This window comes from Oncorhynchus mykiss, chromosome 6 (genome assembly GCF_057628025.1).
Source record: "Oncorhynchus mykiss isolate SJ-2025 chromosome 6, ASM5762802v1, whole genome shotgun sequence".
Classification (NCBI taxonomy): Eukaryota; Metazoa; Chordata; class Actinopteri; order Salmoniformes; family Salmonidae; genus Oncorhynchus; species Oncorhynchus mykiss.
In genome coordinates this window covers 7,148,133-7,209,080 of record NC_143027.1, presented here as the reverse complement: position 1 = coordinate 7,209,080, position 60,948 = coordinate 7,148,133, and the positions used below count along the sequence as shown (strand labels likewise).

At 42.2% G+C, this 60,948-nt stretch overlaps 5 protein-coding genes and 1 long non-coding RNA gene across 8 annotated transcripts in view; 3 read left to right on the top strand and 3 right to left on the bottom strand.

The window, feature by feature from the left end:
* Positions 1–292: 292 nt before the first annotated feature.
* LOC110525083 (uncharacterized) lies at positions 293–8,672 on the bottom strand. The gene is made up of 2 exons (XM_090239214.1): positions 7,229–8,672; positions 293–552 (listed from the first exon to the last, which is right to left on the bottom strand). Exons 1-2 carry the CDS (start codon positions 7,807–7,809, stop codon positions 402–404), a joined length of 732 nt encoding a protein of 243 aa, XP_090095340.1. The 5' UTR covers positions 7,810–8,672; the 3' UTR covers positions 293–401.
* A 685-nt stretch (positions 8,673–9,357) lies between these two features.
* On the bottom strand, positions 9,358–12,599 carry LOC110525195 (uncharacterized). Its single transcript, XM_036979302.2, has 2 exons — positions 12,517–12,599; positions 9,358–12,221 (listed from the first exon to the last, which is right to left on the bottom strand). The coding sequence occupies exons 1-2, from the start codon at positions 12,597–12,599 to the stop codon at positions 11,534–11,536; spliced, it is 771 nt and encodes a 256-aa protein (XP_036835197.2). The 3' UTR covers positions 9,358–11,533.
* A 22,030-nt stretch (positions 12,600–34,629) lies between these two features.
* On the bottom strand, positions 34,630–35,796 carry LOC118964823 (uncharacterized). The gene is made up of 2 exons (XM_036979310.2): positions 35,577–35,796; positions 34,630–35,012 (listed from the first exon to the last, which is right to left on the bottom strand). Exons 1-2 carry the CDS (start codon positions 35,794–35,796, stop codon positions 34,630–34,632), a joined length of 603 nt encoding a protein of 200 aa, XP_036835205.2.
* A 9,326-nt stretch (positions 35,797–45,122) lies between these two features.
* LOC149982749 (uncharacterized) lies at positions 45,123–50,436 on the top strand. 3 transcript variants are annotated; one of them, XR_016496498.1, is made up of 4 exons: positions 45,125–45,772; positions 46,289–46,370; positions 47,247–47,385; positions 48,867–50,436. It is a non-coding gene; the product is annotated as an uncharacterized LOC149982749 (long non-coding RNA). The 3 variants fall into 3 exon arrangements; XR_016496497.1 differs by having other exon boundaries at positions 45,126–45,772; positions 47,250–47,385; XR_016496496.1 differs by having other exon boundaries at positions 45,123–45,772; positions 46,289–47,385.
* An 8,531-nt stretch (positions 50,437–58,967) lies between these two features.
* Positions 58,968–60,195, top strand: LOC149982748 (uncharacterized). The gene is made up of 2 exons (XM_090236919.1): positions 58,968–59,050; positions 59,346–60,195. Exons 1-2 carry the CDS (start codon positions 58,968–58,970, stop codon positions 60,193–60,195), a joined length of 933 nt encoding a protein of 310 aa, XP_090093045.1.
* A 493-nt stretch (positions 60,196–60,688) lies between these two features.
* LOC110525197 (uncharacterized) overlaps positions 60,689–60,948 on the top strand; it is a 3,956-nt gene continuing 3,696 nt past the window's right edge. The window contains exon 1 of the mRNA XM_090236912.1: positions 60,689–60,948. This exon is cut by the window's right edge and continues 686 nt beyond it. Coding sequence (XP_090093038.1) covers positions 60,689–60,948 — 260 coding nt within the window.

Sequence of the window (60,948 nt, the reverse complement as noted above, 5' to 3'; positions counted from 1 at the left end):
ATTTCTTTCAATTTTCCCATGATGTCAAGCAAAGAGGCACTGAGTTTTAAGGTAGGCCTTGAAATACAGCCACAGGTAAACATCCAATTGCCTCAAATTATGTCAATTAGCCTATCAGAAGCTTCTAAAGCCATGACATAATTTTCTGGAATTTTCCAATCTGTTTAAATGCACATTCAACTTAGTTTATGTAAACTTCTGACCCACTGAAATTGTGATACAGTTAATCATAAGTGAAATTATCTGTCAGTACATTTTTTGGGGAAAAATAACTTGTTTCATGCACAAAGTAGATGTCCTAAACAACTTACCAAAACTATAGTTTGTTAACAAGAAATTTGTGGAGTGGTTGAAAAATGAGTTTTAATGACTCCAACCTAAGTGTATGTAAACTTCCGACATCAACTGTATGCACTAGTCCTTTCTAGTGGGGCGACAAATGAGTTGAACAGGAGAAGAGGATGAGGTTGGTGGTGGAGGAAGAGCAGTGGGGGTGGTGGGTAGAACAGCTGCAGTGACGTTGATTGGTTGATCTGGCTCATCACTTGTTGACTAAAAGAAAGAAAGATTTAGACATTTGTTGGACATTGCCATAGTTCAACAGCTGAAAAGCCTTCATTAACATACTCCCAGAGATAGAAAGACATCCAGTATTCACTGAATGAAGGAGCCTATTTACAATTTCATTCATCAATTAAATAAATGATACTATAGTACATCCAATGACGTTATTATTGTGGACTATAGGCTACTCCTGTATCTACCTTCTACAATACCGTAATCATTGAATGAAGCAGCATACTCATCCACATTTATTATGGTAGGTGTGGTGGTGGTAGGGATGGTAGGTGTGATAGGTGTCGGGATGGTAGGGATGGTAGGTGTGATAGGTGTCGGGATGGTAGGGATGGTAGGTGTAATGGTAAGTGGAGTGGTTGTAGGTGTGGTGATGGTAGGTGTGGTGACGGTAGGTGTTGTGAAGGTAGGTATGGTAGGTGTGATTATGGTAGATGTGGTGATTGTAGGTGTGGTGATGGTAAGTGTAGTGATGGTAGGTGTGGTGACGGTAGGTGTGGTAGGTGTGGTTATGGTAGATGTGATGATGGTAGGTGTGGTGACGGTAGGTGTTGTGATGGTAGGTGTGGTTATGGTAGATGTGATGATGGTAGGTGTGGTGATGGCAGGTCTGATGGTAGGTGTGGTGAAGTAATTATGGTATGGTTTTTGTGGTGATGGTAGGTGTATGGATGGTAGGTATGGTGGGTGTGGTGATGGTAGGTGTGATAGTTGTGGTAGGTAGGTGTGGTAGTTGTGGTAGGTAGATAGGTAGGTGGGTAGGTAGGTAGGTTTGGTGGGTGTGGTGATGGTACATGAGGTAGCTGTGGTTATGGTAGGTGTGGTGATGGTAGGTGTGATAGGTGTGGTGATGGATGGTTTGGTGAAGGTAGGTATGGTAGGTGTGTTAGGTTTTGTGATGTAGGTGTGAGAGAAGTGGTGATGGTAGGTTTGGTGATGCTAGATATGGTAGGTATGGTGATTATAGGTGTGGTAGTTTGGGTAGGTAGTTGTGGTAGGTTTGGTAGGTGTGGTAAGTTTGATGATAGTAGATGTGATAGTTGTGGTGTTGGTGGATTGTAGGTGTGTTGATGGTGGGTAGGATAGTTGTGGTAGGTCGATGTGGTAGTTGTGGTAGGTAGGTTTGCTAGTTGTGTTTGGTAGGTGGGGTAGTTGTGGTACATATGTGTGGTGGTTGTGCTAGGTAGGTTTGGTGATGGTAGGTTTTGTAGTTGTGGTGATGATAGGTGTGGTAGGTGTATTAGTTTTGGTAGGTTGGTGTGGTGGTTGTGGTACATAGGGGTGGTAGTTGTGGTAGGTAGATGTGGTAGTTGGGATAAGTAGTTGTGGTAGGTGTGATAGTTGTGGTGATTAGGGTTGGGCGGTATCCAGATGTTCATATTGTCATACCATCCTTCTCTCATACCGGGATTTACAGTATTACCGGCATAGCACATGAGTGGGTGCTAAAAACACAAGAAAAACCTATTGCCCTCTATTTCCTGAATGCTAGCAAATTAGCACAAACTAAAAGCAAATTCACATAGACGCTGTTAGCTAAATGCTAACAAAGGAAAACAAACAAACTAATTTCAAAGCAGTGGAGGCTGCTGAGGGGAAGACAGCTCATAATAATGTCTGGAATGAAGTCAATTGAGTGGTATCAAACACATGGAAACCACATCTTTAATGTGGTTGATACCACTCCATTGACTCCATTCCAACCATTCAACCAGTCTCCTCAGCAGCTTCCACTGTTGCAAAGAAAGGCAAATCCAGCTCATAAAGTGATGTAAGGGATAATCAACGAGGGACTATGAGTTCTATGGCAAATAATGAACACTGTGAAACTGACCTTCCATGGACTTGCATTATTTTCCAGAGAACCATAAAGCCCTGAGTTGATTATCCCTTTTATACCATGGCTATAATTGAACACATTTGCCGGTAGAAATGTGTTCAACATCCATTGAAGTAGCTAGCAAGTTTACTAGATAGCTACAGTAGTTGCCTTGGTAACAAACCAACATGCTTGCTAGTTTAGATAACCAAACCATCAGTCCTAGCTTGCTATTATGAAAACCTAATTCAACAACACCAATAATGTTTTCAATTTGACTTCATTTGTAATGTCCAAAAGTCCAAATGTAATTACCGTGGATTGGAGGGAAGAGGTCTGTGAACCAGTATCAGTTTGTTGTATTCATAAAAGTGGAAGCTACTGAAGTTTTAGGGAAGCATTTCTCAGGTAAAGTCCATTCAAATTACAGTGCCTTGCGAAAGTATTCGGCCCCCTTGAACTTTGCGACCTTTTGCCACATTTCAGGCTTCAAACATAAAGATATAAAACTGTATTTTTTTGTGAAGAATCAACAACAAGTGGGACACAATCATGAAGTGGAACGACATTTATTGGATATTTCAAACTTTTTTAACAAATCAAAAACTGAAAAATTGGGCGTGCAAAATTATTCAGCCCCCTTAAGTTAATACTTTGTAGCGCCACCTTTTGCTGCGATTACAGCTGTAAGTCGCTTGGGGTATGTCTCTATCAGTTTTGCACATCGAGAGACTGACATTTTTTCCCATTCCTCCTTGCAAAACAGCTTGAGCTCAGTGAGGTTGGATGGAGAGCATTTGTGAACAGCAGTTTTCAGTTCTTTCCACAGATTCTCGATTGGATTCAGGTCTGGACTTTGACTTGGCCATTCTAACACCTGGATATGTTTATTTTTGAACCATTCCATTGTAGATTTTGCTTTATGTTTTGGATCATTGTCTTGTTGGAAGACAAATCTCCGTCCCAGTCTCAGGTCTTTTGCAGACTCCATCAGGTTTTCTTCCAGAATGGTCCTGTATTTGGCTCCATCCATCTTCCCATCAATTTTAACCATCTTCCCTGTCCCTGCTGAAGAAAAGCAGGCCCAAACCATGATGCTGCCACCACCATGTTTGACAGTGGGGATGGTGTGTTCAGCTGTGTTGCTTTTACCCCAAACATAACGTTTTGCATTGTTGCCAAAAAGTTCAATTTTGGTTTCATCTGACCAGAGCACCTTCTTCCACATGTTTGGTGTGTCTCCTAGGTGGCTTGTGGCAAACTTTAAACAACACTTTTTATGGATATCTTTAAGAAATGGCTTTCTTCTTGCCACTCTTCCATAAAGGCCAGATTTGTGCAATATACGACTGATTGTTGTCCTATGGACAGAGTCTCCCACCTCAGCTGTAGATCTCTGCAGTTCATCCAGAGTGATCATGGGCCTCTTGGCTGCATCTCTGATCAGTCTTCTCCTTGTATGAGCTGAAAGTTTAGAGGGACGGCCAGGTCTTGGTAGATTTGCAGTGGTCTGATACTCCTTCCATTTCAATATTATCGCTTGCACAGTGCTCCTTGGGATGTTTAAAGCTTGGGAAATCTTTTTGTATCCAAATCCGGCTTTAAACTTCTTCACAACAGTATCTCGGACCTGCCTGGTGTGTTCCTTGTTCTTCATGATGCTCTCTGCGCTTTTAACGGACCTCTGAGACTATCACAGTGCAGGTGCATTTATACGGAGACTTGATTACACACAGGTGGATTGTATTTATCATCATTAGTCATTTAGGTCAACATTGGATCATTCAGAGATCCTCACTGAACTTCTGGAGAGAGTTTGCTGCACTGAAAGTAAAGGGGCTGAATAATTTTGCACGCCCAATTTTTCAGTTTTTGATTTGTTAAAAAAGTTTGAAATATCCAATAAATGTCGTTCCACTTCATGATTGTGTCCCGCTTGTTGTTGATTATTCACAAAAAAAGACAGTTTTATATCTTTATGTTTGAAGCCTGAAATGTGGCAAAAGGTCGCAAAGTTCAAGGGGGCCGAATACTTTCGCAAGGCACTGTATATATATATATATATGTTGCCTGCTTTGCATGTTATTTTGGCATTAATAAGTGTCACATATCGGTTTGTAAACAATATAAACTTTTTTTTAAAATCATACAAACACTGTCTTTTTTTTGCTTTCTTGAGGAAGGCAGCTCATAAATGCAGGTGTTTCAGCCCAGCTTAGTGCTTTCTGTGGTGGTGGGGCAGCCAGTGAGAAATACGGAGCGTAGGGGTTGGTAATGTTCTCTGGTTGTGCCGTGATTGGTTCAACATCATATTTTCAAAATCATAGCTACCAAGCTAGCAGTCATCATCATGCATCCAGTCAACAATCTACTGGCAAATCTTTTTCAATCCTTGTCATATGAAGATAAATTATAGATAAAAAGTATCAGTGCTCATCAACCTTTCCAAATAAACACAAGTTGGAAATCGCAAATTCAACAATGAGTGGTTTGGAAGGAATCAGTGGCTAACTGCAAGCTTAACAAAGCAATCACTAGCCTGCTATTCAGCATGACTCCTGAGTGGTTGGAAGCTTCTCTATAAATGATGTAATATGCCAGGGACCTTAGTTCCTTTATTATGTCTTTGTGTTAGTTTGGTCAGGGCGTGAGTTGGGGTAGGTAGTCTATGTTATTTTTTCTATGTAATATTTATGTGTTTGGCCTGGTATGGTTCTCAATCAGAGACAGATGTCGTTCGTTGTCTCTGATTGAGAATCATACTTAGGTAGCCTGTTATTCCCATTTTAGAGGTGGGTGATTGTTTTCTGTCTCTGTGTCTTCACCAGACAGATCTGTTTTGTTTTCGTTCGTTGTCCTTGTTATTTTGTTTTTTGTGTTCAATGTTAATAAATGATCAACATGGACATGTATCACGCTGCATATTGGTCCGATCCTTCATACTCCTCGTCAGAGGAAGACGAATATCGTTACAGGGAGATATGTATACTGTATCTAAGAAGGTAATACTAAGTGTATGTTGTGTAGTAAGCTGTTAGTAGCCCATGTGCCTCACCCTAATAATTTTGTCCCTTTCCCCTCTCATAACTTAGCCTACTGCTCTGACTTGATGGTGCACGTGTAGACTATAGCCTGTTTTAGAGAAATGTAATCATCGAATATTGTACGAGCTTTCATTGTCTGCTTATATGTAGTTATGACTTGGTGTACAGGGAGAATACTGTAAGAATGGCCCATGTTCAAAATTCTGTCGCTGTACATTTCAAAAGTGCTGAACAAATGGTTATATTGACGACGTTCATCCTAGCTCTGTCATTGTCTTAATCTAAATTACAGATATCCTGTAGTCCACTCGTTGTCCCCTTGTGCCATAGTTTGTACATCTCAATTATTAGCAGAATCCACATTTGTTTAAGCAAGTCAGCCATATCAGCCGTGTCAGTAGAAACCACATCCACCAAGATGTACATGCTGCAATCACCACTGGGTGGGTGAATTATAACACACCAACCCTGTTACCTATAGATAGACAGTCTAGAAATGTTTAAACTATTTACATGTGTTTGGTAAGCTTGCATTCCATTCCCCCTGTCACATGGGGATCTATGGTTGATTCTAGATGAAATAGTCAACTCTGTTACAGTCAACCCTGTCACTTTATTTGGCACTTAATAGGCACTTACTATAGTATGTATTTGTTACTTTGAGATGGGAAAATATGTTTTATATTAAGTTGAACATGTGCTCTTTATGACAGAATGTTAGAATTAGGTGAAATATAAAGTTACACTCCCGAAAAGGTGCTCAATTGGTGGAATGACCCGAGTACTGAACTGGAGGTGGGAGAGCTAACGATGCGTCTACTGTTGCTCTCTCCTCAGATTCTTAGAGAAGCTATTTCAATCTGATATTTCTCCTATGGTCTAAAATAGATGTGTATAGAGGACTCCTCTCTAATATAACATGTCACACATTGTATCAAACTGATGGAATGTTAGGTGTCTCATTGAAAGTCTAACATCTACCATGACTACTGGATGTTTCAATTCTAATAAATAACAAAACAATCCACACCGTAACAACAATATTGCTTTTTTAATAAATGCTTTTGTTAAAGAATAAAAGTTTGCTAACAAAAATGACATCATCAAACATCACTGGCCTGACTTGAGCAGCTCTGCCCGGGGATGGAGCCAGCAACTTAGCTGCTACCGGTCCGGTCCAGGCTACCTGCAGACCTCCTCCCAGACCTCCTTTTCAGAACCTCCCCTTAACAGGAGAGGTGGTGGAAATGATCAGAGTTGCATTCAACTTGAATAAAGATGAGAAACTCTGGTCTGTGGAGCCACTGGTCTGAGGGGAGGACTTCTGTTGAAACCATTTCCATTTTTGGGATATTTTCTAGGACTGTAGAGGTGGTAAGCAGAGATGAATTTAACTAGGATACAGATGAGAGTCTCTGTTCTTGGAAGGAGGGTCACTGACCTTCGATGGTTTGTTGCCTGATGAAGAGGATACTTGCTGGCTTGAGGAGACTATAATGTTTTGAGGAGGAAATGTGGCTCGATGACTTAAAGAAGAGGAGGAATTATTGGGCGACACTTTTAATTACCAACGTAACCTCAGTGGAACTGTGGCTTCATCGAGTTCCAGCTCTAGGCAGACAGCACGTCAGGAAGGCTGTAAGACATCACAGAGACAGGTAAGTATCTATATATTTACATGTGTGTTGCATGTACACTAAACCCTCACAGTTGGATAATGTCACTTTTTAAAGTGATGACATGTATATTAACAGTGTAAAACATGAATAGATGTTTAAACATTCTTTACCTCATCCTAATTTTCTTCCAGATGCTTGGCTTTTTCTTTGTCTTGGATATTCGCTCTGATGTTTCAGCCTCTTCTGGAGCTTCTAGCTGCTGGCTGTCTGGCCCCCCCTGATGGTTCTCTGGCCCCTCCTGCTGGTTCTCTGAACTCCCCTCCTGGTTCTCTGCCCATGCCTGTTGCCTCCTTGGCCTTTCCTGGTGGCCATCAGCAGATCCAGTGGGCTCTTGGCTTACTTGTTGGCCATTGGCCCACCCGGGCAACTCCTGACCGTGGTTGTAATCGTGGCTGTGTTGGGTGGTTAGACACCGGTTGTTGATTTGAGCATCAGCCTCCAGATTCATCTGCTCCAGGTAGTTTTCCTTCATCCTCTCCCTCTCCTCCTTCAGTTGTTGATGAGTCTGTTTTTTAAGCAGGGACCGCTCTCTCCACTGCTTATTGAAATCCTCCATCTTCTTCCTTCTCTCCTCAGCCTTCAGCAGCTCCTTCCTCTTCTCCCTCTCTCTCTCTGCCCGGGTCATGGTGGATGTTAGCCTTGTGTGTCCAGGGATGGCTGGGAGGGGAGAAGAAGTAGAGTTTACATTCATCTTAGTGGATCTGGTATCAACTTAAATGTAATGGACACAGGGAATGAAGAATAGAAAACACAATTGGATCTCAATGATTCTTTACTCTTTTCAGTTGAGCAAGGCATGGAATTTGTCAATAAAGTGCAATAATTCCCATCCCGAATTGACCTGGCCCTAAGTTGAACATGAGTCCAGAATGGCACCTATTCTTTGTATAGTGCCAGGGCATATGTGATCGCTTAGCGCCCCATGGCCACTAGTAGCCCCCGGATCCCCCCAAAACACGTTTTTGTGTGTGTGTTTTTAGGAACTCTTTCTGGGTCTCTACTTAGTCTTGAGAGTTAGACTAGTAGATGACACAAGGTACCATTTAAAAACGTGGTTGTTATCAGCAGTATTTTTCTTGTTATGTCAGTCAGTCACTCAATGAGCCATGTCAGCTAACATATTCTTTGGACAGTAGTTTTATATTGAAACAATGATGCAACATGATGACTGGTGTGGAACTTATGTGTGTAGAGGAGACTACAGAGGATAATGTCATAAGTAGAGGGAAAACAGGTCTTACCTATGTGGACGATCTTATGACCCTCCTCAGCCTCTCTCTGATACGTTCTCTCTATCTTTCTGATGTTCCTCTTCTCCCACTTCTTATTTACCCAGCCCACAGCTCTCCTTCGGATACTTTTATCGGGTGGGAGAATGTCCTCCTTGTCATCTTCCTTCTCCTCCTCCTCTAAGTCACCCCTCTTGTACTCAAGGATCTCCCTTCTTTCCTCTTCCACCATCTCCTCTCTTTTTTTTGCCTGTATTATTTCTTCTCTCTCTCTGATTAAAGATAAAAGGCATTTAATGGCTTTCTTTCTCTCCTCCTCTCTCTTCCTCTCTCTGCCTCTCCTCCTCTCTTAGTCTCAACATTTCTTTCTGTCTAGCAATTTCAATCTCTCGTTTTTTATCCTGCTCCTCTTGTTGTCTTGCCCTCTCCTGTTTTCTTTCCATCTCCAGCCGTCTTTCCTCCTTCTCCCTCCTGATTTGTTGTCCTCTTTCTATGTGTTCTCGTTCCCCCTTCAACACTTCTAACCTCCTCTCTTTACGCCTATTGAAGACTTCCCGTGCTTTTGCTTTAACATTAACTACTACATGTTTCTTCATGCTTACTTCCTTTCCTCTCTCTTCTCTTTCCCTGTACTCTTCCTCTGCTTCCTTAATCACTTCCTGCTTTTCTTCCATCTCTCTCTCCTGTTCTATCTCCAGTTCATTCTGTCCCTCAATTTCCCCAAAAATATTTTTCTGCCCTTCCTTTCTTCTTCCTGCTTCCTCCCTTTCTCTCATAATCATCTTTTCTTTCTCCATCTCTTTCTGTTGCTGATCTTTTAATTCCATCTCTCTCTGATTGTCATTGTCTTTCTCCTTCTCCATTTGTTTCTGTCTCTCCTCTTGTTGTTGTCGTCTGTGTATCTCTTCTATCTCTCTCTCTCTTGTTCTCCCTCTCTCTTCCCTCCTTCTCCATGTCAATTTGCTTCTGTTTCCATATATTTTCTTCTTCTTGATCTCTCTCAAACATTATCTTTCTCTCCTCTTGTTGTTGTCGTCTTTCTTTCTCTCCCATCTCTCTCTGTCTCTCTTTCTCTTCGATCGCTCTCTGTCTCTCTTCTTCTCTTTCTTCCTCTTCCATCTCTATTTGCTTCTGTTTAAATAGTTGTTCTTCATTCTCTCTTTCAATCTCTCTCTGTCTCTCTTCTTCTCTTTCTTCCTCTTCCATCTCTATTTGCTTCTGTTTACATCTTTCTTCTTCGTGCTCTCTTTCAATCTCTCTCTCTGTCTTCTTCTCTTTCCATAATTTTCTGTCTCTTCTCCATTCTCTTCCTTTTGATCTCTCTCTGTCTCTCTTTCTCCCTCTCTCTTTCTTCCTCTTCCATCTCTATTTGCTTCTGTTTACATCTTTCTTCTTCAATCTCTCTCTGTCTCTCTTCTTCTCTTTCCATAATTTTCTGTCTCTTCTCCATTCTCTTCCTTTTGATCTCTCTCTGTCTCTCTTTCTCCCTTTCTCGTTCTTCCTCTTCCATCTCTATTTGCTTCTGTTTACATCTTTCTTCTTCAATCTCTCTTTCAATCTCTCTCTGTCTCTCTTCTTCTCTTTCCATAATTTTCTGTCTCTTCTCCATTCTCTTCCTTTTGATCTGTCTCTGTCTCTCTTTCTCCCTCTCTCTTTCTTCCTCTTCCATCTCTATGTGCTTCTGTTTGCGTCTCTCCTCTTCTTCTTCTCTCTCCATCTCCTTCTTCTTCTCATCTTCTTCTTGTCTCTGTTTTGGTATTTTCTCCATTCTCTTTCTTTCTACCTCTTTCTGTTTGTTGTGCTCACCCTCCATCTTCTCCTCCATGTCCATTTGGTTCTGTTTCCATTTATATTTGTCTGTTTCCATATTTTCTAATTCTATCTGCTGTTCCTTGATTTTCTTGAAGACTTCCTCCAATTCAGACGTATTTTTGTCATTGATGAGGGCTGTCTCCATCTCCATCTCTCTCTCCACTCTATTTTTCAACTCCTCTTCACTTCGTCTCCAATCATTTTCTCTCTCTCTGTCTCTATCAAATGTTCTCTCTGGTTCAGTCTCGTCTTTCAATCTAATCTCTTCTTTCATTCTCACAACCTCTCTGTCTAACACTAGTACATTTTGGTTAACCTGTTTCACTCTCTCATTCTGTCTTCTAAACGCTTCTTTCGCTCTTTCAAATTTGATTTTGTATTGAATCTCTTTTGTTGTCATATCTTCTTTCAGTCTCTCAACCTCTCTCTCTAACTCTTTTACCTTTTCGTTGACCAGTTTGACTTTCTCATTCTCTGCAATACGCATGTCTCTTTCTCTTTCAAATATGATTTCCTTCTCAATCTCTTTCAATCTCTCAATCTCTCGTTCTAACGCTTTTATCGTTTCTTCTGCCTGTTCCACTTTCTTCTTCATTTCTTGACTTTCCAATTCTGCTTTTCTCTTCCTTTCCATCTCCCTTTCTCTCTCTCTTTCCCTCTCTCTTCCTGTTTCAATAGATTTGTTCTTCCAGGCCAGTCTTGGTCGCTGATCCTCCATGACTTTCTGCCATAGCCTCAATCTCTCAATCTCTTGCTTCATTTTAAAAGGTTAAATTAGTGATAATCTATTACCAAGACATACTTTCAAAGGATTTGCAGAGAATGATACACAGAAATACAACCTAGAGCTAGGTAATTGAATCAAACACTGGACAACATCAATAGCAGGGTCATTTTGATCAATTCATCTGGACAATTCATTGTCAATTAATGTATTATCATGGTTTGAAAAAATTATGAGACATTTTATGGAATCAATTATGTCCAAAATGTGTTCAAATACAAACACACAACCTTGTTGCCCATTCAGTTAGGGGTTTGAGAAATTCCTGTTACAATTTGTGTGATGTTACAACAATGTTGCCTCTGATGTTTATGCTTGTAGAAATTACTCCTACAAATGATGCTTCACTAATGCAGCTATTTACAACCTTCACAGATACAGTTATCAACAACAACAACAGTAATGACGTTAATAAGGAAGTGGATATTCAACCGGCAGAAGAAAGGCATAGGGGTTGAGATAAATGAAGGTTAGGTTCAGGACCTAGGGTTGGGTTAAGGTAAAGGTTAGGTATAGTTTCAGTGAGGTTAAGGTAAGGGTTAAGGAAAGGAATAAAAGTTAACACTGGGTTAGCGTACCGCTGTCTGCCACTATTCATTTTCAGCTGGGTAAATATACACTGCCTTATAACTAATAACAATGACATGTCTTACGTGGGCCAGTTGTAGGTCCACCATCAGTAGATCCAGCAGTTGTTTGAGTCTGTGGATCTCCTGCAGTTTTCTCTGGTGCTCCATTGCTTCTGTGGCTCTCTCTGCTTCCCTCTGTCTCGCTGCTTCCCTCTCTCTCTCTGCCTCCCTCTGTCTCTCTGCTTCTCTCTGTCTCTCTGCTTCTCTCTGTCTCTCTGCTTCTCTCTGTCTCTCTGCTTCTCTCTGTCTTTCTGCATCTCTCTGGCTCTCTGCCTCCCTCTGACTCTCTGCCTCCCTCTGGCTCTCTGCCTCCCTCTGGCTCTCTGCCTCCCTCAGTCTCAGGATCTCAGCCTTCCACTCTTCCATGATACCCCTTTCTACTCTTCTTCTCCTCCTTTCATCTTTTAAAAGGGCTCGGAGATGGTCTGTCTCAAACTGTAATTGTTCAATGATCTTGTCCTTCTCCGTTCCACCATTCCTCTTCTTCTTTTCCTCCTCCCAGAGGCACACTTGGAGTCTGTCCATCTCCTTCTTCTGATTTCGGATTGTTCGATTCTTCCCCCTCAACTCAAGCATGTGGGCTTCCTTCTCTGTACAGGTCTTCTTCTCTTCTCTCAGGAAGTGAACCTCCATCTCTGCCTGCTTGTAGCTGGGAGCAAAGGAATGTCAACAAATTATTTAGGAAGTGAACTCAGACAATTTACTACAATATTAAAATAATAATTCAACTTCTGCTCAATTTAACTGTCTTTAATAACACAAATCACACAACTGTGACTTACAGTACGTGAATGTGATGAGTTGACTGTCCATGATGGCCAGAGGTGGGTAATGTGTCACTCTGGTCCAGGGCGTTACGTACAGCTTGCAGACACTGAGCCTTCCTTCAGCAAGCCGCACATAATGCCCTGGACCAGAGCTAGGTTATGTGATGAATGACTTACAGACTGTTCCACATGATAGGAGGGGGTAAGAAGACAGTCCCAGTAGGAGACGGAGATCGTCCAGAAGAAGAAGAGGTGTCCATCTCCTCAGAGACTGCAGGAAAGGTCTACAAGTTTTATTTCTGGAAAATAAAGAGATGCCTTCATTTAGCAACAATCTGTGTTTCTATGTTTCTGTCACTAGATGATGCCATTGTACACAACATTTACTCACCAGGTCAGTGAATTCAGAAACAGTCTTCAGAGTTGAGTCCTCAAGCTCTAGCCTACAACCCATCATGCATCAGCACAACTAATATAATAATACCTCATCACAACTTCATAATCACAGTACACCTGGATTGTGTTCACAAAGTGTTTCAGGGTAGGAGTGCTGATCTAGGATCAGGTCGCCTCCTGTCCATCAAAACGTATTCAGTTTCATTTAAAAGACCTAACTGATTATTGATCAGCACTCCTTCTATGAGACTTTGTGAATATGAGCCTTTGTGAAAGAACCTTTCTGGCATATGCTGGCTAGACAGTACACAGACAATTCAGATAGTCCGACAGACAGAAGAGTAGATACAGATGGAGTGATTGATAGCAACAGAAATAACGAAGCGGATGGTTAATGTATTGTAAACTTTTGTAAATATTTGACTCACCTCAAATCACACGTGTCAAACCTCAGTTTTAGTGTTGAACCGAATAATATCCTCGGATTTAACTTTCTCTGGTCTGGAGCTGTATTGTTGCGTCATTTGGAACGCTTGAGCGTCATAATCCGTTCACCGCGCCTGCTTGATTGACAGCTAGGGGTTCTCCTGCGCATCAGTGTCCAAAAGTCGATAATGTTTAGCTACTCATAATTGATAAAGACATTTATAACTATTTTCACTTGACTTTTATTTCGTGTATTTTTGCCAAAAGTTATTTGGAATTCTATGTTGTGTGATTTGTCTTTGTATGGGCCTAAAGTTCAATGAAATACAAACAGCAACCATAGCCTACAAACATTTCCCACACAAATACAAATGTGGGTGTTTAGTGAGAACACAAAATAATAACATTACAGCCATAACTGTACAAACAAACATACAATCACAACTCTCTCCCCACTATTTATTATTTCTGCAGTGAGGATTCACCCCCTTTAGATAATGGTGTTGTAATTTATCTACAGAAAAACGTTGTTCTGATCTCAACAAGCAGTAGTAGCAGTTTGCAAATCATAGAGCCAGAGGAATGGCTCTTTCACCGATGCAATTCGGTTGCCGAGGTTCAACAAAAAGATCCGTTCAAAAAGAGCCGTTCGTTCGTGAACGACACATCACCACACTGTTGTTCTCCACCATTTCGTATCGTGAGCTGGAGGAGCGTTCGTCCAACTTCTCATCCAAGTAAATGGCAGCGGCGCATCATCCATCCGATGAACTCCCAAGGGACTGGAAGGATAGTTCACGATGCAACAAGCGTTTGGGGAGGACATTCATTGTAACGCAATGACTGTTTTTAAATTCTTGAGGGACTCTTGCTCCAGGGGAAATCTCAGCAGTGATGTCTCTGCTGTGCGTCAGAGGTGGGATCTTTTCCTTCTTCACTATGCTTATTATACTGTACATATCGGTCACATTAATGACATTGCACTCAGGAAAGTTTTCTGTAGGCTATTGGGGAGATGCGCATAGCCCGTTGAGTTGTCACGTTCCAGTCCAAACATGACCTGAGATGTGAGAAGGGAGCTATTCTATAACACATGTAGATGACATGTTGTCTTTATATGTAGATTATATTTTGGTTTTATATTTCATATTTGATTGATGATTAGGCCTATAACTTTTGATTCCACTTTGGCAACCTTGCACCATATTGTCCTCTCTTGCTATATCTTAAACTTTATGCCCTTGTGCAGATCTTCTCTCTAAACAATAGTCATGATAGTTTGAATGAGTTGAGTAAACTACACTGTTGTTAGCTTCTCAGTCTGTACTGTACTGTCCCTGGAAGACTCTCCACATAGTTCACCTAGATCCAGTCCACTTTGTACCACTGGTCAACTAATCATCCAAACCTCTGATTAGTGAATCAGGTGTGCTGGTGGTGGAATACATGATATGAGCTGGTTAGGGGGAGGACAGGGTTGAGAAGGAAAAGACTAAATGGACTTTTCTGACCAACATCCCATTGACAGCCCGTCTGACCAAAACCTAAAACGGACCCTAACCTTAACACTAACCTTAATCCTTACATTAACCCTAACCTTAACACTAACCTTAACCCTAACATTAACCCTAACATTAACCCTAACCTTAACCCTAACCTCAACCCTAACATTAACCAAACCCTTATGCCTTAAAGGTAGTCTCATCATGGGTGGGATTCAGACTGTAGTTTCTCCCTGTGTGTCCATTAAACCTCCTCTCATCATGGGTGTGATTCAGACTGTAGGTTCTCCCTGTGTGTCCAGTAAACCTCCTCTCATCATGGGTGTGATTCAGACTGTAGTTTCTCTCTGTGTGTCCAGTAAACCTCCTCTCATCATGGGTGTGATTCAGACTGTAGTTTCTCCCTGTGTGTCCAGTAAACCTCCTCTCATCATGGGTGGGATTCAGGCTGAAGCTGGAGAGGCCAGTAGCAACCAGCCCGACCACTTTATTACTAGTTGGGGATGGATAGTATCTCTAGAGGTACAGTAGGGCATTTCCATGTAAAAGGATTGTCTATTAGGTATTTGTGAAATTGTTAGATATTACTTGTTAGATAATACTGCACTGTCGGAACTAGAAGCACAAGCATTTCGCTAGACTCCCAATAACATCTACTAACCATGTGTTGTGACCAATAAAATTAGATTTTGATTTAAGCACCAATTATGACGTTCATAGGAGCATGTGTAATTGGGTGTCAAATGAAATCTAAGAGTGTATATTTTTGGTAAATGTAATTCTAGATACATGTTTCAACCAGTGAAGGCTTTGATTTCTGGGTCAACAGATGTAAAAGGGATCTTAGATAACATCACCAGAAAAAAGTCTTAAGAGGTCCAATATCAGAACTACATAAAAACAGAATCATGTTGACATAAAGTGTCATGTACTGTCATGTTGTCTTGTCTCTGTCCTTTCCCTTCACCCTGTCTCCCTCTGCTGGTCGTGTTAGGTTACCTTTTCTCCCCCGCTTTCCCCCAGCTGTCCCTTGTCTCCTCTAACTACCCATTCACCCCGTTCCCCACCTGTTCCCTTTTTCCCTCTGATTAGGTCCCTATATCTCTCTCTGTTTCTGCTCCTGTCCTTGTCGGATTCTTGTTTGTTTGTGTCATTCATGCCTGAACCAGACTGCCGTCATGTTTGCTGTAACCTTGTCCTGTCCTGTCGGAATCTGCCGGTCCATCTGAGCCTACCTATGTTTGGTAATTAAAGAAGCTCTGTTTAAGTTGATTCGCTTTTGGGTCCTCATTCACTCACCATAACAGAAGAATCCGACCAAGAATGGACCCAGCGACTTCGGATCCTCTCCACTCAGCCGTCGGGATCCAGGGAGCGATGCTAGGCAGACACGAGCAGGAAGTGTCTGCTGCTCGACATGCCGTTGAGACCCTGGCCACCCAAGTCTCCAACCTCACAGAACAGGTTCACCATCTCTGCCTCGATCCACCGGCCACTTCCAGGGCTTTCGAATCTCCGGAGCCCAGAATCAATAACCCGCCGTGTTACTCTGGGGAGCCCACTGAATGCCGCTCGTTCCTCACCCAGTGTGATATTGTGTTTTCTCTCCAGCCCAACACTTACTCCAGGAGCACTGCTCGTGTCGCCTACGTCATATCTCTCCTTATTGGACGGGCTCGTGAGTGGGGCACGGCAATCTGGGAGGCAAGGGCTGAGTGTACTAACCAGTATCAAGACTTTAAGGAGGAGATGATACGGGTTTTTGATCGATCTGTTTTTGGGGAGGAGGCTTCCAGGGCCCTGTCTTCCCTATGTCAAGGCAATCGATCCATAACAGACTACTCTATTGAGTTTCGCACTCTTGCTGTCTCCAGTGGCTGGAACGAGCCGGCCTTGCTCGCTCGTCTTCTGGAGGGTTTCCGCGCAGAGGTAAAGGATGAGATTCTCTCCCGGGAGGTTCCTTCCAGCGTGGATTCCTTGATTGAACTCGCTATTCGCATTGAGCGACGGGTTGATCTTCGTCACCGAGCTCGTGGAAAGGAGCTCGCGCTCTCCGTCGCCTCCCTCTCCGCATCACTACCATCTTCCTCTGCCGGCTCGGGTGCTGAGCCCATGCAGCTGGGAGGTATCCGCATCTCGACTAAGGAGAGGGAACGGAGAATCACCAACCGCCTCTGTCTCTATTGCGGTTCCGCTGGTCATTTTGTCACTTCATGTCCAGTAAAAGGCCAGAGCTCGTCAGTAAGCGGAGGGCTACTGGTGAGCGCTACTACTCCTGTCTCTCCTTCAAGATCCTGCACTACCTTGTCGGTCCATCTACGCTGGACCGGTTCGTCAGCTTCCTGCAGTGCCTTAATAGACTCTGGGGCGGAGGGCTGTTTTATGGACGAGACCTGGGCTCGGGAACATGACATTCCTCTCAGACAGTTAAAGGAGCCCACGGCCTTGTTCGCCCTGGATGGTAGTCCTCTCCCCAGGATTCAGCGTGAGACGCTACCTTTAACCCTCACTGTTTCTGGTAATCATAGTGAAACCATTTCTTTTTTAATTTTTCGTTCACCTTTTACACCTGTTGTTTTGGGCCATCCCTGGCTAGTTTGTCATAATCCTTCCATTAATTGGTCTAGTAATTCTATCCTCTCCTGGAACGTCTCTTGTCATGTGAAATGTTTAATGTCTGCTATCCCTCCTGTTTCCTCTGTCTCTTCTTCACAGGAGGAGCCTGGTGATTTGACAGGGGTGCCGGAGGAATATCACGATCTGCGCACGGTGTTCAGTCGGTCCAGGGCCACCTCTCTTCCTCCACACCGGTCGTATGATTGTAGTATTGATCTCCTTCCGGGAACCACCCCCCCCCCGGGGTAGACTATACTCTCTGTCGGCTCCCGAACGTAAGGCTCTCAAAGATTATTTGTCTGTAGCTCTTGACGCCGGTACCATAGTCCCCTCCTCCTCTCCCGCCGGAGCGGGGTTTTTTTTTGTCAAGAAGAAGGACGGGTCTCTGCGCCCCTGCATAGATTATCGAGGGCTGAATGACATAACAGTGAAGAATCGTTATCCGCTTCCTCTTATGTCTTCAGCCTTCGAGATCCTGCAGGGAGCCAGGTTTTTCACTAAGTTGGACCTTCGTAACGCTTACCATCTCGTGCGCATCAGGGAGGGGGACGAGTGGAAGACGGCGTTTAACACTCCGTTAGGGCACTTTGAATACCGGGTTCTTCCTTTCGGCCTCGCTAACGCTCCAGCTGTCTTTCAGGCATTAGTCAATGATGTCCTGAGAGACATGCTGAACATCTTTGTTTTCGTTTACCTTGACGATATCCTGATTTTTTCACCGTCACTCCAGATTCATGTTCAGCACGTTCGACGTGTCCTCCAGCGCCTTTTAGAGAATTGTCTTTTTGTGAAGGCTGAGAAGTGCACTTTTCATGCCTCCTCCGTCACATTTCTCGGTTCTGTTATTTCCGCTGAAGGCATTAAGATGGATCCCGCTAAGGTCCAAGCTGTCATTGATTGGCCCGTCCCTAAGTCACGCGTCGAGCTGCAGCGCTTTCTCGGCTTCGCGAACTTCTATCGTCGTTTCATCCGTAATTTCGGTCAGGTGGCAGCTCCTCTCACAGCCCTTACTTCTGTCAAGACGTGCTTTAAGTGGTCCGTTTCCGCCCAGGGAGCTTTTGATCTCCTCAAGAATCGTTTTACATCCGCTCCTATCCTTGTTACACCTGACGTCTCTAGACAGTTTGTTGTCGAGGTTGACGCGTCAGAGGTGGGAGTGGGAGCCATCCTTTCTCAGCGCTCCCTCTCTGACGACAAGGTCCACCCATGCGCGTATTTTTCTCATCGCCTGTCGCCGTCGGAACGTAACTATGATGTGGGTAACCGCGAACTGCTCGCCATCCGGTTAGCCCTAGGCGAATGGCGACAGTGGTTGGAGGGGGCGACCGTTCCTTTTGTCGTTTGGACTGACCATAGGAACCTTGAGTACATCCGTTCTGCCAAACGACTTAATGCGCGTCAGGCGCGTTGGGCGCTGTTTTTCGCTCGTTTCGAGTTCGTGATTTCTTATCGTCCGGGCTCTAAGAACACCAAGCCTGATGCTTTGTCTCGTCTCTTCAGTTCCTCAGTAGCCTCCACTGACCCCGAGGGGATTCTCCCTGAGGGGCGTGTTGTCGGGTTGACTGTCTGGGGAATTGAGAGGCAGGTAAAGCAAGCACTCACTCAAACTCCGTCGCCGCGCGCTTGTCCTAGGAACCTTCTTTTCGTTCCCGTTCCTACTCGTCTGGCCGTTCTTCAGTGGGCTCACTCTGCCAAGTTAGCCGGCCACCCTGGCGTTCGGGGTACGCTTGCTTCCATTCGCCAGCGTTTCTGGTGGCCCACCCGGGAGCATGACACGCGTCGTTTCGTGGCTGCTTGTTCGGTCTGCGCGCAGACTAAGTCCGGTAACTCTCCTCCTGCCGGCCGTCTCAGGCCGCTTCCTATTCCCTCTCGACCGTGGTCTCACATCGCCTTAGATTTTGTCACCGGACTGCCTTCGTCAGCGGGGAAGACTGTTATTCTTACGGTTGTCGATAGGTTCTCTAAGGCGGCTCATTTCATTCCCCTTGCTAAGCTTCCTTCTGCTAAAGAGACGGCACAAATCATCATCGAGAATGTTTTCAGAATTCATGGCCTTCCGTCAGACGTCGTTTCGGACAGAGGTCCGCAATTCACGTCTCAATTTTGGAGGGAGTTTTGCCGTTTGATTGGGGCTTCCGTCAGTCTCTCTTCCGGCTTTCACCCCCAGTCTAACGGTCAAGCAGAACGGGCCAATCAGACTATTGGTCGCATCTTACGCAGTCTTTCTTTTCGCAACCCTGCGTCTTGGTCAGAACAGCTCCCCTGGGCAGAATACGCCCACAACTCGCTTCCTTCGTCTGCGACCGGGCTATCTCCTTTTCAGAGTAGCCTCGGGTACCAGCCTCCGTTGTTCTCATCTCAGTTCGCCGAGTCCAGCGTCCCCTCCGCTCAGGCTTTTGTCCAACGTTGCGAGCGCACCTGGAAGAGGGTCAGGTCTGCACTTTGCCGTTATAGGGCGCAGACTGTGAGAGCTGCTAATAAGCGTAGAACGAAGAGCCCTAGATATTGTCGCGGTCAGAGAGTTTGGCTCTCCACTCAGAACCTTCCCCTTAAGACGGCTTCTCGCAAGTTGACCCCGCGGTTCATTGGTCCATTCCGTATCTCTCAGGTCATTAATCCTGTCGCAGTGCGACTTCTTCTTCCGCGATATCTTCGTCGCGTCCACCCGGTCTTCCATGTCTCCTGTGTTAAGCCCGTTCTTCGCGCCCCCGCTCGTCTTCCCCCCCCCCCCCCCATCCTTGTCGAGGGCGCACCTATCTACAGGGTCCGTAAAATCTTGGACATGCGTCCTCGGGGCCGTGGTCATCAGTACCTAGTTGACTGGGAGGGGTACGGTCCTGAGGAGAGGAGTTGGGTTCCCTCTCGGGACGTGCTGGACCATGCGCTGATTGATGATTTCCTCCGTTGCCGCCAGGTTTCCTCCTCGAGTGCGCCAGGAGGCGCTCGGTGAGTGGGGGGGTACTGTCATGTACTGTCATGTTGTCTTGTCTCTGTCCTTTCCCTTCACCCTGTCTCCCTCTGCTGGTCGTGTTAGGTTACCTTTTCTCCCCCGCTTTCCCCCAGCTGTCCCTTGTCTCCTCTAACTACCCATTCACCCCGTTCCCCACCTGTTCCCTTTTTCCCTCTGATTAGGTCCCTATATCTCTCTCTGTTTCTGCTCCTGTCCTTGTCGGATTCTTGTTTGTTTGTGTCATTCATGCCTGAACCAGACTGCCGTCATGTTTGCTGTAACCTTGTCCTGTCCTGTCGGAATCTGCCGGTCCATCTGAGCCTACCTATGTTTGGTAATTAAAGAAGCTCTGTTTAAGTTGATTCGCTTTTGGGTCCTCATTCACTCACCATAACATAAAGACCCCTGACTACTAATATCAACACTTACATTTGGGTTTGGAGAAAACATTAACCTTCTTTAAGTTTCAGAAATATTACCTTGTGCCTTGTAATTCCGTTACCAAAAACCCACATAACTTCAAGATATTTTCACATTTGTCTTTGTGAGGAGGGGGGATAATGAAAGTTCACAGAAGTAATGGTGGAGCTAACAATTAGTTCTAGTGATTTTTCTGATGTATATTTTTTGGGTGAATTATTAAGTGATTAAAACTCGTAATTCCGTTACCAAAATGCTCTTGTTGATCGTATGGTTGAGCATGGTGTACTTCTTAAAGAAGAGAGTATTGTAGATTGTATGGTTGAGCATGGTGTACTTCTTAAAGAAGAGAGTCTTGTAGATTGTATGGTTGAGCATGGCGTACTTCTTAAAGAAGAGAGTCTTGTAGATCGTATGGTTGAGCATGGTGTACTTCTTAAAGAAGAGAGTCTTGTAGATCGTATGGTTGAGCATGGTGTACTTCTTAAAGAAGAGAGTCTTGTAGATCGTATGGTTGAGCATGGTGTACTTCTTAAAGAAGAGTGTCTTGTAGATCGTATGGTTGAGCATGGCGTACTTCTTAAAGGAATGTTTATTCAAGTTACGCCGCTTTTCTCTCCGTCAACAAGGGTAACGATTTCGAATGTACCGCCGTTTATACCCAATGAGCTGTTGGAGCGCGAGTTATTGCTGTTTGGGAAGTTCTCAAGTTCAATTAAGATTGTCCAGTTGGGTTTCAAACACCCGGCATTGAAACAGGTTAGGTCGTTTCAAACACCCGCCGTTGAAACAGGTTAGGTCGTTTCAAACACCCGGCGTTGAAACAGGTTAGGTCGTTTCAAACTCCCGGCGTTGAAACAGGTTAGGTCGTTTCAAACACCTGGCGTTGAAACAGGTTAGGTCGTTTCAAACACCTGGCGTTGAAACAGGTTAGGTCGTTTCAAACACCCGGCGTTGAAACAGGTTAGGTCGTTTCAAACACCTGGCGTTGAAACAGGTTAGGTCGTTTCAAACACCCGGCGTTGAAACAGGTTAGGTCGTTTCAAACACCCGGCGTTGAAACAGGTTAGGTCGTTTCAAACACCTGGCGTTGAAACAGGTTAGGTCGTTTCAAACACCCGGCGTTGAAACAGGTTAGGTCGTTTCAAACACCCGGCGTTAGGTCGTTTCAAACACCTGGCGTTGAAACAGGTTAGGTCGTTTCATCACCCAGCGTTGAAACAGGTTAGGGCGTTTCAAACACCCGCCGTTGAAACAGGTTAGGTCGTTTCCAACACCCGGCGTTGAAACAGGTTAGGTCGTTTCAAACACCCGGCGTTGAAACAGGTTAGGTCGTTTCAAACACCCGGCGTTGAAACAGGTTAGGTCGTTTCAAACACCCGGCGTTGAAACAGGTTAGGTCGTTTCATCACCCGGCGTTGAAACAGGTTAGGTCGTTTCATCACCCGGCGTTGAAACAGGTTAGGTCGTTTCAAACACCCGGCGTTGAAACAGGTTAGGTCGTTTCGGCGACAGGTGTTTATGTTTTTGGACTCACCGGAGCAGACTTTGGAGTTATCGTTTAAGTCAAGTATGACAATAGACTGTATATGGCTTATGCTAGTACGGGTAGTCAACGGTGTTTTGAGTGTGGTGATGTTGGCCATAAGCGACATGCTTGCCCGAAAAGGGAGAAGGCAGAGGGAGGGGCGCAGGTGGTCCTCGTAAGGACTGGGCCTAAATGTAATTCTAGATACATTTTTCAACCAGTGAAGGCTTTGATTTCTGGGTCAACAGATGGAAAAGGGATCTTAGAAAACATCACCAGAAAAAGTCTTAAAAGGTCCAATATCAGAACTACATAAAACCAGAATCATGTTGACATAAAGACCCCTGACTACTATTATCAACACTTACATTTGGGTTTGTAGAAATCATTTTGGTAATATTGTCTTGTTCCTTGTAATTCTGTTACCAAAAACCCACATAACTTCAAGATATTTTCACATTTGTCTTTGTGAGGAGGGGGGATAATGAAAGTTCACAGAAGTAACCAGTAATGGTGGAGCTAACAATTAGTTCTAGTGATTTTTCTGATGTGTATTTTTTGGGTGAATTATCAAGTGATTAAAACTCATAATTCCGTTACCAAATTATACTATACTAGCGTATACGTCCAACTTAAATGGTTTGTCAAAGTTGGGAGCGGCAAGCACTGGGGCACTACCAAGTAGTGCTTTGGCTGAATCAAAATGTCATGGCAGATTTCCTCCTCTTCGTCAGAGGTGTTGCAGGGATCGGGCCAAAACGCAGTGTGGTAAGTGTCCATGTTTTAATAGAATAAACTGAACATGACACAATATAAAATAACAACGTGAATATTAACGAAACAGTCCCGTGTGGCACAAAGACTGACACAGGAAACAAACACCCACAAAACAACAGTGAAACCCAGGCTACCTAAATATGGTTCTCAATCAGGGACAACGATAAACAGCTGCCTCTGATTGAGAACCATATCAGGCCAAACATAGAAATAGAAAACCATAGAAAAACACACAGACTGCCCACCCCAACTCACGCCCTGACCATACTAAATAAAGGTCAGAACGTGACAGTAACCCCCCCCCCAAAGGTGCAGACTCCGGCCGCAAAACCTGAACCTATAGGGGAGGGTCTGGGTGGGCATCTGTCTGCGGTGGCGGTTCTGGTGCGTGACGTGGACCCCACTTCACCAAAGTTCTGGTGCGCCTCTTCACCCACCTCTGTGGCCTCTTTAAAGCGGCGACCCTCGCCACCGACCTAGGACTGGCAACCCTAAAGGGCCCCACTGGACTGAGGGGCAGCTCCGGACTGAGGGGCAGCTCCGGACTGAGGGGCAGCTCCGGACTGAGGGGCAGCTCAGGACTGTCTGACGGTTCTGGCAGATGAAAAACACACGTAGAAAAACACACAGACTGCCCACCACAACTCACGCCCTGACCATACTAAATAAAGACAAAACAAAGGAAACAAAGGTCAGAACGTGAAGCATAGTTACATTCCTTGGACCACTTAAATGGTACTTTGGGACTAAGCAGAGATGTAAGGAGAGCTACTACCGTCAAAAAATTCTTACAGAACGTACGATAGTACCCTACCATCCCCAGGAATCTGCACAACTGGCGACAAGTCGTGAGAGCAGGAAAAGCAACAATTGCTTCCACTTTGCCAGTTATTTGGCACACTTGACCTCATCCCACCTGCGTCCCCAAGTAAGCCACAGTAGCCTTCCCAAACTCACACTTGACCTCATCCCACCTGCGTCCCCAAGTAAGCCACAGTAGCCTTCCCAAACTCACACTTGGCCAAATTGAGGTTTAAAGAAGCATTCTCCAACCACTGAAACACACTTTTCAAGGTGGCGAGATGATCAGACCAAGTTGACGAATTAATCCCCACATTGTCAAGGTAATACAATGCAGTAATAACCAACGAGTAATCTAGCTAACAAATCCAAAACTATTACCTTATACACACAAGTGTAAAGGGATAGAGAATATGTACATAAAGATATATGAATGAGTGATGGTACATAGGCAAGATGCAGTAGATGGTATCGAGTACAGTATATACATATGAGATGAGTATGTAAACAAAGTGGCATAGTTTAAAGTGGCTAGTGATACATGTATTACATAAAGATGGCAAGATGCAGTAGATGATATAGAGTACAGTACATATGTATACATATAAGATAAATAATGTATGGTATGTAAACATTATATTAAGTAGCAATGTTTAAAGTGGCTAGTGATATATTTTACATCAATTCCCATTATTAAAGTGGCTGGAGTTGAGTCAGAGTGTTGGCAGCAGCCACTCAATGTCACCACACATCTACACATTCACATTATATATAAATCACTGTACTATCAGTGTCAATTTGGGAAAAGTTATAAATTACTGGAGGCCTGTGCTAAACGGTGCTACAACCATTATATTATAAACTACTAACATGTAAGCTATCAGACTGAGATACACTAGCCTAGAGCTAGCTAGCGCTTAGCCAAGCTAAATATGGATAGCATCAAGCTAGCAAACTGTTAAATGCTATTTTTGTAGAAATATTAACACATTTTATCGTGACATCACATATTTACAAATATTACCTGAACTAAACTGAGTCTTTGATAGAAAATAAAACAAATAGGATCTAAAATATTGTTGAAAAAAAGTACAGAAAGTTCAGACGCCATCTTGTTCCCTTCTCTTACATGTAAACCATTAGCAACCTAGCCAACCTCCATTACTTACAATGGGGAAAATACCAACCAGTTTATCACTCTGTTAAAACTCCCTTCAATTGCCTTCAAACGTGACCAAACTCATGGACTATGTAGTTAACCATGTTACCTCAATGTACTGATAGTCATATTGGACTTTTGCACATTTCGTAACTGAATTAATAGGGTAAAATGATGAGATGGAGAAACGTTATTAGTTTTCAGTAGTAGGCATTCTCCAAGATTGAAGAAGAAACTTCTAAGACCTCACGATCTCACTAACGCTCCCCATTGACATCACAGCTCCCCCTAGCAGCAGTAATCATATACATTACTTTAAATGAAAATACCTGGGAGGCCTAGAAAATGATACAAGGGATGGATCCATCAGATAACAAATGAAGTAAAACATAAAGAATATGACCATACATATTTGTATGTGGCACATATACACATGGCATATGCTTGGGTGCCACCTTGACATCTCTGATCTGCTGCCTCAGTGGTGGAAAAAGTACTCAATAGTCATACTTGAGTAAAAGTAAAGATACCTTAATAGAAAATGACAAGTAAAAGTGAGAGTCACCCAGTGAAATACTACTTGTGTAAAAGTCTTAAAGTATTTGGTTTTAAATGTACTTAAGTATCAAAAGTAAAAGTACAAGTGTAAACCATTTCAAATTCCTTATATTAAGCAAACCAGATGGTACAATTTTATTATTTTTTTTCAATGTATTTGCTGATAGCCAGGGGAACACTCCAACACTCAGATATAATTTACAAACAAAGCTTCTATGTTTAGTGAGTCCTCCAGATCAGAGGCAGTAGGGGTGACCAGGGATGTTCTCTGTTTAGTGAGTCCTCCAGATCAGAGGCAGTAGGGATGACCAGGGATGTTCTCTGTTTAGTGAGTCCTCCAGATCAGAGGCAGTAGGGGTGACTAGGGATGTTCTCTTGATAATTGTGTAAATTTGACCATTTTCCTGTCAAAATGTAACAAGTACTTTTTGATGTCAGGGAAAATGTGTGGAGTAAAAAGTACATTATTTTCTTTAGGAATGTAGTGAAGTAAAAGTAAAAGTTGGCAACAATATAAATAGTAAAATACAGTACAGATACAAAAACGACTTAAGAAGTACTTTAAAGTAGTTGTACTTAAGTACTTTACACCACTGGCTATCTTCAATAAATGAATGCTAGAACATTGGTAGCCAGGATTAGCTGTTTGTATCTAGTCTCTTAATAATTGCATAACGGTGCAAGCTAGACACATGTTGTCTTTTGTTTGCATGTGAGCATGTCTTTTTCTGTCGGTCCTGTCAATGTTGAGTGATCACACATGCCTCAGCACACATAGGAGGTTACTTTGCCTGCTTGTAAATGTGGGCTAAAAGTGGGGATGTTTCATATGATTTCAGATCATCTTAACTCCCCACCACCAATGAACCATTTATTTTATTACAGAAAACCACTGAACCACCACTGCAATATAGACCTACACTAAGAACAAGGTGCTTTCTACAACCTAAAAGGATTATTCCTCTGTCCCCATAGGAGAACCCTTTTTGGTTCCAGGTAGAACCCCTTCTGTGCCGAGGTAGAACACTTTTGAGCTCCATTCCACAGAGGGTTCTACCTGGAACCAAAAATGATGTTCCTTCGGTAACAGCCAAGAACCCTGTTGGAACCCCTTTTTAGAAGAGTGTCCTCAACAAGTTCAACCTGTTAAGTTTACACCATTTCATTCTGTCCTCAAACTGCTGATTGGTATTCAAGATAACATGCAACATAGCACCACCACCGTTGAAGGTTTTCATCAACCTCTTAAATAGCAGTGTTCCTAGATCCTCCACCAGGGGTGACTGTAGTATCCTCAAACGGACAGAAAGGAGACACAAGAGGGCCCCCACACTCATTTTAGATCCCAAGAGGTCTTTATTTTCATACTGGATGTTCTCAACCTCATCACTATCTCCTTTGTCATCTTCCATTCATGGCATTTCAACATTAAAACAGAGGGCACATCACACTCATGTCTTTTTTTGGAACTCAAACCACACACACACACACACACACACACACACACACACAATTATAGCATCTTGTTTACATTTCTCACATTGTAGGCGCCCAGCTGAGGCCCTGGATGGACCATATTGCAATGAGATGGGCACAGGGGTATGTACAGTTGATGTCGGGAGTTTACATACACCTTAGCCAAATACATTTAAACAGAGTTTTTCACAATTCCTGACATTTAATCCAAGTAAAGATTCCCTGTCTTAGGTCAGTTAGGATCACCACTTTCTTTTAAGAATGTGAATTGTCAGAATAATAGGACAGAGAATTATTTATATCAGCTTTTATTTATTTCATCACATTCCTAGTAGGTCATAAGTTTACATACACTCAATTAGTATTTTGTTGCATTCCCTTTAAATTGTTTAACTTGGGTCAAACGTTTCAGGTAGCCTTCCATAAGCTTCCCACAATAAATTTGGTGAATTTTAGAATAGTTATATTTTTGTTTCATCAGACCAGAGGACATTTCTCCAAAAAGTACGATCTTTGTCTACATGTGCAGTTGCAAACCGTTGTCTGGCTTTTCTATGGTGGTTTTGGAGCAGTGGCTTCTTCCTTGCTGAGGGCCTTTCAGGTTATGTCGATATAGGACTCGTTTTACTGTGGATAAAGATATTTTTGTACCTGTTTCCTCCAGCTACTTCACAAGGTCCTTTGCTGTTGTTCTGTGATTGATTTACACTTTTTGCACCAAAGTACGTTCATCTCTAGGAGACAGAACGCGTCTCCTTCCTGAGCGGTATGACAGCTGCGTGGTCCCATGGTGTTTATACTTGTGTACTATTGTTTGTACAGATGAATGTGGTACCTTCAGGCATTTGGAACTTGCTCCTAAGGATGGACCATACTTGTGGAGGTCTACAATTTTTTTTCCTGAGGTCTTGGCTGATTTCTTTCAATTTTCCCATGATGTCAAGCAAAGAGGCACTGAGTTTTAAGGTAGGCCTTGAAATACATCCACAGGTACACCTCCAATTGACTCAAATTGTGTCAATTAGCCTATCAGAAGCTTCTAAAGCCATGACATAATTTTCTGGAATTTTCCACGCTGTTTAAATGCACATTCAACTTAGTTTATGTAAACTTCTGACCCACTGAAATTGTGATACAGTTAATCGTAAGTGAAATAATCTGTCGGTACACTTTTTTGGGGAAAAATAACTTGTTTCATGAACAAAGTAGATGTCCTAAACAACTTACCAAAACTATAGTTTGTTAACAAGAAATGTGTGGAGTGGTTGAAAAATGAGTTTTAATGACTCCAACCTAAGTGTATGTAAACTTGCGACTTCAACTGTATGTACAGTCCTTTCTAGTGTGGCGACAAATTAGTTGAACAGGAGAAGAGGATGAGGTTGGTGGTGGAGGAAGAGCAGTTGGGGTGGTGGGTAGAACAGCTGCAGTGACGTTGATTGGTTGCTCTGGCTCATCACTTGTTGACTAAAAGAAAGAAAGATTTAGACATTTGTTGGACATTGCCATAGTTCAACAGCTGAAAAGCCTTCATTAACATACTCCCAGAGATAGAAAGACATCCAGTATTCACTGAATGAAGGAGCCTATTTACAATTTCATTCATCAATTAAATAAATGATACTATAGTACATTCAATGACGTTATTATTGTAGACTATAGGCTACTCCTGTATCTACCTTCTACAATACCGTCATCATTGAATGAAGCAGCATACCTATCCACATTTATTATGGTAGGTGTGGTGGTGGTAGGGATGGTAGGTGTGATAGGTGTGGTGATGGTAGGGATGGTAGGTGTGGTGATGGTAGGGATGGTAGGTGTGGTGATGGTGGTGGTGATGGTAGATATGGTAGGTGGAATGATGGTAGGTGTGGTGATGGTAGGTGTGGTGAAGGTTAGGTGTGATGTAGGTGTAACAGCTGTGGTGGGTACGTGTGATAGTTGTGGTAAGTAGGTGTGGTAGATGTGGTAGGTAGGTGGGTAGGTTTGGAGGGTGTGGTGATGGTAGGTGTGAGAGATGAGGTGATGGTAGGTATATTACTTGTGGTTGGTAGTTGTGGTAGGTAAGTTTGGTAGGTGTGGTGATGGTAGCTGTGGTAGTTTTGGTGAAAGTAGATGTGATAGTTGTGGTATTTGTTGATTGTAGGTGAGTTGATGGTAGGTGTGATAGTTGTGGTAGGTCGATGTGATAGTTTTGGTAGGTCGATGTGGTAGTTGTGGTAGGTTGGTGTAGTAGTTGTGGTAGGTAGGTGTGGATGTTATGGTACGTAAGTGTGTTAGTTTTGGTAGGTAAGTGTGGTAGTTGTGGTACATATGGGTGGTATTTGTGGTAGGTAGGTGTGGTAGTTGTGGTAGGTAGGTTTGGTAGATTTGGTACGTAGGCCTGGTAGTTGTGGTAGGTAGGTGTGGTAGTTGTGGTAGGTAGATGTGGTAGTTGGGATAAGTAGGTGTGGTAGTTGTGGTAGGTAGGTGTGGTAGTTGTAGTGATTAAGCTTGGGCGGTATCCAGATGTTCATATTGTCATATCATCCTTCTCTCATACCGGGATTTACAGTATTACCGACATAGCACATGAGGGGGTGCTAAAAACACAAGAAAAACCTATTGCCCTCTATTACCAGAATGCTAACAAATTAGCACAAACTGATAGCAAATTCACATAGACGCTGTTAGCTAAATGCTAACAACTGAAAACGAACAAACTAATTGCAAAGCAGTGGAGGCTGCTGAGGGGAAGACAGCTCATAATAATGTCTGGAATGAAGTCAATTGAGTGGTATCAAACACATGGAAACCACATCTTTAATGTGGTTGATACCACTCCATTGACTCCATTCCAACCATTATTATGAGCCGTCGTCTCCTCAGCAGCTTCCACTGTTGCAAAGAAAGGCAAATCCAGCTCATAAAGTGATGTAAGGGATAATCAACGAGGGACTATGAGTTCTATGGTAAATAATGAACACTGTGGAACTGACCTTCCATGGACTTGCATTATTTTCCAGAGAACCATAAAGCCCTGAGTTGATTATCCCTTTTATACCATGGATATAATTTAACACATTTGCCGGCAGAAAACCTAATTCAACAACACCAATAATGTTTTCAATTTGACTTCAATTGTAATGTTCAACAGTCCAAACGTAATTACCGTGGATTGGAGGGAAGAGGTCCATGAACCAATATCAGTTTGTTGTATTCATAAACGTGGAAGCTACTGAAGTTTTAGGGAAGCATTTTTCAGGTAAAGTCCATTCAAATTCATTAAAAAATATAAAGTAAAAAAAAATACAGAAAGTGATTGACGTTTATTAGTGGGATGAGGTTCCTGAACCAATGACAGTTGTTTGTATTCATTAAAGTAATATGGGGTGGAAGCTATTGACGTTTTAAGAATGTATCTTTACTGTCAAGTCAATTTAAGTTGGTAGAATATCACCAAAGTCAAGAAATACAAAAGTAATTGCTATTGATTGGAGGGATGAGGTCCCTGAACCAATCACAGTTAGTTTTACTCATGAATGTCTCATGGGGTGGAATCTATTGACATGTTAAAGTATTATTCATGCAAATTTAATGAATGTTTGTCAAAAAGTATCCAAAGCCAACAAATACAAACACAAATTGCTGTTGATTGGAGGGATGACGTCCCTCAACCAATAACAGTTGGTTGTTTTCATGAAAGCCTAATGGGGTGGAAGATATTGATTTTTTAAAAGTATTTTTATGTAAAGTAACTTGTTTTACTTTTAGTAGATTTTATAGAACTTTAAAATAATGTAACTAATTGCATTCGAGAAAAGAGGTCTCTTAACAGTGTCAAATTTGTTTGAGATCTCTATGTCATGTCGTTGAGAAGGTATTGATATTTTTCATTTACAGGCAATTGTATGCGATGCAGTTTTAAGACGGTTCCTTAACCCTCTGAGCAGAGAATGGCACATTTTTAGCTACATTTCACCTCCAAAAAGTGAATATGACACCGAATGGTAAAAACAAGGGGTTTAACTTATTCACTATCATCAGCCAATTTAAAATATTACATTAATATATATATATTTTTCATTTAACCTTTATTTAACTAGGCAATTCAGTTAAGAACAAATTCGTATTTACAACGACGGCCTACGAACAGTAGGTTAACTGCCGTGTTCAGGGGAGGAATGACAGATTTTTACCTTGTCAGCTCGGGGATTCTATCTAGCAACCTTTCGGTTACTGACCCAACACTCTAACCACTAGGATACCTGCCGCCCCCGGTAGCCTAGTCAACCTTGCATGTTCCGTTGAAGAGGTTTGAAGAGCAAAGTCTGAATCTTTAATATAAAGCTAACTTCACCACTGTAAAACACTGTATGATTAAATCATTCAATATTGATTCACCAATAAAAACGTTGAGCTCATCTTTTAATAATAATGTATTCATCATAGAATCATCTTTGATTATAATGTTGTCAGTGGCGAGACGTCATTTAGGGCAGGTGGGGCGGAGCCACACCCGTTTTGAGCCCCACGTGTTTAACAACAATATATATATTTATATGTTGCCTGCTTTGCATGTTATTTTGGCATTACTATGTGTCACATATCAGTTTGCAAACAATGTCTACTTTTAAAAAAATCATTGAGTTAAAAAGCTGCATACAGACAACTTCTCTTTTTTGCTTTCTTGAGGAAGGCAGCTCATAAATGCAGGTGTTTCAGCCCAGCTTAGTGCTTTCTGTGGTGGTGGGGCAGCCAGCGAGAAATACGGAGCGTAGGGGTTGGTAATGTTCTCTGGTTGCGCCGTGATTGGTTCAACATCATATTTTCAAAATCATAGCTACCAAGCTAGCAGTCATCATCATGCATCCAGTCAACAATCTACTGGCAAATCCTTTTCAATCCTTGTCATATGAAGAGAAATTATAGATAAAAAGATTCAGTGCTCATCAACCTTTCCAAATAAACACAAAAAGTTGGAAATCGCAAATTCAACAATGAGTGGTTTGGAAGGAATCAGTGGCTAACTGCAAGCTTAACAAAGCAATCACTAGCCTGCTATTCAGCATGACTCCTGAGTGGTTGGAAGCTTCTCTATAAATGATGTAATATGCCTGGGAGTGTCACGTTCTGACCTTAGTTCCTTTATTATGTCTTTGTGTTAGTTTGGTCAGGGCGTGAGTTGGGGTGGGGAGTCTATGTTATTTTTTCTATTAAGTATTTATGTGTTTGGCCTGGTATGGTTCTCAATCAGAGACAGATGTCGTTCGTTGTCTCTGATTGAGAATCATACTTAGGTAGCCTGTTATTCCCATTTTAGAGGTGGGTGATTGTTTTCTGTCTCTGTGTCTTCACCAGACAGATCTGTTTTGTTTTCGTTCGTTGTCCTTGTTATTTTGTTTTTTGTGTTCAATGTTAATAAATGATCAACATGGACACGTATCACGCTGCATATTGGTCCGATCCTTCATACTCCTCATCAGAGGAAGACGAATATCGTTACAGGGAGATATGTATACTGTATCTAAGAAAGTAATACTAAGTGTATGTTGTGTAGTAAGCTGTTAGTAGCCCATGTGCCTCACCCTAATAATTGTGTCCCTTTCTCCTCTCATAACTTAGTCTACTGCTATGACTTGATGGTGCACTTGTAGACTATAGCCTGTTTTAGAGAAATGTAATCATCAAATATTGTAAGAGCTTTCATTGTCTGCTTATATGCAGTTATGACTTGGTGTACAGGGAGAATACTGTAAGAATGGCCCATGTTCAAAATTCTGTCGCTGCACATTTCAAAAGTGCTGAACACATAGTTATATTGACGACGTTCATCCTAGCTCTCTCATTGTCTTAATCTAAATTACAGATATCCTGTAGTCCACTCGTTGTCCCCTTATGCCATAGTTTGTACATCTCAATTGTCAGTAGAAACCACATTTGTTTAAGCAAGTCAGCCATATCAGCTATGTTTTTTAAAAAGGATTCTCTCCATGGTGCTGAAAAGAAAGCTCTGCTGTTGGGACAGCTTTATGTCGACCCTAACAGTTTGTGGGCACCGTTTGTTAAAGTTATAGTGCAATTAATGTATTGTTTAGTGTTGTGTTGTGTAGTGGCTTTGCTGGCATTAATCTAAAACATTTTGGGGGAGTTTTCCCCACCAAGATGTACATGCTGCAATCACCACTGGGTGGGTGAATTATAACACACCAACCCTGTTACCTATAGATAGACAGTCTAGAAATGTTGAAACTATTTACATGTGTTTGGTAAGCTTGCATTCCATTCCCCCTGTCACATGGGGATCTATGGTTGATTCTAGATGAAATAGTCAACTCTGTTACAGTCAACCCTGTCACTTTATTTGGCACTTAATAGGCACTTACTATAGTATGTATTTGTTACTTTGAGATGGGAAACATGTTTTATATTAAGTTGAACATGTGGTCTTTATGACAGAATGTTAGAATTAGGTGAATTTAAAAGTTACACTCCCCAAAAGGTACTCAATTGGTGGAATGACCCGAGTACTGAACTGGAGGTGGGAGAGCTAACGATGCGTCTACTGTTGCTCTCTCCTCAGACTCTTAGAGAAGCTATTTCAATCTGATATTTCTCCTATGGTCTAAAATAGATGTGTATAGAGGACTCCTCTCTAATATAACATGTCACACATTGTATCAAACTGATGGAATGTTAGATGTCTCATTGAAAGTCTAACATCTACCATGACTACTGGATGTTTCAATTCTAATAAATAACAAAACAATCCACACCGTAACAACAATATTGCTTTTTTAATAAATGTTTTTATTAAAGAATAAAACTTTGCTAACAAAAATGAAATCATCAAACATCACTGGCCTGACTTGAGCAGCTCTGCCCGGGGATGGAGCCAGCAACTTAGCTGCTACCGGTCCGGTCCAGGCTACCTGCAGACCTCCTCCCAGACCTCCTTTTCAGAACCTCCCCTTAACAGGAGAGGTGGTGGAAATGATCAGAGTTGCATTCAACTTGAATAAAGATGAGAAACTCTGGTCTGTGGAGCAACTGGTCTGAGGGGAGGACTTCTGTTGAAACCATTTCCATTTTTGGGATATTTTCTAGGACTGTAGAGGTGGTAAGCAGAGATGAATTTAACTAGGATACAGATGAGAGTCTCTGTTCTTGGGAGGAGGGTCACTGACCTTCGATGGTTTGTTGCCTGATAAAGAGGATACTTGCTGGCTTGAGGAGACTATAATGTTTTGAGGAGGAAATGTGGCTCGATGACTTAAAGAGGAGGAGGAATTATTGGGCGACACTTTTAATTACCAACGTAACCTCAGTGGAACTGTGGCTTCATCGAGTTCCAGCTCTAGGCAGACAGCACGTCAGGAAGGCTGTAAGACATCACAGAGACAGGTAAGTATCTATATATTTACATGTGTGATGCATGTACACTAAACCCTCACATTTGGATAATGTCACTTTTTAAAGTGATGACATGTATATTAACAGTGTAAAACATGAATAGATGTTTAAACATTCTTTACCTCATCCTAATTTTCTTCCAGATGCTTGGCTTTTTCTTTGTCTTGGAAATTGGCTCTGATGTTTCAACCTCTTCTGGAGCTTCTAGCTGCTGGCTGTCTGGCCCCCCCTGATGGTTCTCTGGCCCCTCCTGCTGGTTGTCTGAACTCCCCTCCTGGTTCTCTGCTCATGCCTGTTGCCTCCTTGGCCTTTCCTGGTGGCCATCAGCAGATCCAGTGGGCTCTTGGCTTATTTGTTGGCCTGTGGCCCACCAGGGCAACTCCTGACCGTGGTTGTAATCGTGGCTGTGTTGGGTGGTTAGACACCGGTTGTTGATTTGAGCATCAGCCTCCAGATTCATCTGATCCAGGTAGTTTTCCTTCATCCTCTCCCTCTCCTCCTTCAGTTGTTGATGAGTCTGTTTTTTAAGCAGGGACCGCTCTCTCCACTCATTATTGAAATCCTCCATCTTCTTCCTTCTCTCCTCAGCCTTCAGCAGCTCCTTCCTCTTCTCCCTCTCTCTCTCTGCCCGGGTCATGGTGGATGTTAGCCTTGTGTGTCCAGGGATGGCTGGGAGGGGAGAAGAAGTAGAGTTTACATTCAACTTAGTGGATCTGGTATCAACTTAAATGTAATGGACACAGGGAATGAAGAATAGAAAACCCAGTTGGATCCAATGATTCTTTACTCTTTTCAGTTGAGCAAGGCATGGAATTTGTCAATAAAGTGCAATAATTCCCATCCCGAATTGACCTGGCCCTAAGTTGAACATGAGTCCAGAATGGCACCTATTCTTTGTATAGTGCCAGGGCATATGTGATCGCTTAGCGCCCCATGGCCACTAGTAGCCCCCGGATCCCCCCAAAACACGTTTTTGTGTGTGTTTTTAGGAACTCTTTCTGGGTCTCTACTTAGTCTTGAGAGTTAGACTAGTAGATGACACAAGGTACCATTTAAAAACGTGGTTGTTATCAGCAGTATTTTTCTTGTTATGTCAGTCAGTCAGCTAACATATTCTTTGGACAGTAGTTTTATATTGAAACAATGATGCAACATGATGACTGGTGTGGAACAAATGTGTGTAGAGGAGACTAAAGAGGATAATGTCATAAGTAGAGGGAAAACAGGTCTTACCTATGTGGACGATCTTATGGCCCTCCTCAGCCTCTCTCTGATACGTTCTCTCTATCTTTCTGATGTTCCTCTTCTCCCACTTCTTATTTACCCAGCCCACAGCTCTCCTTCGGATACTTTTATCGGGTGGGAGAATGTCCTCCTTGTCATCTTCCTTCTCCTCCTCCTCTAAGTCACCCCTCTTGTACTCAAGGATCTCCCTTCTTTCCTCTTCCAGCATCTGCTCTCTTTTTTTTGCCTGTATTATTTCTTCTCTCTCTCTGATTAAAGATAAAAGGCATTTAATGGCTTTCTTTCTCTCCTCCTCTCTCTCTTCCTCTCTCTGCCTCTCCTCCTCTCTTAGTCTCAACATTTCTTTCTGTCTAGCAATTTCAATCTCTCGTTTTTTATCCTGCTCCTCTTGTTGTCTTGCCCTCTCCTGTTTTCTTTCCATCTCCAGCCGTCTTTCCTCCTTCTCCCTCCTGATTTGTTGTCCTCTTTCTATGTGTTCTCGCTCCCCCTTCAACACTTCTAACCTCCTCTCTTTACGCCTATTGAAGACTTCCCGTGCTTTTGCTTTAACATTAACTACTACATGTTTCTTCATGCTTACTTCCTTTCCTCTCTCTTCTCTTTCCCTGTACTCTTCCTCTGCTTCCTTAATCACTTCCTGCTTTTCTTCCATCTCTCTCTCCTGTTCTATCTCCAGTTCATTCTGTCCCTCAATTTCCCCCAAAATATTTTTCTGCCCTTCCTTTCTTCTTCCTGCTTCCTCCCTTTCTCTCATAATCATCTTTTCTTTCTCCATCTCTTTCTGTTGCTGATCTTTTAATTCCATCTCTCTCTGATTGTCATTGTCTTTCTCCCTTTCTTTCTCCTTCTCCATTTGTTTCTGTCTCTCCTCTTGTTGTTGTCGTCTGTGTATCTCTTCTATCTCTCTCTGTCTCTTGTTCTCCCTCTCTCTTCCCTCCTTCTCCATGTCAATTTGCTTCTGTTTCCATATATTTTCTTCTTCTTGATCTCTCTCAAACATTATCTTTCTCTCCTCTTGTTGTTGTCGTCTTTCTTTCTCTCCCATCTCTCTCTGTCTCTCTTTCTCTTCGATCGCTCTCTGTCTCTCTTCTTCTCTTTCTTCCTCTTCCATCTCTATTTGCTTCTGTTGACATCTTTCTTCTTCATTCTCTCTTTCAATCTCTCTCTGTCTCTCTTCTTCTCTTCCGATATGTTTTTGTCTCTTCTCCATTCTCTTTCTTTTGATCTCTCTCTGTCTCTCTTCTTCTCTTTCTTCCTCTTCCATCTCTTTTTGCTTCTGTTCAAATAGTTCTTCTTCATTCTCTCTTTCAATCTCTTTCTTTCTCTCTTCTTCTCGTTCTTTCTCTTCCATCTCTATTTTCTTCTGTTTACATCTTTCTTCTTCATTCTCTCTTTCAATCTCTTTCTGTCTCTCTTCTTCTCTTTCGATATGTTTTTGTCTCTTTTCCATTATCTTTCTTTTGATCTCTCTCTGTCTCTCTTTCTCCCTCTCTCTTTCTTCCTCTTCCATCTCTATTTGCTTCTGTTTACATCTTTCTTCTTCAATCTCTCTTTCAATCTCTCTCTGTCTCTCTTCTTCTCTTTCCATAATTTTCTGTCTCTTCTCCATTCTCTTCCTTTTTATCTGTCTCTGTCTCTCTTTCTCCCTCTCTCTTTCTTCATCTTCCATCTCTATGTGCTTCTGTTTGCGTCTCTCCTCTTCTTCTTCTCTCTCTAGCTCCTTCTTCTCATCTTCTTCTTGTCTCTGTTTTGGTATTTTCTCCATTCTCTTTCTTTCTACCTCTTTCTGTTTGTTGTGCTCACCCTCCATCTTCTCCTCCATGTCCATTTGGTTCTGTTTCCATTTATATTTGTCTGTTTCCATATTTTCTAATTCTATCTGCTGTTCCTTGATTTTCTTGAAGACTTCCTCCAATTCAGACGTCTTTTTGTCATTGATGAGGGCTGTCTCCATCTCCATCTCTCTCTCCACTCTATTTTTCATCTCCTCTTCACTTCGTCTCCAATCATTTTCTCTCTCTCTGTCTCTATCAAATGGTCTCTCTGGTTCAGTCTCGTCTTTCAATCTAATCTCTTCTTTCATTCTCACAACCTCTCTGTCTAACACTAGTACATTTTGGTTAACCTGTTTCACTCTCTCATTCTGTCTTCTAAACGCTTCTTTCGCTCTTTCAAATTTGATTTTGTATTGAATCTCTTTTGTTGTCATATCTTCTTTCAGTCTCTCAACCTCTCTCTCTAACTCTTTTACCTTTTCGTTGACCAGTTTGACTTTCTCATTCTCTGCAATACGCATGTCTCTTTCTCTTTCAAATATGATTTCCTTCTCAATCTCTTTCAATCTCTCAATCTCTCGTTCTAACGCTTTTATCGTTTCTTCTGCCTGTTCCACTTTCTTCTTCATTTCTTGTCTTTCCAATTCTGCTTTTCTCTTCCTTTCCATCTCCCTTTCTCTCTCTCTTTCCCTCTCTCTTCCTGTTTCAATAGGTTTGTTGTTCCAGGCCAGTCTTGGTCGCTGATCCTCCATGACTTTCTGCCATAGCCTCAATCTCTCAATCTCTTGCTTCATTTTAAAAGGTAAAATTAGTGATAATCTATTACCAAGACATACTTTCAAAGGATTTGCAGAGAACGATACACAGAAATACAACCTAGAGCTAGGTAATTGAATCAAACACTGGACAACATCAATAGCAGGGTCATGTTGATCAATTCATCTGGACAAGTCATTGTCAATTAATGTATTATCATGGTTTGAAAAAATTATGAGACATTTTATGGAATCAATTATGTCCAAATGTGTACAAATACAAACACACAACCTTCTTACCCATTCAGTTAGGGGTTTGAGAAATTCCTGTTACAATTTGTGTGATGTTACAACAATGTTGCCTCTGATGTTTATGCTTGTAGAAATTACTCCTACAGATGATGTTTCACTAATGCAGCTATTTACAACCTGCACAGATACAGTTATCAACAACAACAGTAATGACGTTAATAAGGAAGTGGATATTCAACCGGCAGAAGAAAGGCATAGGGGTTGAGATAAATGAAGGTTAGGTTCAGGACCTAGGGTTGGGTTAAGGTAAAGGTTAGGTATAGTTTCAGTGAGGTTAAGGTAAGGGTTAAAGGAAAGGAATAAAAGTTAACATTAGGTTAGCGTACCGCTGTCTGCCACTATTAATTTTCAGCTGGGTAAATATACACTGCCTTTTAATAATAACAATGACATGTCTTACGTGGGCCAGTTGTAGGTCCACCATCAGTAAATCCAGCAGTTGTTTTAGTCTGTGGATCTCCTGCAGTTTTCTCTGGTGCTCCATTGCTTCTGTGGCTCTCTCTGCTTCCCTCTGTCTCTCTGCTTCCCTCTTTCTCTCTGCTTCTCTCTGTCTCTCTGCCTCCCTCTGTCTCTCTGCTTCCTTCTGTCTCTCTGCCTCCCTCTGTCTCTCTGCTTCTCTCTGTCTCTCTGCTTCTCTCTGTCTCTCTGCTTCTCTCTGTCTCTCTGCTTCTCTCTGTCTTTCTGAATCTCTCTGGCTCTCTGCCTCCCTCTGGCTCTCTGACTCCCTCTGACTCTCTGCCTCCCTCTGGCTCTCTGCCTCCCTCAGTCTCAGGATCTCAGCCTTCCACTCTTTCATGATACCCCTTTCTACTCTTCTTCTCCTCCTTTCATCTTTTAAAAGGGCTCGGAGATGGTCTGTCTCAGACTGTAATTGTTCAATGATCTTGTCCTTCTCCATTTCACCATTCCTCTTCTTCTTTTCCTCCTCCCAGAGGCACACTTGGAGTCTGCCCATCTCCTTCTTCTGATTTCGGATCGTTCGATCCTTCCCCATCAACTCAAGCATGTGGGCTTCCTTCTCTGTACAGGTCTTCTTCTCTTCTCTCGGGAAGTAAACCTCCATCTCTGCCTGCTTGTAGCTGGGAGCAAAGGAATGTCAACACATTATTTAGGAAGTGAACTCAGACAATTTACTACAATATTAAAATAATAATTTAACTTCTGCTCAATTAATAATACTTTAATACTTTAATAATAATCAATTAATACTTTAATAACACAAATCACACAACTGTGACTTACAGTACGTGAATGTGATGAGTTGACTGTCCATGATGGCCAGAGGTGGGTAATGTGTCACTCTGGTCCAGGGCGTTACGTACAGCTTGCAGACACTGAGCCTTCCTTCAGCAAGCCGCACATAATGCCCTGTACCAGAGCTAGGTTATGTGATGAATGACTTACAGACTGTTCCACATGATAGGAGGGGGTAAGAAGACAGTCCCAGTAGGAGACGGAGATCGTCCAGAAGAAGAAGAGGTGTCCATCTCCTCAGAGACTGCAGGAAAGGTCTACACGTTTTATTTCTGGAAAATAAAGAGATGCCTTCGTTCAGCAACAATGTGTGTTTCTATGTTTCTGTCACTAGATGGTGCCATTGTACACAACATTTACTCACCAGGTCAGTGAATTCAGAAACAGTCTTCAGAGTTGAGTCCTCAAGCTCTAGCCTACAACCCATCATGCATCAGCACAACTAATATAATAATACCTCATCACAACTTCATAATCACAGTACACCTGGATTGTGTTCACAAAGTGTTTCAGGGTAGGAGTGCTGATCTAGGATCAGGTCGCCTCCTGTCCATCAAAATGTATTCAGTTTAATTTAAAAGACCAAACTGATTATTGATCAGCACTCCTTCTATGAGACTTTGTGAATATGAGCCTATGTGAAAGAACCTTTCTGGCATATGCTGGCTAGACAGTACACAGACAATTCAGATAGTCCGACAGACAGACAGAAGAGTAGATACAGATTACAGAGTGATTGATAGCAACAGAAATAACGAAGCGGATGGTTAATGTATTGTAAACTTTTGTAAATATTTGACTCACCTCAAATCACACGTGTCAAACCTCAGTTTTAGTGTTGAACCGAATAATATCCTCGGCATTAACTTTCTCTGGTCTGGAGCTGTATTGTTGCGTCATTTGGAACGCTTGAGCGTCATAATCCGTTCACCGCGCCTGCTTGATTGACAGCTAGGGGTTCTCCTGCGCATCAGTGTCCAAAAGTCGATAATGTTTAGCTACTCATAATTGATAAAGTCATTTATAACTATTTTCACTTGACTTTTATTTCGTGTATTTTTGCCTAAGGTTGTTTTGAATTCTATGTTGTGTGATTTGTCTTTGTATGGGCCTAAAGTTCAATGAAATACAAACAGCAACCATAGCCTACAAACATTTCCCACACAAATACAAATGTGGGTGTTTAGTGAGAACACAAAATAATAACATTACAGCCATAACTGTACAAACAAACATACAATCACAACTCTCACCCCACTATTTATTATTTCTGCAGTGAGGATTCACCCCCTTTAGATAATGATGTTGTAATTTATCTACAGAAAAACGTTGTTCTGATCTCAACAAGCAGTAGTAGCAGTTTGCAAATCATAGAGCCAGAGGAATGGCTCTTTCACCGATGCAATTCGGTTCCCGAGGTTCAACAAAAAGATCCGTTCAAAAAGAGCCGTTCGTTCGTGAACGACACATCACCACACTGTAGTTCTCCACCATTTCGTATCGTGAGCTGGAGGAGCGTTCGTCCAACTTCTCATCCAAGTAAATGGCAGAGGCGCATCATCCATCCGCTGAAATCCCAAGGGACTGGGAGGATAGTTCACGATGCAACAAGCGTTTGGGGAGGACATTCATTGTAACGCAATGACTGTTTTTAAATTCTTGAGGGACTCTTGCTCCAGGGGAAATCTCAGCAGTGATGTCTCTGCTGTGCGTCAGAGGTGGGATCTTTTCCTTCTTCACTATGCTTATAATACTGTACATATCGGTCACATTAATGACATTGCAGTCAGGAAAGTTTTCTGTAGGCTATTGGGGAGATGCGCATAGCCCGTTGAGTTGTCACGTTCCAGTCCAAACATGACCTGGGATGTGAGAAGGGAGCTATTCTATAACACATGTAGATGACATGTTGTCTTTATATGTAGATTATATTTTGGTTTTATATTTCATATTTGATTGATGATTAGGCCTATAACTTTTGATTCCACTTTGGGTACCTTGCACCATATTGTCCTCTCTTGCTATATCTTAAACTTTATGCCCTTGTGCAGATCTTCTCTCTAAACAATATTCATTATAGTTTGAATGAGTTGAGTAAACTACACTGTTGTTAGCTTCTCAGTCTGTACTGTACTGTCCCTGGAAGACTCTCCACATAGTTCACCTAGATCCAGTCCACTTTGTACCACTGGTCAACTAATCATCCAAACCTCTGATTAGTGAATCAGGTGTGCTGGTGGTGGAATACATGATATGAACTGGTTAGAGGACAGGTTTGAGAAGGGAAAGACTAAATGGACTTTTCTGACCAACATCCCATTGATAGCCCATCTGGCCAAAACTTAAAAAGGACTCTAACCTTAACCCTAACATTAACCAAACCCTTAAGCCTTAAAGGTAGTCTCATCAGTCATCAGACTGTAGTTTCTCCCTGTATGTCCAGTAAACCTCCTCTCATCATGGGTGTGATTCAGACTGTAGTTTCTCCCTGTGTGTCCAGTAAACCTCCTCTCATCATGGGTGTGATTCAGACTGTAGTTTCTCCCTGTGTGTCCAGTAAACCTCCTCTCATCATGGGTGTGATTCAGACTGTAGTTTCTCCCTGTGTGTCCAGTAAACCTCCTCTCATCATGGGTGGGATTCAGGCTGAAGCTGGAGAGGCCAGTAGCAACCACCCTGACCACTTTATTACTAGTTGGGGCTGGATAGTATCTCTAGAGTTACAGTAAGGCATTTCCATGTAAAATGAATGTCTATTAGGTATTGGTTGTGAAATTGTTAGATATTACTTGTTAGATATTGCTGTACTTTCAGAACTAGAAGCACAAGCATTTCGCTACAGTCGCAATAACATTTGCTAACCATGTGTTGTGAAGAGTAAAATTTGATTTGATTTGAGCACCAACGCATCGTTCATAGGAGCATGTGTAATTGGGTGTCAAATGAAATCTAAGAGTGTATATTTTTGGTAAATGTAATTCTAGATACATTTTTCAACCAGTGAAGGCTTTGATTTCTGGGTCAACAGATGGAAAAGGGATCTTAGAAAACATCACCAGAAAAAGTCTTAAAAGGTCCAATATCCAATATCAGAACTACATAAAAACAGAATCATGTTGACATAAAGACCCCTGACTACTAATATCAACACTTACATTTGGTTTTGGAGAAATCATTAACCTTCTTTAAGTTTCAGAAATATTACCTTGTGCCTTGTAATTCCGTTACCAAAAACCCACATAACTTTCAGATATTTTCACATTTGTCTTTGTGAGGAGGGGGGATAATGAAAGTTCACAGAAGTAATGGTGGAGCTAACAATTAGTTCTAGTGATTTTTCTGATGTATATTTTTTGGGTGAATTATTAAGTGATTAAAACTCGTAATTCCGTTACCAAAATGCTAGTGGAATTACCAAGAAATCTGTAACCGAATTACTGCAACTGAATTGGCTGAAATGGGAAATCATAATAGTCACAAACCACAATTGGGTCACCTGGTACGGTCCTCCTTTCCACTGGCATATTGTTCAGCTCATAACTGTTTTCTTTCTCTTCTCTGGTGGTCAAATTAACAGTGTTAAAACATTCTGTCTGGACAATCTCTCTCTGCATGCTGAGAGTGTTTGGTGCATGCTGGGAATTGTATGAGTGAGTGTTGTGTAGAGTTACATATCCTGCTTTTTCTTTTACATTTATTTTTCTTGGTGGTGTCTTTTTTCTCTTCCTATGCATCATTGAGGTTATCAGTATTTTTATTTAGTTGTTGTGGTAGAATTAAGTACATTGTTTTTCGTGTTGAAATTGGCTTTGGCGGGGGTGGCGACCCACATGGGGATGCCGTCCCTGTCACTTCAGCACGGCTTCAGGTGTGTTACTGAAGCTACTGTCACTGTGGAGGAGATTCTGGTCGCCGTAGGAGAGAAGGTGGGATATGAGAATGTTGCTTATGCGTCACGGATGAATAAAGCGGTGGTGGTTTTGCTTAAAGAAGAGAGTCTTGTAGATCGTATGGTTGAGCATGGCGTACTTCTTAAAGAAGAGAATCTTGTAGATCGTATGGTTGAGCATGGCGTACTTCTTAAAGAAGAGAGTCTTGTAGATTGAATGGTTGAGCATGGCGTACTTCTTAAAGAAGAGAGTCTTGTAGATCGTATGGTTGAGCATGGCGTACTTCTTAAAGAAGAGAGTCTTGTAGATCGTATGGTTGAGCATGGCGTACTTCTTAAAGGAATGTTTATTCAAGTTACGGCGCTTTTCTCTCCGTCAACAAGGGTAACGATTTCGAATGTACCGCCGTTTATACCCAATGAGCTGTTGGAGCATCCCTCAGAACATCCCTCAGAACTCACCACATTCTGAGGGTGCCACTGGTGGCACAAGCATGTCAGAGCTAACCTTTGGAGAAGAAATGTCCGAACCCTCTGAAGAAGAAAGGCATTCTGAAGATGCCTCTGGTAGCACAAGCTCCAGCAACAGTCACAGAACCCTTGACCTTGACTATCCACCGACTGTGGACAGTGACCCACCAGTGGGGGTTGTAGGTGAACAGGTTAAACGTAATGATAACTCTGTTAGGTCTGTCAGGTCAGGGGCTGGTCGGGTTAGGAAACACCCAGTAAGACTCATGGAGACTATGCAGACACAGAGGGTTTTTCATACAGAATTCATTAGAATACCTTTCTGGGATGTGCTTTGGTAAATGATTGCTGTATATTAGTGGGTTAGCTAGCATGCACCGATGTAATGGTCACATAAGCCCACTGCTAACACAGTTGTTTTCATGCTACAGATTTGACCATTGACAGCTATCAACATCATTAGGCCCTTCACAACTAACCTGCTGTTTCCTATTGAACAACAGATAATAATGCTCAACTGGGACCACTGGCTGGGGTGATTTATTAGGACAAAACACAACGCAAGGAGAGAACGATTAACATCTGTTACACTAACAACAGTGTAGTTTACTCAACTCATTCAAACTATCATGACTATTGTTTAGAGAGAAGATCTGCACAAGGGCATACAGTTTAAGATATAGCAAGAGAGGACAATATGGTGCAAGGTAGCCAGAGTGGAATCAAAAGTCATAGGCCTAATCATCAATCAAATATGAAATATAAAACCAAAATATAATCTACATATAAATGTAGTAGAGTTGAAAAGGTCATTCTATCAAACTTCAAATGATTAGAATAGTACACAAGGCAGAACAGCCAAGCCCGCCAACAGGAATATTCCAAGTTCAGACAGAAGGGGGGGAGTCAGATCGCTATGATCGCCAGGAAATTTACTTTTGTTGTCTATTTGTAATTGTTGCGCTACTGGTGCTGCCTGTTGACGTTAGGTAGGGAACTACAGTAGCTGAATGATGTTAACATCTTGGGGTTTTTGTTTCATTAAATGTATTTTATTTCATCTGAGTGCTTGCGTCACCTACTAACACCCTGGTACAACCCGTAGCTCCCGTTCTCCTCAGTCTGAGAAAACACTGAGAGAAAGGTATGTGTTGCAGATTACTCCTTTGTAGAAGTCCATAACGTGAAATAAATAAAACATCCCGATGTTAATGCTGTAGATATTGTTATAAGGGAGTGTGAGACTATTGAAACATGTAACTTTCAGAGTTTTATTGTTATTAATATAGTTTACAGAGTGCTAAAAGTGCTGTTGCTAGCTAGCATGCCTTTCTGTGACGCAGACGGTTAGCTGCCCACTGGTGCTGGCTTTGCATTATGGGAGATGTAGTTTTGTCCGGTCTGAATGGGATAGAGGCGATTTCACGTTGTAACTTGTTTGTGTTGCAGTGTTTTTGTACATGAGTTGTTGTATTTTGGTACTGTCAACACTGAAAGCACCTAGCAATGTATTGGGGATGTGAGACAGGATATGTGTTTTACCTTCATGCTCGAAAGGGGTATAATGAAAGAGTGGAAGGCTGAGTCAGAGAGCCAGAGGGAGTCATAGTGCCACAGAGGGAGTCAGAGAGAGCCATAGAATGGGAGGAGAACCAGAGAAAAATGCAGGGGATCAACAGACTCAAACAACTGCTGGATCTACTGATGGTGGACCTACAACTGGCCCACGTAAGACATGTCATTGTTATTATTAAAAGGCAGTGTATATTTACCCAGCTGAAAATGAATAGTGGCAGACAGCGGTACGCTAACCCAATGTTAACTTTTATTCCTTTCCTTAACCCTTACCTTAACCTCACTGAAACTATACCTAACCTTTACCTTAACCCAACTCTAGGTCCTGAACCTAACCTTCATTTATCTCAACCCCTATGCCTTTCTTCTGCCGGTTGAATATCCACTTCCTTATTAACGTCATTACTGTTGTTGTTGTTGTTGTTGATAACTGTATCTGTGCAGGTTGTAAATAGTTGCATTAGTGAAGCATCATTTGTAGGAGTAATTTCTACAAGCATAAACATCAGAGGCAACATTGTTGTAACATCACACAAATTGTAACAGGAATTTCTCAAACCCCTAACTGAATGGGCAAGAAGGTTGTGTGTTTGTATTTGTACACATTGTGGACATAATTGATTCCGTAAAATGTCTCATATTTGCATTGGGAATTTCATTTTGCTTCAGTCAGAGAGAGAGAAGATAATAGAGGCAACGAAAAGAGAGGAGATGGCCGAAGAGGAAAGAAGGGAGATCCTTGAGAAGAGGGGTGAGTTAGAGAACACTGAAGAGGAGGAGGAGAAGGACGATGACAAGGAGGACATCCTCCCACATGATAAAAGTATCTGAAGGAGAGCTGTGGGCTGGGTAAATAAGAAGTGGGAGAATAGGAACCTCAAAAAGATAGAGAACGTATCAGAGAGAAGCTGAGGAGGGCCATAAGATCGTCCACATAGGTAAGACCTGTTTTCCCTCTACTTATGACATCATCCTCTGTAGTCTCCTCTACACACATACGTTCCACACCAGTCATCATGTTGCATCATTGTTTCAATATAAAACTGTCCAAAATGGTCAAGCAGATCTGGTATCAACTTAAATGTAATGTACACAGGGAATTTAGAATGGAAAACTCAACTGGATCTCAATGACCCTGGTCTAAAGTAGCGCATCATAGCCTTTTGAGGCCCTAAAAAACATTTTGTTCAGGTTTTTGACTACATTTCCTCCCAATCTACACTTTGCAACGGGGCGTAGAGAACATATTGCATTTTTTGCAAGTTTGCTGCAATTCTACACATTTTCCAAAGGGGCAGAGAAGAATTAGAAGTTTTAAACCTAATTTCCTTCAATTCTACACATTTTGCCATGACTTATGGCATGTTAAGATAATATCTGAATGAAATTGACTAACAAAATTAGTGGGGGCTCACTGTAGTTCAAGGCCCCTGGGTAATTTGACCAAAAAAGGTTTTTGGGGGGGTCAGGGGGCCCCTAGTTGCCATGGGGCCCTAAGCAATCGCATATGCCTAGAGGCCCTGCACTTTACAAAGAATAGGTGCCATTTGGGACTCATGTTAAACTTTGGGTCAGGTCAATTCGGGAATTATTTAAATTTATTGACAAATTCCGTGCCTTCCTCAAGAAGAACCAACAGGAGGGGCCAGAGAACCAACAGGGGGGGCCAGCAGCCAGCAGCTAGAAGCTCCAGAAGAGGTTGAAACATCAGAGCGAATATCCAAGACAAAGAAAAAGCCAAGCATCTGGAAGAAAATTAGGATGAGGTAAAGAATGTTTAAATATCTATTCATGTTTTACACTGTTAATATACATGTCATCACTTTAAAAAGTGACATTATCCAAATGTGAGGGTTTAGTGTACATGCAACACACATGTAAATATATAGTTATATATAAATATATATATTTTCCACCATAATTTGCAAATAAAGTTGTTAAAAATCCTACAATGTGATTTTCTGGATTTTTTTTCCCTCATTTTGTCTGTCATAATTGAAGTGTACCTATGATGAAAATTACAGGCCTCTCTCATCTTTTTAAGTGGGAGAACTTGCACAATTGGTGGCTGACTAAATACTTTTTTGGCACACTGTATCTTCAAAGCCATATGACTTTCATGAATACAACTGTAATTGGTTCAGGGACCTCGTCCCTCCAATCAATAGCTATTACTTTTGTATTTTTTTAAAACTTTGGTGATATTCTACCAACTTAAATTGACTTTACACCACTTCTCTCACACCTACCATCACCACACCGACCATCACAACACCTACCATACCTACCTTCACCAAACCATCCATCACCACACCTACCTCACCTACCATCACCACACCTACCTATCTACCTACCACAACTATCACACCTACCTACCACAACTATCACACCTACCTACCACAACTGTCACACCTACATCACACCTACCATCACCACACCTACCATCACCATACCTACCATCACCATACCTACCATCACACCTACCATCACCACACCGACCATACCTACCATCACCACACCTATCACACCTACCATCATACATACCATCACTTAAAATACCATCATCATATCTACCATAACCACACCTACCATCACAACACCTACTGTCACCACACCTACCATCACCACACCTATCATCACTACACTTACCATCACCACACCTACCATCATTACACCTACCATACCTACCATCATCATACCTAGTATCCCTACCATCACCACACCTATCACACCTACCATCATACATACCATCACTTAAAATACCATCATCATATCTACCATAACCACACCTACCATCACAACACCTACTGTCACCACACCTACTGTCACCACACCTACCATCACAACACCTACCATCACTACACTTACCATCACCACACCTACCATCATTACACCTACCATACCTACCATCATCATACCTAGTATCCCTACCATCACCAGATCTATCACACTTACCATCCCTACCACCACCACACCTACCATTATAAATGTGGATGGGCATGCTGCTTCATTCAATGATTACGGTATTGTAGAAGGTAGATACAGGAGTAGCCTATAGTCTACAATAATAACTTCATTGAATGTACTATAGTATCATTTATTTAATTGATGAATGAAATTGTAAATAGGCTCCTTCATTCAGTGAATACTGGATGTCTTTCTATCTCTGGGAGTATGTTAATGAAGGCTTTTCAGCTGTTGAACTATGGCAATGTCCAACAAATGTCTAAATCTTTCTTTCTTTTAGTCAACAAGTGATGAGCCAGATCAACCAATCAACGTCACTGCAGCTGTTCTACCCACCACCCCCACTGCTCTTCCTCCACCACCAACCTCATCCTCTTCTCCTGTTCAACTCATTTGTCGCCACACTAGAAAGGACTGTACATACAATTGAAGTCGGAAGTTTAAATACACTTAGGTTGGAGTCGTTAAAACTAATTTTTCAACCACTCCACAAATGTCTTGTTAACAAACTATAGTTTTGGCAAGATGTTTAGGACATCTAAAGTTATTTTTTCCCAAAAAATGTGCCAACAGATTATTTCACTTATGATTAACTGTATCACAATTTCAGTGGGTCAGAAGTTTACATAAACTAAGTTGAATGTGCATTTAAACAGCTTGGAAAATTCCAGAAAATGATGTCATGGCTTTAGAAGCTTCCGATAGGCTAATTGACATAATTTGAGGCAATTGGATGTGTACCTGTGGATGTATTTCAAGGCCTACCTTAAAACTCAGTGCCTCTTTGCTTGACATCATGGGAAAATTGAAAGAAATCAGCCAAGACCTCAGAAAAAATTGTAGACCCCCACAAGTCTGGTTCATCCTTGGGAGCAAGTTCCAAACGCCTGAAGGTACCACATTCATCTGTACAAACAATAGTACGCAAGTATAAACACCATGGCACCACGCAGCTGTCATACCGCTCAGGAAGGAGACGTGTTCTGTCTCCTAGAGATGAACGTACTTTGGTGCAAAAAGTGCAAATCAATCCCAGAACAACAGCAAAGGACTTTGTGACGTAGCTGGAGGAAACAGGTACAAAAATATCTTCATCCACAGTAAAACGAGTCCTATATCGACATAACCTGAAAGGCCCTCAGCAAGGAAGAAGCCACTGCTCCAAAACCACCATAGAAAAGCCAGACAACGGTTTGCAACTGCACATGTAGACAAAGATCGTACTTTTTGGAGAAATGTCCTCTGGTCTGATGAAACAATTTTTTTTCTAAAATTCACCAAATTTTTTGTGGGAAGCTTGTGGAAGGCTACCCGAAACGTTTGACACAAGTTAAACAATTTAAAGGGAATGCTACCAAATACTAATTGAGTGTATTTAAACTTATGACCTACTAGTAATGTAATGAAAGAAATAAAAGCTGAAATAAATAATTCTCTGTCCTATTATTCTGACAATTCACATTCTTAAAATTAATTCGTGATCTTAACTGACCTAAGACAGGGAATCTTTACTTGGATTAAATGTCAGGAATTGTGAAAAACTCTGTTTAAATGTATTTGGCTAAGGTGTGTGTAAACTCCCGACATCAACTGTACATACCCCTGTGCCCATCTCATTGCAATATGGTCCATCCAGGGCCTCAGCTGGGCGCCTACAAAGTGAGAAATGTAAACAAAATGCTATAATTGTGTGTGTGTGTGTGTGTGTGGTTTGAGCTCCAATAAAAGACATGAGTGTGATGTGCCCCTCTGTTTTAATGTTGAAATGCCATGAATGGAAGATGACAAAGGAGATAGTGATGAGGGTGAGAGCATCCAGTATGAAAATAAAGACCCCTTGGGATCTAAAATTAGTGTGGGGCCCTCTTGTGTCTCCTTTCTGTCCGTTTGAGGATACTACAGTCACCCCTGGTGGAGGATCTTGGAACACTGCTATTTAAGAGGTTGATGAAAACCTTCAACGGTGGTGGTGCTATGTTGCATGTTATCTTGAATACCAATCAGCAGTTTGAGGACAGAATGAAATGGTGTAAACTTAACAGGTTGAACTTGTTGAGGACACTCTTCTAAAAAGGGGTTCCAACAGGGTTCTTGGCTGTCACCGAAGGAAAATCCTTTTTGGTTCCAGGTAGAACACTCCGTGGAATGGAGCCCAAAAGTGTTCTACCTCGGCACAGAAGGGGTTCTACCTGGAACCAAAAAGGGTTCTCCTATGGGGACAGAGGAATAATCCTTTTAGGTTGTAGAAAGCACCTTGTTCTTAGTGTAGGTCTATATTGCAGTGGTGGTTCAGTGGTTTTCTGTAATAAAATAAATGGTTCATTGGTGGTGGGGAGTTAAGATGATCTGAAATCATATGAAACATCCCCACTTTTAGCCCACATTTACAAGCAGGCAAAGGAACCTCCTATGTGTGCTGAGGCATGTGTGATCACTCAACATTGACAGGACCGACAGAAAAAGACATGCTCACATGCAAACAAAAGACAACATGTGTCTAGCTTGCACCGTTATGCAATTATTAAGAGACCAGATACAAACAGCTAATCCTGGCTACCAATGTTCTAGCATTCATTTATTGAAGATAGCCAGTGGTGTAAAGTACTTAAGTACAACTACTTTAAAGTACTTTTTAAGTTGTTTTTTGGGGGGGTATCTGTACTGTATTTTACTAGTTATATTGTTGCCAACTTTTACTTTGACTTCCCTACATTCCTAAAGAAAATAATGTACTTTTTACTCCATACATTTTCCCTGACACCAAAAAGTACTTGTTACATTTTGACAGGAAAATGGTCCAATTTACACACTTATCAAGATAACATCCCTGGTCACCCCTACTGCCTCTGATCTGGAGGACTCACTAAACAGAGAACATCCCTGGTCATCCCTACTGCCTCTGATCTGGCGGACTCACTAAACAGAGAACATCCCTGGTCACCCCTACTGCCTCTGATCTGGAGGACTCACTAAACAGAGAACATCCCTGGTCATCCCTACTGCCTCTGATCTGGTGGACTCACTAAACAGAGAACATCCCTGGTCACCCCTACTGCCTCTGATCTGGAGGGCTCACTAAACAGAGAACATCCCTGGTCACCCCTACTGCCTCTGATCTGGAGGACTCACTAAACAGAGAACATCCCTGGTCACCCCTACTGCCTCTGATCTGGAGGACTCACTGAACAGAGAACATCCCTGGTCATCCCTACTGCCTCTGATCTGGAGGACTCACTGAACAGAGAACATCCCTGGTCATCCCTACTGCCTCTGATCTGGAGGACTCACTAAACAGAGAACATCCCTGGTCACCCCTACTGCCTCTGATCTGGAGGACTCACTAAACAGAGGACATCCCTGGTCACCCCTACTGCCTCTGATCTGGAGGACTCACTAAACAGAGAACATCCCTGGTCACCCCTACTGCCTCTGATCTGGAGGACTCACTAAACAGAGAACATCCCTGGTCACCCCTACTGCCTCTGATCTGGAGGGCTCACTAAACAGAGAACATCCCTGGTCACCCCTACTGCCTCTGATCTGGAGGACTCACTAAACAGAGAACATCCCTGGTCACCCCTACTGCCTCTGATCTGGAGGACTCACTAAACAGAGAACATCCCTGGTCACCCCTACTGCCTCTGATCTGGAGGACTCACTAAACAGAGAACTTCCCTGGTTACCCCTACTGCCTCTGATCTGGAGGACTCACTAAACAGAGAACATCCCTGGTCACCCCTACTGCCTCTGATCTGGTGGACTCACTAAACAGAGAACATCCCTGGTCACCCCTACTGCCTCTGATCTGGAGGACTCACTAAACAGAAAAGCTTCGTTTGTAAATGATATCTGAGTGTTGGAGTGTGCCCCTGGCTATCCGCAAATACATTTTAAAAAGAAAATAAAATTGTACCATCTGGTTTGCTTAATATAAGGAATTTGAAATGGTTTACACTTTTACATTTACTTTTGATACTTCAGTACATTTAAAACCAAATACTTTTAGACTTTTACTCAAGTAGTATTTCACTGGGGGACTCTCACTTTTACTTGTCATTTTCTATTAAGGTATCTTTACTTTTACTCAAGTATGACTATTGAGTACTTTTTCCACCACTGAGGCAAGCAGATCAGAGATGTCAAGGTGGCACCCAAGCATATGCCATGTGTATATGTGCCACACACAAATATGTATGGTCATATTCTTTATGTTTTACTTCATTTGTTATCTGATGGATCCATCCCTTGTATCATTTTCTAGGCCTCCCAGGTATTTTCATTTAAAGTAATGTATATGATTACTGCTGCTAGGGGGAGCTGTGATGTCAATGGGGGGCGTTAGTGAGATCGTGAGGTCTTAGAGGTTTCTTCTTCAATCTTGGAGAATGCCTACTACTGAAAACTAATAACATTTCTCCGTCTCATAATTTTATTGGGGCGGCAGGGTAGCCTAGTGGTTAGAGTGTTGGACTAGTAACCGGAAGGTTGCGAGTTCAAACCCCCGAGCTGTCGTTCTGCCCCTGAACAGGCAGTTAACCCACCGTTCCTAGGCCGTCATTGAAAATAAGAATTTGTTCTTAACTGACTTGCCTGGTTAAATAAAGGTTAAATAAAAATTTTAAAAAATCAAGTTACGTAATGTGCAAAAGTGCAATATGACTCTCAGCATATTGAGGTAACATGGTTAACTACATAGTCCATGAGTTTGGTCACGTTTGAAGGCAATTGAAGGGAGTTTTAACAGAGTGATAAACTGGTTGGTATTTTCTCCATTGTAAGTAATGGAGGTTGGCTAGGTTGCTAATGGTTTACATGTAAGAGAAGTGATCAAGATGGCGTCTGAACTTTCTGTACTTTTTTTCAACAAAGTTTTAGATCCTATTTGTTTTATTTTCTAACAAAGACTCAGTTTAGTTCAGGTAATATTTGTAAATATGTGATGTCACGATAAAATGTGTTTATTTCTACAAAAATAGCATTTAACAGTTCGCTAGCTTGATGCTATCCATATTTAGCTTGGCTAAGCGCTAGCTAGCTCTAGGCTAGTTTATCTCAGTCTGATAGCTTACATGTTAGTAGTTTATAATATAATGGTTGTAGCACCGTTTAGCACAGGTCTCCAGTAATTTATAGCTTTTTCCAAATTGACACTGATAGTACAGTGAGTTATATATAATGTGAATGTGTAGATGTGTGGTGATAGTATTTTATCCTCAGACCTTTTATTTTTTTGATACTGGAATATGAAATGTGGAGATGTAATGCAACAATAGAGTTGTAATGGATACTTGGTTTTGACAACCAAAAAGATTAACAAAAGAGAACAGTATTTTAATACATCTTGGAGAATTCCTACTACTGAACACTAGTAACGTTTCTCCGTCTCATCATTTTACCCTGTTAATTCAGGTTTATTATCTGCTGACCACATCCCAGTCCGAGGCGTGTAACATATGTCAACAGGTGTCAAGGACTTGAAAGTTACAGAAATTGTGTCAACTGTTAGGACAAGGGATAACAACTAAATGAAATCCAGATCCTCAAACCTCACTTAGATGACTGCAATGATAGAATTGTCTCTGCTGCTTACGTTGGTAAGTTAGATTTGCTAAAAGGTTAATGGCAGGTGCCTCTGAACTCTCGAGCTTCTGACATCTCAGCTTTCATTACGCCTGATAACTTCGTACAATATACTGTGATGCCCTTTGGAAAGTGTAATGCACCTGCTACTTTTCAGTGCCTAGTTAACATTGTGTTCGTGGATGTGCCAAATTGTACTGCTTACCTTGACAATGTGGTGATTAATTAGTCAACTTGGTCTTATCATCTCGCCACCTTGAAAAGTGTGTTTCAGTGGTTGGAGAATGCTTCTTTAACCCTCAATTTGGCCAAGTGTGAGTTTGGGAAGGCTACTGTGGCTTACTTGGGGACGCAGGTGGGACGAGGTCAAGTGTGAGTTTGGGAAGGCTACTGTGGCTTACTTGGGGACGCAGGTGGGACGAGGTCAAGTGTGCCAAATAACTGGCAAAGTGGCTGCCCCTCAGTCCTGAGCTGCCCCTCAGTCCGGAGCTGCCCCTCAGTCCGGAGCTGCCCCTCAGTCCGGAGCTGCCCCTCAGTCCGGAGCTGCCCCTCAGTCCGGAGCTGCCCCTCAGTCCGGAGCTGCCCCTCAGTCCGGAGCTGCCCCTCAGTCCAGTGGGGCCCTTTAGTAGGGTTGCCAGTCCTAGGTCGGTGGCGAGGGTCGCCGCTTTAAAGAGGCCACAGAGGCGGGCGAAGAGGCGCATCAGAACTTTGGTGAAGTGGGGTCCACGTCCCGCACCAGAACCGCCACCGCAGACAGACGCCCACCCAGACCCTCCCCTATAGGTTCAGGGTTTGCGGCCGGAGTCTGCACCTTTGGGGGGGAGGTACTGTCACGTTCTGACCTTTATTTTCCTTTGTTTTGTCTTTATTTAGTATGGTCAGGGCGTGAGTTGGGGTGGGCAGTCTGTGTGTTTTTCTATTTCTATGTTTGGCCTGATATGGTTCTCAATCAGAGGCAGCTGTTTATCGTTGTCCCTGATTGAGAACCATATTTAGGTAGCCTGGGTTTCACTGTTGTTTTGTGGGTGTTTGTTTCCTGTGTCAGTCTTTGTGCCACACGGGACTGTTTCGTTAATATTCACTTAGTTATTTTATATTGTGTCATGTTCAGTTTATTCTATTAAAACCTGGACACTTACCACACTGCGTTTTGGCCCGATCCCTGCAACACCTCTGACGAAGAGGAGGAAATCTGCCATGACATTTAGATTCAGCCAAAGCACTACTTGGTAGTGCCCCAGTGCTTGCCGCTCCCAACTTTGACAAACCATTTAAGTTGGACGTATACGCTAGTATAGTATAATTTGGTAACGGAATTATGAGTTTTAATCACTTAATAATTCACAAACAAAATACACATCAGAAAAATCACTAGAACTAATTGTTAGCTCCACCATTACTGGTTACTTCTGTGAACTTTCATTATCCCCCTCCTCACAAAGACAAATGTGAAAATATCTTGAAGTTATGTGGGTTTTTGGTAACGGAATTACAAGGCACAAGGTAATATTTCTGAAACTTAAAGAAGGTTAATGATTTCTCCAAAACCAAATGTAAGTGTTGATATTAGTAGTCAGGGGTCTTTATGTCAACATGATTCTGTTTTTATGTAGTTCTGATATTGGACCTTTTAAGACTTTTTCTGGTGATGTTTTCTAAGATCCCTTTTCCATCTCTTGACCCAGAAATCAAAGCCTTCACTGGTTGAAACATGTATCTACAATTACAATTACCAAAAATATACACTCTTAGATTTCATTTGACACCCAATTACACATGCTCCTATGAACGTCACATTGGTGCTCATGGGTCCTTTTACATGGAAATGCCCTACTGTACCTCTAGAGATGCAATCCATCCCCAACTAGTAATAAAGTGGTTGGACTGGTTGCTACTGGCCTCTCCAGCTTCAGGCTGAATCACACCCATGATAAGAGGAGGTTTACTGGACATACAGGGAGAAACTACAGGCTGAATCACACCCATGATGAGAGGAGGTTTACTGGACACACAGGGAGAAACTACAGTCTAAATCACACCCATGATGAGAGGAGGTTTACTGGACACACAGGGAGAAACTACAGTCTGAATCACACCGATGATAAGAGGAGGTTTACTGGACACACAGGGAGAAGCTACAGTCTGAATCACACCCATGATGAGAGGAGGTTTACTGGACACACAGGGAGAAACTACAGTCTGAATCACACCCATGATGAGACGAGGTTTACTGGACACACAGGGAGAAACTACAGTCTGAATCACACCGATGATAAGAGGAGGTTTACTGGACACACAGGGAGAAGCTACAGTCTGAATCACACCCATGATGAGAGGAGGTTTACTGGACACACAGGGAGAAGCTACAGTCTGAATCACACCCATGATGAGAGGAGGTTTACTGGACACACAGGAATAAACTACAGTCTGAATCACACCCATGATGAGAGGAGGTTTACTGGACACACAGGGAGAAACTACAGGCTGAATCACACCCATGATGAGAGGAGGTTTACTGGACAAACAGGAAGAAACTACAGTCTGAATCACACCCATGATGAGACTACCTTTAAGGCTTAAGGGTTTGGTTAATGTCAGGGTTAATGTTAGGGTTAAGGTTAGGTTTAATGTTAGGGTTAATGTTAGGGTTAAGGTTAGGGTTAATGTAAGGATTAAGGTTAGGGTTAAGGTTAGGGTCAGTTTTAGGAGTTGGCTAGACGGGCTGTCAATGGGATGTTGGTCAGAAAAGTCAATTTTAGTCTTTCCCTTCTCAAACCTGTCCTCCCCCTAACCAGCTCATATCATGAATTCCACCACCAGCACACCTGATTCACTAATCAGAGGTTTGGATGATTAGTTGACCAGTGGTACAAAGTGGACTGGATCTAGGTGAACTATGTGGAGAGTCTTCCAGGGACAGTACAGTACAGACTGAGAAGCTAACAACAGTGTAGTTTACTCAACTCATTCAAACTATCATGACTATTGTTTAGAGAGAAGATCGGCACAAGGGCATACAGTTTAAGATATAACAAGAGAGGACAATATGGTGCAAGGTAGCCAAAGTGGAATCAAAAGTTATAGGCCTAATCATCAATCAAATATGAAATATAAAACCAAAATATAATCTACATATAAAGACAACATGTCATCTACATGTGTTATAGAATAGCTCCCTTCTCACATCCCAGGTCATGTTTGGACTGGAACGTGACAACTCAACGGGCTATGCGCATCTCCCCAATAGCCTACAGACAACTTTCCTGAGTGCAATGTCATTAATGTGACCGATATGTACAGTATAATAAGCATAGTGAAGAAGGAAAAGATCCCACCTCTGACGCACAGCAGAGACATCACTGCTGAGATTTCCCCTGGAACAAGAGTCCCTCAAGAATTTAAAAAGTCATTGCGTTACAATGAATGTCCTCCCCAAACGCTTGTTGCATCGTGAACTATCCTCCCAGTCCCTTGGGAGTTCATCGGATGGATGATGCGCCGCTGCCATTTACTTGGATGAGAAGTTGGACGAACGCTCCTCCAGCTCACGATACGAAATGGGGGAGAACAACAGTGTGGTGATGTGTCGTTCACGAACGAACGGCTCTTTTTGAACGGATCTTTTTGTTGAACCTCGGGAACCGAATTGCATCGGTGAAAGAGCCATTCATCTGGCTCTATGATTTGCAAACTGCTACTACTGCTTGTTGAGATCAGAACAACGTTTTTCTGTAGATAAATTACAACATCATTATCTAAAGGGGGTGAATCCTCACTGCAGAAATAATAAATAGTGGGGAGAGAGTTGTGATTGTCTGTTTGTTTGTACAGTTATGGCTGTAATGTTATTATTTTGTGTTCTCACTAAACACCCACATTTGTATTTGTGTGGGAAATGTTTGTAGGCTTTGGTTGCTGTTTGTATTTCATTGAACTTTAGGCCCATACAAAGACAAATCACACAACATAGACTACCAAATAACCTTAGGCAAAAATACACGAAATAAAAGTCAAGTGAAAATAGTTATAAATGACTTTATCAATTATGAGTAGCTAAACATTATCGACTTTTGGACACTGATGCGCAGGAGAACCCCTAGCTGTCAATCAAGCAGGCGCGGTGAACGGATTATGACGCTCAAGCGTTCCAAATGACGCAACAATACAGCTCCAGACCAGAGAAAGTTAATGCCGAGGATATTATTCGGTTCAACACTAAAACTGAGGTTTGACACGTGTGATTTGAGGTGAGTCAAATATTTACAAAAGTTTACAATACATTAACCATCCGCTTCGTTATTTCTGTTGCTATCAATCACTCCATCTGTATCTACTCTTCTGTCTGTCTTTCGGACTATCTGAATTGTCTGTGTACTGTCTAGGCAGCATATGCCAGAAAGGTTATTTCACAAAGGCTCATATTCACAAAGTCTCATAGAAGGAGTGCTGATCAATAATCAGTTTGGTCTTTTAAATTAAACTGAATACGTTTTGATGGACAGGAGGCGACCTGATCCTAGATCAGCACTCCTACCCTGAAACACTTTGTGAACACAATCCAGGTGTACTGTGATGAGATATTATTATATTAGTTGTGCTGATGCATGATGGGTTGTAGGCTAGAGCTTGAGGACTCAACTCTGAAGACTGTTTCTGAATTCACTGACCTGGTGAGTAAATGTTGTGTACAATGGCACCATCTAGTGACAGAAACATAGAAACACACATTGTTGCTGAACGAAGGCATCTCTTTATTTTCCAGAAATAAAACGTGTAGACCTTTCCTGCAGTCTCTGACGAGATGGACACCTCTTCTTCTTCTGGACGATCTCCGTCTCCTACTGGGACTGTCTTCTTACCCCCTCCTATCATGTGGAACAGTCTGTAAGTCATTCATCACATAACCTAGCTCTGGTCCAGGGCATTATGTGCGGCTTGCTGAAGGAAGGCTCAGTGTCTGCAAGCTGTACGTAACGCCCTGGACCAGAGTGACACATTACCCACCTCTGGCCATCATGGACAGTCAACTCATCACATTCACGTACTGTAAGTCACAGTTGTGTGATTTGTGTTATTAAAGACAGTTAAATTGAGCAGAAGTTAAATTATTATTTTAATATTGTAGTAAATTGTCTGAGTTCACTTCCTAAATAATGTGTTGACATTCCTTTGCTCCCAGCTACAAGCAGGCAGAGATGGAGGTTTACTTCCCGAGAGAAGAGAAGAAGACCTGTACAGAGAAGGAAGCCCACATGCTTGAGTTGATGGGGAAGGATCAAACGATCCGAAATCAGAAGAAGGAGATGGGCAGACTTCAAGTGTGCCTCTGGGAGGAGGAAAAGAAGAAGAGGAATGGTGGAACGGAGAAGGACAAGATCATTGAACAATTACAGTCGGAGACAGACCACCTCAGAGCCCTTTTAAAAGATGAAAGGAGGAGAAGAAGAGTAGAAAGGGGTATACTAAAAGAGTGGAAGGCTGAGATCCTGAGACTGAGGGAGGCAGAGAGCCAGAGGGAGGCAGAGAGTCAGAGGGAGTCAGAGAGCCAGAGGGAGGCAGAGAGCCAGAGAGATGCAGAAAGACAGAGAGAAGCAGAGAGACAGAGGGAGGCAGTGAGAGAGAGGGAAGCAGAGAGACAGAGGGAGGCAGAGAGACAGAGAGAAGCAGAGAGACAGAGGGAAGCAGAGAGACAGAGGGAAGCAGAGAGAGCCACAGAAGCAATGGAGCACCAGAGAAAACTGCAGGAGATCCACAGACTCAAACAACTGCTGGATCTACTGATGGTGGACCTACAACTGGCCCACGTAAGACATGTCATTGTTATTATTAAAAGGCAGTGTATATTTACCCAGCTGAAAATGAATAGTGGCAGACAGCGGTACGCTAACCCAATGTTAACTTTTATTCTTTTCCTTAACCCTTACCTTAACCTCACTGAAACTATACCTAACCTTTACCTTAACCCAACCCTAGGTCCTGAACCTAACCATCATTTATCTCAACCCCTATGCCTTTCTTCTGCCGGTTGAATATCCACTTCCTTATTAACGTCATTACTGTTGTTGTTGTTGATAACTGTATCTGTGCAGGTTGTAAATAGTTGCATTAGTGAAACATCATCTGTAGGAGTAATTTCTACAAGCATAAACATCAGAGGCAACATTGTTGTAACATCACACAAATTGTAACAGGAATTTCTCAAACCCCTAACTGAATGGGCAAGAATGTTGTGTGTTTGTATTTGAACACATTTTGGACATAATTGATTCCATAAAATGTCTCATAATTTTTTCAAGCCATGTCAATACATTAATTGACAATGAATTGTCCAGATGAATTGATCAACATGACCCTGCTATTGATGTTGTCCAGTGTTTGATTCAATTACCTAGCTCTAGGTTATATTTCTGTGTATCGTTCTCTGCAAATCCTTTGAAAGTATGTCTTGGTAATAGATTATCACTAATTTTACCTTTTAAAATGAAGCAAGAGATTGAGAGATTGAGGCTATGGCAGAAAGTCATGGAGGATCAGCGACCAAGACTGGCCTGGAACAACAAACCTATTGAGACAGGAAGCGAGAGGGAAAGAGAGAGGGAAAAAGAGAGAGAAAGGGAGATGGAAAGTGAGAGAAAAGCAGAATTGGAAAGTCAAGAAATGAAGAAGAAAGTGGAACAGGCAGAAGAAACGATAAAATCATTAGAACGAGAGATTGAGAGATTGAAAGAGATTGAGAAGGAAATCATATTTGAAAGAGAAAGAGACATGCGTATTGCAGAGAA

Coding starts and splice junctions, on each gene's coding strand:
- LOC110525083 (XM_090239214.1), bottom strand. CDS start 7,809: ATGAATGTAAACTCTACTTCTTCTCCCCTCCCAGCCATCCCTGGACAC. Junction 553..7,228: donor TGGAAGAAAATTAGGATGAG/GTAAAGAATGTT, acceptor TCTTTCTTTTAG/TCAACAAGTGATGAGCCAGA.
- LOC110525195 (XM_036979302.2), bottom strand. CDS start 12,599: ATGGACACCTCTTCTTCTTCTGGACGATCTCCGTCTCCTACTGGGACT. Junction 12,222..12,516: donor CCTATCATGTGGAACAGTCT/GTAAGTCATTCA, acceptor CTTTGCTCCCAG/CTACAAGCAGGCAGAGATGG.
- LOC118964823 (XM_036979310.2), bottom strand. CDS start 35,796: ATGCTGGAAGAGGAAAGAAGGGAGATCCTTGAGTACAAGAGGGGTGAC. Junction 35,013..35,576: donor CCATAAGATCGTCCACATAG/GTAAGACCTGTT, acceptor CTCCCCTCCCAG/CCATCCCTGGACACACAAGG.
- LOC149982748 (XM_090236919.1), top strand. CDS start 58,968: ATGGACACCTCTTCTTCTTCTGGACGATCTCCGTCTCCTACTGGGACT. Junction 59,051..59,345: donor CCTATCATGTGGAACAGTCT/GTAAGTCATTCA, acceptor CTTTGCTCCCAG/CTACAAGCAGGCAGAGATGG.